The sequence below is a fragment of the Pseudophryne corroboree genome, chromosome 2 (assembly GCF_028390025.1).
Source record: "Pseudophryne corroboree isolate aPseCor3 chromosome 2, aPseCor3.hap2, whole genome shotgun sequence".
Classification (NCBI taxonomy): domain Eukaryota; kingdom Metazoa; phylum Chordata; class Amphibia; order Anura; family Myobatrachidae; genus Pseudophryne; species Pseudophryne corroboree.
Window position 1 is genome coordinate 332,079,910 of NC_086445.1, and position 72,089 is coordinate 332,151,998.

At 44.6% G+C, this 72,089-nt stretch overlaps 1 long non-coding RNA gene across 1 annotated transcript; it reads right to left on the reverse strand.

Annotated features, from left to right (window-relative positions):
* Positions 1–10,011: 10,011 nt before the first annotated feature.
* On the reverse strand, positions 10,012–39,038 carry LOC135050782 (uncharacterized). Its single transcript, XR_010241814.1, has 2 exons — positions 38,957–39,038; positions 10,012–10,364 (listed from the first exon to the last, which is right to left on the reverse strand). It is a non-coding gene; the product is annotated as an uncharacterized LOC135050782 (long non-coding RNA).
* Positions 39,039–72,089: the final 33,051 nt, after the last annotated feature.

Genomic DNA, 72,089 nt, shown 5'->3' on the forward strand with positions numbered 1-72,089 from the left:
TTCCTCCGATGCATCCTTGAGTGTAACGCCTACTACTGCTGGTGCTGCTGGGAGTCGATCGTCATCCCAGAGGGGAAGTCGGAAGACCACTTGTACTACTTCCAGTAAGCAATTGACTGTCCAACAGTCCTTTGCGAGGAAGATGAAATATCACAGCAGTCATCCTACTGCAAAGCGGATAACTGAGGCCTTGGCAGCCTGGGCGGTGAGAAACGTGGTTCCGGTATCCATCGTTAATTCAGAGCCAACTAGAGACTTGATTGAGGTAATGTGTCCCCGGTACCAAATACCATCTAGGTTCCATTTCTCGAGGCAGGCGATACCGAAAATGTACACAGACCTCAGAAAAAGAGTCACCAGTGTCCTAAAAAATACAGTTGTACCCAATGTCCACTTAACCATTGACATGTGGACAAGTGGAGCAGGGCAGACTCAGGACTACATGACTGTGACAGCCCACAGGGTAGATGTATTGCCTCCCGCTGCAAGAACAGCAGCGGCGGCACCAGTAGCAGCATCTCGCAAACGCCAACTCGTTCCTAGGCAGGCTACGCTTTGCATCACCGCTTTCCAGAATACGCACACAGCTGAAAACCTCTTACGGCAAATGAGGAAGATCATCGCAGAATGGCTTACCCCAATTGGACTCTCCTGGGGATATGTGGCATCGGACAACGCCAGCAATATTGTGCGTGCATTACATCTGGGCAAATTCCAGCACGTCCCATGTTTTGCACATACCTTGAATTTGGTGGTGCAGAATTATTTAAAAAAACGACAGGGGCATGCAAGAGATGCTGTCGGTGGCCAGAAGAATTGTGGGCCACTTTCGGCGTACAGGCACCGCGTACAGAAGACTGGAGCACCACCAAAAACACCTGAACCTGCCCTGCCATCATCTGAAGCAAGAGGTGGTAACGAGGTGGAATTCCACCCTCTATATGCTTCAGAGGATGGAGGAGCAGCAAAAGGCCATTCAAGCCTATACATCTGGCCACGATATAGGCAAAGGAGGTGGAATGCACCTGACTCAAGCGCAGTGGAGAATGATTTCAACGTTGTGCAAGGTTCTGCAACCTTTTGAACTTGCCACACGTGAAGTCAGTTCAGACACTGCCAGCCTGAGTCAGGTCATTCCCCTCATCAGGCTTTTGCAGAAGAAGCTGGAGACATTGAAGGAGGAGCTAAAACAGAGCGATTCCGCTAGGCATGTGGGACTTGTGGATGGAGCCCTTCATTTGCTTAACCAGGATTCACGGGTGATCAATCTGTTGAAATCAGAGCACTACATTTTGGCCACCGTGCTCGATCCTAGATTTAAAACCTACGTTGTATCTCTCTTTCCGGCAGACACAAGTCTGCAGAGGTTCAAAGACCTGCTGGTGAGAAAATTGTCAAGTCAAGCGGAACGTGACCCGTCAACATCTCCTCCTTCACATTCTCCCACAACTGGGGCTGCGAGTAAAAGGCTAAGAATTCCGAGCCCACCCGCTGGCGGTGATGCAGGGCAGTCTGGAGCGAGTGCTGACATCTGGTCCGGACTGAAGGACCTGCCAACGATTACTGACATGTCGTCTACTGTCACTGCATATGATTCTCTCACCATTGAAAGAATGGTGGAGGATTATATGAGTGACCGCATCCAAGTAGGCACGTCAGACAGTCCGTACGTATACTGGCAGGAAAAAGAAACAATTTGGAGGCCCTTGCACTAACTGGCTTTATTCTACCTAAGTTGCCCTCCCTCCAGTGTGTACTCCGAAAGAGTGTTTAGTGCCGCCGCTCACCTTGTCAGCAATCGGCGTACGAGGTTACTTCCAGAAAATGTGGAGAAGATGATGTTCATTAAAATGAATTATAATCAATTCCTCCGTGGAGACATTCACCAGCAGCAATTGCCTCCAGAAAGTACACGGGGACCTGACATGGTGGATTCCAGTGGGGACGAATTAATAATCTGTGAGGAGGGGGATGTACACAGTGAAAGGGGTGATGAATCGGACGATGATGATGAGGTGGACATCTTGCCTCTGTAGAGCCAGTTTGTGCAAGGAGAGATTGATTGCTTCTTTTTTGGGGGGGGCCCAAACCAACCAGTCATTTCAGTCACAGTCGTGTGGCAGACCCTGTCGCTGAAATGATGGGTTCGTTAAAGTGTGCATGTCCTGTTTATACAACATAAGGGTGGGTGGGAGGGCCCAAGGACAATTCCATCTTGCACCTCTTTTTTCTTTCATTTTTCTTTGCGTCATGTGCTGTTTGGGGAGTATTTTTTTGAAGGGCCATCCTGCGTGACACTGCAGTGCCACTCCTAGATGGGCCAGGTGTTTGTGTCGGCCACTTGGGTCGCTTATCTTAGTTTTTTTGAAAAAAACACCCGAATCCAAAACACACCCGAATCCGACAAAAAAATTTCGGTGAGGTTTTGCCAAAACGCGTTCAAACCCAAAACACGGCCGCGGAACCGAACCCAAAACCAAAACACAAAACCCGAAAAATTTCCGGTGCATATCACTACTAATTAAGAACAATGACTTAAAAAAGTTTAAGAAATAGACATTTGTAAAATATTTTTTTTTTAAATATTTCACCAATGAGAGGTTTTCTAGCTTATCTTATTGTGGAGAGTCAGTGAGGTAACCCAACACGTTTTATCTGTCTGACTTCTTCAAGGTGAGAGCGACAAGTGAACAGGACTCCTATTTGGAAAGCAGCATAGTGATATGTAATTTCTCAAAGAATGAGCAGTATATAAACTAGAGATGAGCGCCTGAAATTTTTCGGGTTTTGTGTTTTGGTTTTGGGTTCGGTTCCGCGGCCGTGTTTTGGGTTCGACCGCGTTTTGGCAAAACCTCACCAAATTTTTTTTGTCGGATCCGGGTGTGTTTTGGATTCGGGTGTTTTTTTTCAAAAAACCCTAAAAAACAGCTTAAATTATAGAATTTGGGGGTCATTTTGATCCCAAAGTATTATTAACCTCAAAAACCATAATTTCCACTCATTTTCAGTCTATTCTGAATACCTCACACCTCACAATATTATTTTTAGTCCTAAAATTTGCACCTAGGTCGCTGGATGACTAAGCTAAGCGACCCTAGTGGCCGACACAAACACCGTGCCCATCTAGGAGTGGCACTGCAGTGTCACGCAGGATGGCCCTTCCAAAAAAACCCTCCCCAAACAGCACATGACGCAAAGAAAAAAAGAGGCGCAATGAGGTAGCTGTGTGAGTAAGATAAGCGACCCTAGTGGCCGACACAAACACCGTGCCCATCTAGGAGTGGCACTGCAGTGTCACGCAGGATGGCCCTTCCAAAAAACCCTCCCCAAACAGCACATGACGCAAAGAAAAAAAGAGGCGCAATGAGGTAGCTGTGTGAGTAAGATAAGCGACCCTAGTGGCCGACACAAACACCGTGCCCATCTAGGAGTGGCACTGCAGTGTCACGCAGGATGGCCCTTCCAAAAAACCCTCCCCAAACAGCACATGACGCAAAGAAAAAAAGAGGCGCAATGAGGTAGCTGTGTGAGTAAGATAAGCGACCCTAGTGGCCGACACAAACACCGTGCCCATCTAGGAGTGGCACTGCAGTGTCACGCAGGATGGCCCTTCCAAAAAACCCTCCCCAAACAGCACATGACGCAAAGAAAAAAAGAGGCGCAATGAGGTAGCTGTGTGAGTAAGATAAGCGACCCTAGTGGCCGACACAAACACCGGGCCCATCTAGGAGTGGCACTGCAGTGTCACGCAGGATGTCCCTTCCAAAAAACCCTCCCCAAACAGCACATGACGCAAAGAAAAAAAGAGGCGCAATGAGGTAGCTGACTGTGTGAGTAAGATAAGCGACCCTAGTGGCCGACACAAACACCGGGCCCATCTAGGAGTGGCACTGCAGTGTCACGCAGGATGTCCCTTCCAAAAAACCCTCCCCAAACAGCACATGACGCAAAGAAAAAAAGAGGCGCAATGAGGTAGCTGACTGTGTGAGTAAGATAAGCGACCCTAGTGGCCGACACAAACACCGGGCCCATCTAGGAGTGGCACTGCAGTGTCACGCAGGATGTCCCTTCCAAAAAACCCTCCCCAAGCAGCACATGACGCAAAGAAAAAAAGAGGCGCAATGAGGTAGCTGACTGTGTGAGTAAGATAAGCGACCCTAGTGGCCGACACAAACACCGGGCCCATCTAGGAGTGGCACTGCAGTGTCACGCAGGATGGCCCTTCCAAAAAACCCTCCCCAAACAGCACATGACGCAAAGAAAAAGAAAAGAAAAAAGAGGTGCAAGATGGAATTGTCCTTGGGCCCTCCCACCCACCCTTATGTTGTATAAACAGGACATGCACACTTTAACCAACCCATCATTTCAGTGACAGGGTCTGCCACACGACTGTGACTGATATGACGGGTTGGTTTGGACCCCCCCCAAAAAAAGAAGCAATTAATCTCTCCTTGCACAAACTGGCTCTACAGAGGCAAGATGTCCACCTCATCATCATCCTCCGATATATCACCGTGTACATCCCCCTCCTCACAGATTATCAATTCGTCCCCACTGGAATCCACCATCTCAGCACCCTGTGTACTTTGTGGAGGCAATTGCTGCTGGTGAATGTCTCCACGGAGGAATTGATTATAATTCATTTTAATGAACATCATCTTCTCCACATTTTCTGGATGTAACCTCGTACGCCGATTGCTGACAAGGTGAGCGGCGGCACTAAACACTCTTTCGGAGTACACACTTGTGGGAGGGCAACTTAGGTAGAATAAAGCCAGTTTGTGCAAGGGCCTCCAAATTTCCTCTTTTTCCTGCCAGTATAAGTACGGACTGTGTGACGTGCCTACTTGGATGCGGTCACTCATATAATCCTCCACCATTCTTTCAATGGTGAGAGAATCATATGCAGTGACAGTAGACGACATGTCCGTAATCGTTGTCAGGTCCTTCAGTCCGGACCAGATGTCAGCATCAGCAGTCGCTCCAGACTGCCCTGCATCACCGCCAGCGGGTGGGCTCGGAATTCTGAGCCTTTTCCTCGCACCCCCAGTTGCGGGAGAATGTGAAGGAGGAGATGTTGTTGACAGGTCGCGTTCCGCTTGACTTGACAATTTTCTCACCAGCAGGTCTTTCAACCCCACCAGACTTGTGTCTGCCGGAAAGAGAGATCCAAGGTAGGCTTTAAATCTAGGATCGAGCACGGTGGCCAAAATGTAGTGCTCTGATTTCAACAGATTGACCACCCGTGAATCCTTGTTAAGCGAATTAAGGGCTCCATCCACAAGTCCCACATGCCTAGCGGAATCGCTCCGTGTTAGCTCCTCCTTCAATGTCTCCAGCTTCTTCTGCAAAAGCCTGATGAGGGGAATGACCTGACTCAGGCTGGCAGTGTCTGAACTGACTTCACGTGTGGCAAGTTCAAAGGGCATCAGAACCTTGCACAACGTTGAAATCATTCTCCACTGCGCTTGAGACAGGTGCATTCCACCTCCTATATCGTGCTCAATTGTATAGGCTTGAATGGCCTTTTGCTGCTCCTCCAACCTCTGAAGCATATAGAGGGTTGAATTCCACCTCGTTACCACTTCTTGCTTCAGATGATGGCAGGGCAGGTTCAGTAGTTTTTGGTGGTGCTCCAGTTTTCTGTACGTGGTGCCTGTACGCCGAAAGTGTCCCGCAATTCTTCTGGCCACCGACAGCATCTCTTGCACGCCCCTGTCGTTTTTAAAAAAATTCTGCACCACCAAATTCAAGGTATGTGCAAAACATGGGACGTGCTGGAATTTGCCCAGATTTAATGCACACACAATATTGCTGGCGTTGTCCGATGCCACAAATCCACAGGAGAGTCCAATTGGGGTAAGCCATTCCGCGATGATCTTCCTCAGTTGCCGTAAGAGGTTTTCAGCTGTGTGCGTATTCTGGAAACCGGTGATACAAAGCGTAGCCTGCCTAGGAAAGAGTTGGCGTTTGCGAGATGCTGCTACTGGTGCCGCCGCTGCTGTTCTTGCGGCGGGAGTCCATACATCTACCCAGTGGGCTGTCACAGTCATATAGTCCTGACCCTGCCCTGCTCCACTTGTCCACATGTCCGTGGTTAAGTGGACATTGGGTACAGCTGCATTTTTTAGGACACTGGTGACTCTTTTTCTGAGGTCTGTGTACATTTTCGGTATCGCCTGCCTAGAGAAATGGAACCTAGATGGTATTTGGTACCGGGGACACAGTACCTCCAACAAGTCTCTAGTTGGCTCTGCAGTAATGATGGATACCGGAACCACGTTTCTCACCACCCAGGATGTCAAGGCCTCAGTTATCCGCTTTGCAGTAGGATGACTGCTGTGATATTTCATCTTCCTCGCAAAGGACTGTTGGACAGTCAATTGCTTGGTGGAAGTAGTACAAGTGGTCTTACGACTTCCCCTCTGGGATGACCATCGACTCCCAGCAGCAACAACAGCAGCGCCAGCAGCAGTAGGCGTTACACGCAAGGATGCATCGGAGGAATCCCAGGCAGGAGAGGAATCATCAGAATTGCCAGTGACATGGCCTGCAGGACTATTGGCATTCCTGGGGAAGGAGGAAATTGACACTGAGGGAGTTAATGGGGTGGTTTGCGTGAGCTTGGTTACAAGAGGAAGGGATTTACTGGTCAGTGGACTGCTTCCGCTGTCGGCCCAAGTTTTTGAACTTGTCACTGACTTATTATGAATGCGCTGCAGGTGACGTATAAGGGAGGATGTTCCGAGGTGGTTAACGTCCTTACCCCTACTTATTACAGCTTGACAAAGGGAACACACGGCTTGACACCTGTTGTCCGCATTTCTGGTGAAATACTTCCACACCGAAGAGCTGATTTTTTTGGTATTTTCACCAGGCATGTCAACGGCCATATTCCTCCCACGGACAACAGGTGTCTCCCCGGGTGCCTGACTTAAACAAACCACCTCACCATCAGAATCCTCCTGGTCAATTTCCTCCCCAGTGCCAGCAACACCCATATCCTCCTCATCCTGGTGTACTTCAACACTGACATCTTCAATCTGACTATCAGGAACTGGACTGCGGGTGCTCCTTCCATCACTTGCAGGGGGCGTGCAAATGGTGGAAGGCGCATGCTCTTCACGTCCAGTGTTGGGAAGGTCAGGCATCGCAACCGACACAATTGGAGTCGGACTCTCCTTGTGGATTTGGGATTTCGAAGAACGCACAGTTCTTTGCGGTGCTACTGCTTTTGCCAGCTTGAGTCTTTTCATTTTTCTAGCGAGAGGCTGAGTGCTTCCATCCTCATGTGAAGCTGAACCACTAGCCATGAACATAGGCCAGGGCCTCAGCCGTTCCTTGCCACTCCGTGTGGTAAATGGCATATTGGCAAGTTTACGCTTCTCCTCCGACAATTTTATTTTAGGTTTTGGAGTCCTTTTTTTACTGATATTTGGTGTTTTGGATTTGACATGCTCTGTACTATGACATTGGGCATCGGCCTTGGCAGACGACGTTGCTGGCATTTCATCGTCTCGGCCATGACTAGTGGCAGCAGCTTCAGCACGAGGTGGAAGTGGATCTTGATCTTTCCCTAATTTTGGAACCTCAACATTTTTGTTCTCCATATTTTAATAGGCACAACTAAAAGGCACCTCAGGTAAACAATGGAGATGGATGGATACTAGTATACAAATATGGATGGACTGCCGAGTGCCGACACAGAGGTAGCTACAGCCGTGGACTACTGTACTGTGTCTGCTGCTAATATAGACTGGTTAATAAAGAGATGTAGTATGTATGTATAAAGAAGAAAGAAAATAAAACCACGGGTAGGTGGTATACAATTATGGACGGACTGCCGAGTGCCGACACAGAGGTAGCTACAGCCGTGGACTACTGTACTGTGTCTGCTGCTAATATAGACTGGTTGATAAAGAGATGTAGTATGTATGTATAAAGAAGAAAGAAAAAAAAACCACGGGTAGGTGGTATACAATTATGGATGGACTGCCGAGTGCCGACACAGAGGTAGCTACAGCCGTGGACTACTGTACTGTGTCTGCTGCTAATATAGACTGGTTGATAAAGAGATGTAGTATGTATGTATAAAGAAGAAAAAAAAACCACGGGTAGGTGGTATACAATTATGGATGGACTGCCGAGTGCCGACACAGAGGTAGCTACAGCCGTGGACTACTGTACTGTGTCTGCTGCTAATATAGACTGGTTGATAAAGAGATGTAGTATGTATGTATAAAGAAGAAAGAAAAAAAAACCACGGGTAGGTGGTATACAATTATGGACGGACTGCCGAGTGCCGACACAGAGGTAGCTACAGCCGTGGACTACTGTACTGTGTCTGCTGCTAATATAGACTGGTTGATAAAGAGATGTAGTATGTATGTATAAAGAAGAAAGAAAAAAAAACCACGGGTAGGTGGTATACAATTATGGATGGACTGCCGAGTGCCGACACAGAGGTAGCTACAGCCGTGGACTACTGTACTGTGTCTGCTGCTAATATAGACTGGTTGATAAAGAGATGTAGTATGTATGTATAAAGAAAGAAAAAAAAACCACGGGTAGGTGGTATACAATTATGGACGGACTGCCGAGTGCCGACACAGAGGTAGCTACAGCCGTGGACTACCGTACTGTACTGTGTCTGCTGCTAATATAGACTGGTTGATAATGAGATGTAGTATGTATGTATAAAGAAGAAAGTAAAAAAAACCACGGGTAGGTGGTATACAATTATGGATGGACTGCCGAGTGCCGACACAGAGGTAGCTACAGCCGTGGACTACTGTACTGTGTCTGCTGCTAATATAGACTGGTTGATAAAGAGATGTAGTATGTATGTATAAAGAAGAAAGAAAAAAAAACCACGGGTAGGTGGTATACAATTATGGACGGACTGCCGAGTGCCGACACAGAGGTAGCTACAGCCGTGGACTACTGTACTGTGTCTGCTGCTAATATAGACTGGTTGATAATGAGATGTAGTATGTATGTATAAAGAAGAAAGAAAAAAAAACCACGGGTAGGTGGTATACAATTATGGATGGACTGCCGAGTGCCGACACAGAGGTAGCTACAGCCGTGAACTACCGTACTGTGTCTGCTGCGACTGGATGATAAATAATGATATAAAAAATATATATATATCACTACTGCAGCCGGACAGGTATATATTATATAATGACGGACCTGCTGGACACTGTCTGTCAGCAGAATGAGTTTGTTATAGAATAAAAAAAAAAACACCACACAAGTCACACGACGAGTGTTTAACTTTTTCAGGCAATCACAATATAGTATACTACTAACTTTACTGGTGGTCAGTGTGGTCAGGTCACTGGTCAGTCACACTGGCAGTGGCACTCCTGCAGCAAAAGTGTGCACTGTTTAATTTTAATAATATGTACTCCTGGCTCCTGCTATAACCTATAACTGGCACTGCTCCCCAGTCTCCCCCACAATTATAAGCTGTGTGAGCACAGTCAGATATATACATAGATGATGCAGCACACTGGGCTGAGCAGTGCACACAGATATGGTATGTGACTGAGTCACTGTGTATCGTTTTTTTCAGGCAGAGAACGGATTATATTAAATAAAACTGCACTGTCTGGTGGTCACTGTGGTCAGTCACTACTAAACTCTGCACTCTCTACAGTACTCCTAAGCTCCAGTAAATCAAGTGTCTCTGTTTAAAATCAATCTCACTCTCTCTCTTCTAATCTAAATGGAGAGGACGCCAGCCACGTCCTCTCCCTATGAATCTCAATGCACGTGTGAAAATGGCGGCGACGCGCGGCTCCTTATATAGAATCCGAGTCTCGCGATAGAATCCGAGGCTCGCGAGAATCCGACAGCGTCATGATGACGTTCGGGCGCGCTCGGGTTAACCGAGCAAGGCGGGAAGATCCGAGTCGCTCGGACCCGTGAAAAAAAACATGAAGTTCGGGCGGGTTCGGATTCCGAGGAACCGAACCCGCTCATCTCTAATATAAACATATAAAATGATGTGATAAAGTCTAGTTTATTAATTTGTGTCACTTCTGCCACACTTCCTGAATCCGCAAGGGCTCTATTGGGCATGCACCACCGCCCCACCTCCATTTTAGGGAGGCGACGTGGCTCCTGTATTTTTCAATCTTGCCCCATCTCCAATAACGTGTTTCTAGCCAAGCGGCTAGATCCGGCTGCCCCACTTCCATTGACATGTTTCCGGATGTACGTTCAGGTCCGGCTGCAGCTCGGGCTCAGTGTCAAATGATCGGTGGGATTCAAGTGATGCTCGCATTGGTTACTTGTGATGGTGGCCATGTTTTAGGAGTCATGGAATGCAGACATGCTAATCAGTGCACAGACATCTCATAGAAAAAAAAGAAAAACATTTGTATTAGTAATCGTTAATGGTTTAATGCAGGCTTTTACTGTTAATGATCAAATAAAGTATTGATGGAGAACTACAAGTGTGTTAAGTCAATCGAACCATGATTAAGTCATACTAGATCAAAGACTATTATATAACTGTTGTAACACTATAGGGGAACAGCGTGCCATCTCCTGGGGAAGATGGCAGCAAGCAGCAACTGAGAAATCATCCAAGTCCAGTTTTGTGGTGCAACTGGCCGCAACCAGTTTTATTAAGCAGAAAATAAAATAAACAACAAAAGAAAATACCTTGCCTGTCCGGCGCTAACTATACACAAGACGTTCCTGACTGTCTTTAAACAAAACACAGAGTTTTCCAGTAAATACTGTATGGCTCATTTGTATAAGGAAGCATGTTTCTCCCACAAAGGTTCTGCAGTCTCTCCCCAGGCAGACTGCACACACTGATCAGGCTAGCAGCCCTTAAACACTCTTGCACAGCTGAAAGCCCTGATTAGCCCTCTGTGAGGCCTAAGACCCGAATTGGGCCCAGTGTCTGGAACTTGCCCTCTCTCTCTCTCGCAGGGCCCTTATCCAGCTTTTCCAACAGACTGAGAACTGCTAACAAAACAGAACATTTTCGTGGAAGTTTTCCTTTTTCTAAAACATGTAAGACAAGAACCTGGGACAAACATACCTGCCCTCAAACACTATTCCAGTGTTCTTGTCACATATCCCCCTCCCCTGTTTCGACCTAGGGGCCAGAACACTTGTAGCCCCTAAACAGAAGATGTCTATGTTCGACAGTAAACTTAAAATCTTGCAATGCTAGAAACCATCTAGTTACACGAGCATTCTGACATCTATTTACATACATCCATTTTAAAGGTGCGTGACCTGTGACTAGTCTGAACTGTCTACCCAAGAGGTAATATCTCAAACTATCTAATGCCCACTTAATGGCCAAAGCCTCCTTTTCCACAATAGCATACCTTTTTTCATGCTCATTGAGTTTAACTACTCAAATAAATTGTAGGGTGTTCGTCCCCATCTCTGGTTTGGGACAACACGGCCCCTATCCCTCCCTCTGAGGCATCCGTCTGTACAACAAATTCTTTTGAAAAATCTGGTGTTATCAAAACAGGTTGTGAACACAAAGCCACTTTTAACGCTTGGAATGCTTTTTCAGCATCAGGGTTCCATTTCACCATATTTGACTGCTTCCCTTTGGTAAGGTCTGACAACGGCACTGCTGTGGTCGCAAAATTAGGAATAAATCGTCTATAGTACCCCGTTATTCCCAAAAAAGCCTTTATCTGTTTTTTATTCACTGGATGAGGCCAGTTTTGAATAGCATCAATTTTATTCAATTGGGGCCTAATCAGACCTCTATCTATGGTGAAGTCCAAGTATTTAACCTCCTCCATTGCGAGGTAGCACTTTTTGGGGTTAGCAGTTAACCCTGCTGCTCTAAGTCCAGTACTGCTTGTACTTTAACCAAGTGGGACCCCCAGTCCGTACTGTGAATTTCCACATCATCCAAATAGGCAGCTGAATACTTTCTATGGGGCCTCAAAATCTTATCCATTGACGTTGAAAGGTTGCTGGAGCCCCATGCAACCCAAAGGGTAATATCTTATACTGGTATAGCCCCTCCGTTACCGAAAAGGCTGTTTTTTCTTTTGCACTATCAGTTAAAGGTATTTGCCAGTAACCTTTGGTCAGGTCCAATGTGGTGAGAAACCTGCCTGTTCCCAGCCTTTCTGAAGCTCATCCACATGGGGCATGGGGTATGGGTCAAATTTGGACACCTCATTTAACTTACAAAAGTCATTACAGAAGCGTATACTACCATCTGGCTTTGGGATGAGAACTATGGGACTGGACCACTCGCTGTTAGATTCCTCTATGACTCCAAGTTCTAACATGTTTTTAACTTATTTAGAAACAGCTCCTCGCTGAGCTTCAGGAATCCTATATGGCTTTAAATGAACCCTAACCCCTGGTTCTGTGACAATGTGATATTTTATTATGGCCGTTCGGCCAGGCATCTCTGAAAATATCTCCCTATTTTGTATGAGAAATTCTTTAACCTGATTGTTCTGATCAGCTGATAATGTCTCTGACACCTTTACTGCGGGAAGCAACTGAGGTGAAGACACAGAAGGGCAAGGCTCCGCTGACAGAGACAACCTATCTTTCCAGGGTTTGATTAAGTTAACATGGTAGATTTGTTTGGGTTTTCTCTTTCCCGGTTGGTATACTTTGTAGTTAACCTCATTCACTTTTTCCCTAATCTCAAATGGACCCTGCGATTTAGTTAGGAACTTGCTTTCCACAGTGGGTACCAAAACAAGAACTCTATCTCCAGGAGCAAATTCCCGTATATTGACATTCCGGAGATATACTCTCTGTTGAGCACTTGGGGCCTGTTCCATGAGCTCTCTGAAAATAGGTACCATGACTGCAATCCTATCCTGCATTTATGTTACATGTTCAATAACGCTTCTGTAAGGAGTGGGCTGTCCTACCCACGTCTCTTTGGCAATGTCCAACAGCCCTCTGGGGTGTCTACCATACAACAAATCAAATGGAGAAAACCCCATAGAGGACTGAGGAACTTCTCTGATGGCCATTAACAAGTAGAGCAACAAACAATCCCAGTTTTTCCCATCTCTATCAACAACCTTTTTTAACATACTTTTTAATGTTTTATTAAACCTATCTACCAACCCATCAGTTTGGGGATGGTAGATGGACTTCCTGAGGTGAGTGACCTTAAATAATTTGCACAATTCTTTCATGACCCTCGACATAAATGGGGTACCTTGTTCAGTCAAAATTTATTTTGGTATTCCCACTCTACTAAAAACCTGCACCAGCTCCCTAGCTATCGCCTTGGTTGTGATATTGTGTAAAGGGACCGCCTCAGGATATCGAGTGGCATAGTCCATTATTACCAGGATATACTGATGGCCCAGAGCGGACTTTAACAAGGGCCCCATAAGATCCATGGCTATTCTGTCAAACGGGACCTCTATAATAGGCATGGGAACTAGTGGGATCCTGAAATGGGGTATAGGGGCATGATACTAGCATTCTGGACAGGAAGAACAATATTCATACACTTCTTTATAAACCCCAGGTCAAAACAACCTTTGTAAAACTCTTTCAGTGGTTTTTTCTGCTCCTAAGTGTCCTGCTGTAACGTGACTATGAGCTAAATCTAGTACCATTCTCCTATAACGCTGGGGAACTACCATATGCTCCACCACATCCTCACCCCTTTTGACTGTATGGTACAAGAGCTCATTACAGACGGCTATGTGGGGATACGTAACCCTGTCACCTGGTACCACAGGTTCCCCATTAACAATCTTAACATTCTCTCTAGCCTTTATTAAGGTAGGATACTTTAACTGTTTAGACGCAAACAGATCCTTCTTTACCTTCAGGTCAGGCACTCTTTCAGTTCTAACTACTATGTCTCTGTTCCCAGCAAGAGGGTCCTCACTGGACTCCCCATCTGTCACTTCCCCAGCCAAATTAGCAAAAGGTAAAGGGTCAGAAAGTTCAGAGGACACACGTACATCTATAAAATCACCGGTATTATCAACTGGCTATTTACTTCTAAAATCTGTTGCTAAACATGATTCCCACAGTTTCCAAAAATGAGGAATATCCCTCCCTATTATGGCCTCATGCACCAAGGTGGGGACCAGTCCTACTTTAACAATTGCTGACCCACAAAAAGTTTTTATATTCACTGCAGCAGTGACATAATGTTGGGTATCCCCATGAATGCAAGTCACCCCAATAGGTATTTGCTGGACATTTAAGGGGTTCACTAACCCAGCTTTCATGAGGGTAACTAAACTTCCTGAATCTAGCAAGGCCTCTACCCGGTTACCCTCTAAGAAAATGTCACATGTTTGTTTTTCCTGCTCAGGTGAAGGTACCACAGTACAGGCTAACCTAGCAAACTAAGACATTCTGCAAAATTCAAAGGCAGCATCACATTGCATGAATTCTTGCGTGACTGGGCAATTGGCAATAACATGACCTGGCATACCACACCTAAAAACATTTAACCACATGATTATCAACCCGTTTTTGTGGCATGGACCTTTCTAGCCCCATTGGCCTGTCTCCAGGGCCAGTATTTACAGTTCCTCCAGTCTTGCGTTCTCTTACCCGCCCAGCAACGTTTTCCCACGGAACAGTCTTACCAGTCTTTACTGAAGGGTGCTGTCGAGGATCTATAGGTTGCTGGATGGTCATCAGTAGTACCTCTGCCACCAGATACCTCTTTACCATGTCCACTAACTGGTCAGTGGTATCTGGATTTCCATAGCTCACCCACTTGCGCAGGACCACGGGTAAAGATCTCAAATAGTGGTCCATGACGACTCTTTCAACCATCTGGGGACCAGTTAATGTCTCTGGCTGTAACCATTTTTTTGTTAGGTGAATAAGGTTGTGCATCTGGGAGCGAGGAGGCTTCTCCATGGCATACACCCAACGGTGCACCCGTTGTGCTCATACTGACAGCATGACTCCCAGGCGGGTCAGGATCTCAGTTTTTAGTTTGTCATAGTCCCGAGAAAAAGATAATTGTGAAGTTCCACCAAAAGCACCCCCTACCCTGCAGGGCTATATGCGGTGCCTTCCCCCCCCCCCCTCACACACTTACGCGTTGAGTATGCTATGCCGGCTGCCGGGATCCTGGTGGTCATTATACCGAAACCGGGAACCTGGTAACAGAAAGCCAATGGGGGGTGAGCGCAACAAGTCCCCTTGCAGGCTCTCTGTGCTTGCCAAGCAGCAGGATCAGTGGATCGCTGTGCTTGCCACATGTTCTTTTCCTATTGGGAATAGACCCTGTGGGACGGCATTCCGACTAACGGCATTTTTAGCGTTCGGAATCCTGGCACCAGCATGCTTACTGCCAGGATCCCGAGCAGCTGTAACTTAACCGCATCCCCTAGTTACGTCCCTGTAGGTGAATAAAAATAATTCAGCCCCAGAATACAGTACTATGCTTTCCCAATCAAAGTAATACATTTGTTTTTAGGCAGAGTGATGATTCCAGGATCCTCACGAAGCCACGCCCCCTAAGTACAAAGTCACGCCCTTTTTTGCCGCGATCGCGGCAGGAGATATGGGGAGCGCAGCGGGAGTCACCACACCCGGTGACGCCTCTGGTCTAAACACAGAATGCTTTTACAGTATGTTTCCTATTAGAGATGTGCACCGGACATTTTTCAGGTTTTGTGTTTTGGTATTGGATTCGGTTCCGCGGCCGTGTTTTGGATTCGGACGCGTTTTGGCAAAACCTCCCTGAAAATTTTATGTCGGATTCGTGAGTGTTTTGGATTCGGGTGTTTTTTTACAAAAAACCCTCAAAAACAGCTTAAATCATAGAATTTGGGGGTCATTTTGATCCCATACTATTGTTAACCTCAATAACCATAATTTCCACTGATTTCCAGTCTATTCTGAACACCTCACAATATTATTTTTAGTCCTAAAATTTGCACCGGGGTCGCTAAATGACTAAGCTAAGTGACCCAAGTGGCCGACACAAACACCTGGCCCATCTAGGAGTGGCACTGCAGTGTCAGACAGGATGGCACTTCAAAAAATAGTCCCCAAATAGCACATGAGGCAAAGAAAAAAAGAGGTGCACCAAGGTCACTGGATGGCTAAGCTAAGTGACCAAAGTGGCCGACAGAAACACCTGGCCCATCTAGGAGTGGCACTGCTGTGTCAGACAGGATGGCACTTCAAAAAATAGTCCCCAAACAGCACATGATGCAAAGAAAAATGAAAGAAAAAAGAGGTGCAAGATGGAATTGTCCTTGGGCCCTCCCACCCACCCTTATGTTGTATAAACAGGACATGCACACTTTAACAAACCCATCATTTCAGCGACAGGGTCTGCCACACGACTGTGACTGAAATGACTGGTTGGTTTGGGCCCCCACCAAAAAAGAAGCAATCAATCTCTCCTTGCACAAACTGGCTCTACAGAGGTAAGATGTCCACCTCCTCCTCATCCTCCGATTCCTTACCCCTTTCACTGTGTACATCTCCCTCCTCACAGATGATTAATTCATCCCCACTGCAATCCACCATCTCAGGTCCCTGTGTACTTTCTGGAGGCAATTGCTGGTGAATGTCTCCACGGAGGAATTGATTATAATTCATTTTGATGAACATCATCTTTTTCATATTTTCTGGAAGTAACCTCGTACGCCGATTGCTGACAAGGTGAGCGGCTGCACTAAACACTCTTTTGGAATACACACTGGAGGGGGGGCAACTTAGGTAAAATAAAGCCAGTTTGACAGAATCATATGCAGTGACAGTAGACGACATGTCAGTAATCGTTGGCAGGTCCATCAGTCCGGACCAGATGTCAGCACTCGCTCCAGACTGCCCTGCATCACCGCCAGCGGGTGGGCTCGGAATTCTTAGCCTTTTCCTCGCACCCCCAGTTGCGGGAGAATGTGAAGGAGGAGCTGTTGATGGGTCACGTTCCGCTTGACTTGACAATTTTCTCACCAGCAGGTCTTTGAACCTCTGCAGACTTGTGTCTGCCGGAAAGAGAGATACAACGTAGGTTATAAGTCTAGGATCGAGCACGGTGGCCAAAATGTAGTGCTCTGATTTCAACAGATTGACCACCCGTGAATCCTGGTTAGGCGAATTAAGGGCTCCATCCACAAGTCCCACATGCCTAGAGGAATCGCTCTGTTTTAGCTCCTCCTTCAATCTCTCCAGCTTCTTCTGCAAAAGCCTGATGAGGGGAATGACCTGACTCAGGCTGGCAGTGTCTGAACTGACTTCACGTGTGGAAAGTTCAAAGGGTTGCAGAACCTTGCACAACATTGAAATCATTCTCCACTGCGCTTGAGTCAGGTGCACTCCACCTCCTTTGCCTATATCGTAGGTAGCTGTATAGGCTTGAATGGCCTTTTGCTGCTCCTCCATCCTCGGAAGCATATAGAGGGTTGAATTCCACCTCGTTACCACCTCTTGCTTCAGATGATGGCAGGGCAGGTTCAGGAGTGTTTGCTGGTGCTCCAGTCTTCGGCATGCGGTGGCTGAATGCCGAAAGTGGCCTGCAATTCTTCGGGCCACCGACAGCATCTCTTGCATGCCCCTGTCGTTTTTTAAATAATTCTGCACCACCAAATTCAATGTATGTGCAAAACATGGGACGTGCTGGAATTTGCCCACATGTAATGCACGCACAATATTGGTGGCGTTGTCCGATGTCACAAATCCCCAGGAGAGTCAAATTGGGGTAAGCTATTCTGCGATGATGTTATTCAGTTTCCGTAAGAGGTTGTCAGCTGTGTGCCTCTTATGGAAAGTGGTGATACAAAGCGTAGCCTGCCTAGGAATGAGTTGGCATTTGCGAGATGCTGCTACTGGTGCCGCTGCTGCTGTTCTTGCTGCTGGAGGCAATACATCTACCCAGTGGGCTGTCACAGTCATATAGTTCTTAGTCTGCCCTGCTCCACTTGTCCACATGTCCGTGGTTAAGTGGACATTGGGTACAACTGCATTTTTTAGGACACTGGTGACTCTTTTTCTGAGGTCTGTGTACATTCTCGGTATCGCCTGCCTAGAGAAATGAAACCTAGATGGTATTTGGTACCGGGTACACAGTACCTTAAGCAATTATCAAGTTTCCTGTGAATTAACGATGGATACCGGAAACACGTTTAACACCGCCCAGGCTGCCAAGGCCTGAGTTATCTGCTTTGCAGCAGGATGACTGCTGTGATATTTCATCTTCCTCGCAAAGTACTGTTGGACAGTCAATTGCTTACTGGAAGTAGTACAAGTGGTCTTCCGACTTCCCCTCTGGGATGACGATCGACTCCCAGCAGCAACAACAGCAGCGCCAGCAGCAGTAGGCATTACACTCAATGATGCATCGGAGGAATCCCAGGCAGGAGAGGACTCGTCAGACTTGACAGTGACATGGCCTGCAGGACTATTGGCTTTCCTGTCTAAGGAGGAAATTGACACTGAGGAAGTTGGTGGTGTGGTTTGCAGGAGCTTGGTTACAAGAGGAAGGGATTTAGTTGGCAGTGGACTGCTTCCACTGTAATACCAAAAGTTTTTGAACTTGTCAATGACTTCTGATGAATGCGCTCCAGGTGACGTATAAGGGAGGATGTTCCTAGGTGGTTTACGTCCTTACCCCTACTTATTACAGCTTGACAAATGCGACACACGGCTTGACACCTGTTGTCCGCATTTCTGTTAAAATAATTCTTAATATTTTTTTTTTTGTAATTTGACCAGGCATGTCAATGGCCATATTCATCCCACAGACAACAGGTGTCTCCCCGGGTGCCTGACTTAAATAAACCACCTCACCATCAGAATTCTCCTTGTCAATTTCCTCCTCAGCGCCAGCAACACCCATATCCTCATCCTGGTGTACTTCAACAGTGACATCTTCCATTTGACTATCAGGAACTGGACTGCGGATGCTCCTTCCAGCACTAGCAGGGGGCGTGCAAATGGTGGAAGGCGCCACCTCTTCCCCTCCAGTGTTGGGAAGGTTAGGCATCGCAAACGACACAATTGGACTCTCCTTGGGGATTTGTGATTTAGAAGAACACACAGTTCTATGCTGTGCTTTTGCCAGCTTAAGTCTTTTCATTTTTCTAGCGAGAGGATGAGTGCTTCCATCCTCATGTGAATCTGAACCACTAGCCATGAACATAGGCCAGGGCCTCAGCCGTTCCTTGCCACTCTGTGTCGTAAATGGCATATTGGCAAGTTTACGCTTCTAATCAGACACTTTTAATTTGATTTTTGGGTCATTTTACTGAACTTTAGTTTTTTGGATTTTACATTCTCTCTACTATGACATTGGGCATTGGCCTTGGCAGACGACATCATCGTCTCGGCCATGACTAGTGGCAGCAGCTTCAGCACGAGGTGGAAGTGGATCTTGATCTTTCCCTATTTTACCCTCCACATTTTTGTTCTCCATTTTTTAATGTGTGGAATTATATGCCAGTAATATATCAATAGCAATGGCCTACTGTACCGTACTGCTATATATTATATACTGGTGGTCAGAAAAATTATGAACTGTCCTCCTACTATATATACTGCGCACAACTTAAATGCACCACAGGTATGGATGGATAGTATACTTGACGACAGAGGTAGGTAGAGCAGTGGACTACTGTACCGCACTGCTATATATTATATACTGGTTGTCAGCACAATTATGCACTGTCCTCCTACTATATTTACTGCACACAACTTAAATGCACCACAGGTATGGATGGATAGTATACTTGACGACACAGAGGTAGGTAGAGCAGTGGACTACTGTACCGTACTGCTATATATTATATACTGGTGGTCAGCAAAATTATGCACTGTCCTCCTACTATATACAGTATACTGCGCACAACTTAAATGCACCACAGGTGCATTTTAGTTGTGCGCAGTGGGTGGTCACCTCTATGAGGTCATTGTAGAGGTAACTCATCTTGAATGGGTTACATTTACAAAACATAAGGGTATCACAAACTATAGGTTTGCTCAATGACCTACCTAGTATATCTGTGAGGGACCGGATGTAATGACACATCTGGAGATACATGAAAAAGTGAGAGTGAGACAATTAAATTTGTCTTGTAGTTGTGTAAAAGAGATCATCTGTTCACCAGGGTCAAAAACATCTTTGATAGCAGTAATTCCCCAGCATTTCCATGTGTAAAAGTGTCTATTATCCAATGACGGGGGGAAATTAGGATTGCTCCGTATAGGTATATGTGGGGATTCAAAAGGGTTACTACAAAACAACTTATGAATAGAGGTCCAAGCTTTATAGGTCTGCCAAAATAATACTTTACTCTTTATGTCATGCGGTAGTTTAGAGAGAGGGGTGTGAAGCAGCGCCGCTGGCGAATATGTAAAGAACAAGGCTTCTTCCAGCTCAAAATTTGTAAACAAACCCGATTGGAGAATACAATCTGAAGTGAATTTAAAAAGTGCCGACCTGGCAAACATCAGCATGCTGGGCATACTCAGACCACCGTATCGTTTATTGACGTATGTTCGGACCCTTGGCATACGTGGCTTACCGCTTTTCCAAATAATCTCAAAAACAGTTGTGAGCAGAGAAGAGAATCCTTTCTAGTAAGTAAGATAGGGAGCATTTGAAGCAAACAGGCCAGTTTGGGAAAGATAATGGCTTTTATCTTTGCGACCCTACCCATTAATGAAAGTTTAAGGTCCTTCCAATTTTCTAAATGTGTTTTCATTTTTAAATAAGCAGGGTATAATTAATCGAATACAGCTGATTAAGTTGAGATGGAATATAGATTTCCAAATATTTTATTTTGGTAGGGGTTAAGGTAAATTGAGAAGAGAAATTAGCATAAAGAAGAGGGTCAGTAAAATTAGTTAGAGGGAACAGTTCAGATTTCTGAACATTTATTTGATAGCCAGCAAAGGTACTAAAGCAGTGTATAATGTCAAAAGTAGCTGGAATGGAAGTACGAGGGTAAGATACAAACAAAATCATATCATCTGCAAATAATTCAATCTTATCCTCCCTTCCACTGATATCCCAGAGAAAGCAGATTGCTGTCTCAGGGCAATGACCAGAGGTTCTAACACAGTCGCGAAAAGTAATGGAGATAATGGGCAACCATGCCTACTTCCCTATGGATTGTTAGGGGTTGAGAGAGAAATCTATTTGTGATTATTTGGGTAGAAGAATTGTGGTAGATGATACGCATAATGTTCACAAACTGTTCTGGGAAACCAAATCGTCGGAGTGCCTCAAGAAGGTGATCACAGGTCACTAGGTCAAAGGCTTTTTCTGCATCAAGCGAGAACAATAATGTGGGATCACCTGCCTCAGCACCCTCCAAGGACTGGAGAACCATCAAAACTTTACACATATTAGACACCGATTATCTGCCCCAGATAAATCCAGTTTGGTCCTTATGGATTATCCCAGGCAATATAGATTTCAATCTAATCAGTCAACAACTTGGTGAACAGTTTGTAATCCACGTTGAGAAAGGAAATGGGTCTATACGAGGAAGGGAGAAGAGAATCTTTACCTGGCTTGGGTAAGACACGAATCAGAGCAGAATTGAAATGATATGGAATAGTATGGGTCAAAATAATAGAATTATAGAAGGCAGTCAGGGACTCAACTATTTTAGGGGAAAGTAATTTAAAGAATTCACCTGACAGATCATATGGGCCTGGCAATTTCAAAGTTTTGAGGGCCTTAATAGTTCCACACTTTCAGTAACAGTAAAAGGTGCAATAAGGGGTCCGACTGATCCAAGGATATTTGTGGCAGCTGAAGATTCTCCCAAAAAGAGCATTTGTTGTTAAGATCAATATCACCTTGTGAGTATAGATCCTTATGGAAAGAATGAAAAATGTCAGCTACCACTTTCCCCTCAAACTGTATATTCGCATCGGAGTCCCTTAAAGCTGATACATGATGGGGACCTCCCTCAGATTTAAAAAGATTAGAGAGTAAATGGCTAGGTTTGTTCTCATACTAAAAAAACATATATTTGCCCGCAGTGAGAAACCTATTATCAATCTGTGTGAGGGTGTGATCAAAATGTTGTTTAGCTTCCTTATATTTCCGTCTATTGTCTGAAGTTGGTGATGCCTTGAAAGATTGGAAGAAAGTGGTGAGTGTAGTTTGTGCTTCCCTATAAGCAGCATCCTGATCCCTCTTATACTTTTCCATATATGCTATTATATCACCCCACAGGACAGCTTTGTCAGCCTGCCAGAACAAGGCAGGATCCGACATATGATCAGAGTTATTAAAGCAATAGGAATCCCAGGAAGGAATCAGCATTGATTGGAAGTTTTGAGAAGCTGCAGCTTAGCAGGAAATCTCCAATGGGAACTAGTTCCCAGAGTACATTTACCCTGTAATAGAATAGAAATAGGAGCATGATCCGAAATGCTGATGGGATCAATATTCGCTTCAATGACCTTGGGGGACAGATCAGTGGACATGAGAAAATAGTCAATACGCGAGAAGGAATTATAAATTGCAGAGTAACAAGTATATTCCTTCTCAACGGGATTACGTATTTGCCATATGTCAAACAGGCCCAATTGCTCAGATACATAATCCAAATTAACTTTGGGAAGCCGGCCCTCAGAGAAGAGGGGCTCTTTTTATCTAAAACCAGTGAGGAAACTAGTTTCATATCCCCACCTAGAATAAGGGAGGTGTGCGAGTAAGGCCGTAAAAGATTAATTATCTCCAGTTAAAATGTTTTATCATATACAGCAGAGGCGTTGACACTGCATAAAGTAAACCTGTATCCCTCTAAGGTAATACCTAATATAATGTATCTACCTAAGGCGTCAATAAGCTGATGATGGATGTCAAATGTAATACCCTTAAAGATAAGTACTACAACACCACTCGCTATTGAGGTATAAGAGAAGGAAGCAAGAACCTCATGTCTAAGCATACCAAGTTTACATTGTTCAGTAGGCATCAAATGGGTCTCTTGCAGTAGCGTAACATCAGCCTTCATTTTATTTAGATACAGTAGGTAAGTATGCGTCTTTGCTTGATAGGTGAGTTAATACCCCTAACATTCCAAGAGTACAAATTAAGACATGACATTTATCCGATCTATAAAAGAAATTGCGAAAACAGCAATGAACCTACGAATGGTAGAGCCATCCATCATCAGGGCATTACAAACAATATATCTCAGCAACACTTGAAAGACAACAAATAAGCAAATGAACATGGAAGGACCCATACGACTCAGTAACCCATGCAACAAAGACGTTGTAAGGGGAAAAAGAAGGAGAAGAAAGAAGAACAGAAAAGAGAAACAGACAAAGAGAAAACAACAAGAAAAAAAGATGAGAACATTTTCATCAACATACAGTAACATAAGCAATGAATATCTAGCAGCTGTGATGTATAATAAACAGTAAACAGGTCATACCGAATCAGCAAACCTATAAAGGGATAATATGCCCCTGAGAGGGGAAGGGGGAAGCAATCTGCAATCAATAACCTTGCTACAAAGAAATTGGAAATATCTCAATCCACTAAGAGGAATAAATAATTATAAGAGTAACGGAACCATATAACCTGAGTTCAATCATTATGATCCATAGGGACTGAAGCAGAAGCCGACACCGACCTTGATGATTCCATAGTTTCGGACACAAAGTCTTTTGCTGAGTCCACTGTCATGAAATCCTTCGGGCCTTGTGGAGTGAAGATGCGCAGCTGCGCAGGATAAAGAAGAGCCAACATAGTGCCATTCTTCACTAGTTGGGAGCAAATTTGACGACATTTCCCTATTGGCCCTTGATACATCCGCGGAATAATCCTGAAATAGGAACAGTCTTTGTCCATCCCAGTGAAGTGGTCCCTTACTTCTGGCGGCAGCCCAAATCAGTTCCTTATGTCACAAGTTCAGGCATTTAAAGGGAACTGGGCGGGGCCTGGATTGGTTGGAATCACGTGGTGGGCCCAAACTATGAGCTCTCTCTATTTCAAGAGAAGATAATTCTTCTGGGATTGAACACAATTTACTTTTAACTTTATGTGCTATACAGTATAAATCTCAGGTGCATAAATGACTGAACACACACACTTTTTCAATTGATTTATATACCTTTATATCTCAAAAAAATCTATATTCACAAACCTTTAATATCATTTAAAACTAGTAAGTAAACGGCATTCAATGTTATATATAAATAAATGGTCACGTGACTATTGTCATGTCTGCTTTAGACAAAACAAAATAATATAAATAAAAAAGTCCTTATTTATATCACTGTATTATTCATGTTGATATGTGTCTTAATTGTAATCCAATGTAGTGATTAGAGATGAGCGGGTTCGGTTCGTCGAGATCCGAACCCCCCCGAACTTCACCTATTTTACACGGTTCCGAGGCAGCCTCGGATCTTCCCGCCTTGCTTGGTTAACCCGAATGCCACCGAACGTCATCATCCCGCTGTCGGATTCTCGCGAGATTCGTATTCTATATAAAGAGCAGTGCGTCGCCGCCATTTTCACATTGGAGATTGAAAGGAGAGGATGTGGCTACGTTCTCTGCCTGAAAAGCTCCCTATCTGTGCTCAGTGTGCTGCAAATATCTGTACTCAGTGTGATGCAAATATCTGTGCTCAGTGTGCTGCAAATATCTACGTTCACTGCCTGAAAAGCTCCATATCTGCGCTCAGTGTGCTGCAAATATCTGTGCTCAGTGTGCTGCAAATATCTACGTGCTCTGCCTGAAAAGCTCCATATCTGTGCTCAGTGTGCTGCAAATATCTGTGCTCAGTGTGCTGCAAATATCTACGTTCTCTGCCTGAAAAGCTCCATATCTGTGCTCAGTGTGCTGCATTTTGGTGACCAACAGTATATAGTTGTACAGTACAGTAGGCCATTGCTGTATCTTGCAGCTCTGTGTCACTGCAAGTATCCATTCCATATCTGTGCTGCATTTTTGTGAGCAGTATATATAGTAGTACAGTGCAGCATTTTAGTGACCAACAGTATATAGTTGTACAGTACAGTAGGCCATTGCTGTATCTTGCAGCTCTGTGTCACTGCAAGTATCCATTCCATATCTGTGCTGCATTTTTGTGAGCAGTATATACAGTATTACAGTGCAGCATTTTGGTGACCAACAGTATATAGTTGTACAGAAGGCCATTGCTGTATCTTGCAGCTCTGTGTCACTGCAAGTATCCATTCCATATCTGTGCTGCATTTTTGTGAGCAGTATATATAGTAGTACAGTGCAGCATTTTAGTGACCAACAGTATATAGTTGTACAGTACAGTAGGCCATTGCTGTATCTTGCAGCTCTGTGTCACTGCAAGTATCCATTCCATATCTGTGCTGCATTTTTGTGAGCAGTATATATAGTATTACGGTGCAGCATTTTGGTGACCAACAGTATATAGCTGTACAGTAGGTCATTGCTGTATCTTGCAGCTCTGTGTCACTGCAAGTATCCATTCCATATCTGTGCTGCATTTTTGTGAGCAGTATATATAGTAGTACAGTGCAGCATTTTGGTGACAAACAGTATATAGTTTTACAGTACAGTAGGCCATTGCTGTATCTTGCAGCTCTGTGTCACTGAAAGTATCCATTCCATATATGTGCTGCATTTTTGTGAGCAGTATATATAGTAGTACAGTGCAGCATTTTGGTGACCAACAGTATATAGTTGTACAGTACAGTAGGCCATTGCTGTACCTTGCAGCTCTGTGTCACTGCAAGTATCCATTCCATATCTGTGCTGCATTTTTGTGAGCAGTATATATAGTATTACAGTGCAGCATTTTGGTGACCAACAGTATATAGTTGTACAGTAGGCCATTGCTGTATCGCTCAGCTCTTTGTCACTGCAAGTATCCATTCCATATCTGTGCTGCATTTTTGTGAGCAGTATATATAGTATTGCAGTGCAGCATTTTGGTGACCAACAGTATATAGTTGTACAGTACAGTAGGCCATTGCTGTATATTGCAGCTCTATGTCACTGCAAGTGTCCATTTCATATCTGTGCTGCATTTTTGTGAGCAGTATATATAGTATTACAGTGCAGCATTTTGGTGACCAACAGTATATAGTTGTACAGTAGGCCATTGCTGTATCTTGCAGCTCTGTGTCACTGCAAGTATCCATTCCATATCTGTGCTGCATTTTTGTGAGCAGTATATATAGTATTGCAGTGCAGCATTTTGGTGACCAACAGTATATAGTTGTACAGTACAGTAGGCCATTGCTGTATCTTGCAGCTCTGTGTCACTGCAAGTATCCATTCCATATATGTGCTGCATTTTTGTGAGCAGTATATATAGTAGTATAGTGCAGCATTTTGGTGACCAACAGTATATAGTTGTACAGTACAGTAGGCCATTGCTGTACCTTGCAGCTCTGTGTCACTGCAAGTATCCATTCCATATCTGTGCTGCATTTTTGTGAGTAGTATATATACTATTACAGTGCAGCATTTTGGTGACCAACAGTATATAGTTGTACAGTAGGCCATTGCTGTATCTTGCAGCTCTGTGTCACTGCAAGTATCCATTCCATGTCTATGCTGCATTTTTGTGAGCAGTATATATAGTATTGCAGTGCAGCATTTTGGTGACCAACAGTATATAGTTGTACAGTACAGTAGGCCATTGCTGTATCTTGCAGCTCTGTGTCACTGCAAGTGTCCATTCCATATCTGTGCTGCATTTTTGTGAGCAGTATATATAGTATTGCAGTGTAGCATTTTGGTGACCAACAGTATATAGTTGTACAGTACAGTAGGCCATTGCTGTATCTTGCAGCTCTGTGTCACTGCAAGTATCCATTCCATATCTGTGCTGCATTTTTGTGAGCAGTATATATAGTATTGCAGTGCAGCATTTTGGTGACCAACAGTATATAGTTGTACAGTACAGTAGGCCATTGCTGTATCTTGCAGCTCTGTGTCACTGCAAGTGTCCATTCCATATTTGTTCTGCATTTTTGTGAGCAGTATATATAGTATTACAGTGCAGCATTTTGGTGACCAACAGTATATAGTTGTACAGTAGACCATTGCTGTATCTTGCAGCTATGTGTCACTGCAAGTATCCATTCCATATCTGTGCTGCATGTTTGTGAGCAGTATATATAGTATTGCAGTGCAGCATTTTGGTGACCAACAGTATATAGTTGTACAGTACAGTAGGCCATTGCTGTATCTTGCAGCTCTGTGTCACTGCAAGTATCCATTCCATATCTGTGCTGCATTTTTGTGAGCAGTATATATAGTAGTACAGTGCAGCATTTTGGTGACCAACAGTATATTGTTGTACAGTACAGTAGGCCATTGCTGTATCTTGCAGCTCTGTGTCACTGCAAGTATCCATTCCATATATGTGCTGCATTGTTGTGAGCAGTATATAGTAGTACAGTGCAGCATTGTGGTGACCAGTATACTACAGTACAATAGTCCAGTGCTGTTCTCGCTGCTCAGTGTCAGTTCTCCGTAGTATCATCAGGGCTCAGTAAAATCAGTGCTCAGTATAATCAGTGATTGATCAGTATAATTAGTTCTCAGTATAATCAGTGCGCTGTTAGACGTGCACCCATTTTCCGCCATTAGTGCATTGGGATTTAGACAATTAATGAAGTTATTGTGTCCCCGGTACAAAATCCCATCTAGATTCCACTTCACTAGGCAGGCAATAGCGAGATTTTACCAATTAATATCAGTGATTTATAATTAATTATTAATTACAGTGATCTTACCAAATGATTCCAGTGATTTTGGCATTTTCTTTCAATGATTTGGACCAATAATACCATTGATTAGAACAAATAATTCCTTTGATGTTGAGGTGTTTGTGTCGCTTAGCTTAGCCGTCCAGCGACCACAGTGCACCTCTTTTTCTCTTTTCTTTGCATCATGTGCTGTTTGGGGCCAATTTTTTTAAGTGCCATCCTGTCTGACACTGCAGTGCCACTCCTAGATGGGCCAGGTGTTTGTGCCGCCCTCTTGGGTCGCTTAGCTTAGTCATCCAGCGACCTCGGTGCAAACTTTAGGACTAAAAATAGTATTGTGAGGTGTTCAGAATAGACTGAATATGAGTGGAAATTATGGTTATTGAGGTTAATAATACTATAGGCTCAAAATGTCCCCCAAATTCTATGATTAAGCTGTTTTTGAGGGGTTTTTGAAAAAAAACACCGGAATCCGACAAAAATTTTTCAGGGAGGTTTTGCCAAAACACGTCCGATTCCAAAACACGGCCGCGGAGCCGAATCCAAAACCAAAACCCCCAAAATTTCCGGTGCACATCTCGTAGTGATACAATGTGATTTTAAAGAACCAAAATTCAATGAAGTCTCCACTTGATTATGGGTGCACCTGTCTCCATTCTGATAGATCCACCGCTGTATCCAAGTAATCTGAAGAAGGCAACGACAATGCAGGTTCTGAGCACGGCTCTCCTCGTTTGTTCCCACTCTTACATTGCTGAGGTTTCAGTGCAGAGGAGTTTCAGAATTTGTCCATAATATTATTTACAGGTACAGGAGACCATAAGGGAGGTAACGGTACAACATTAGTAGTGGATGCAAGATAAATGTAACATCCCAGCTGTGGATGGTGAAAATTTACATTATGAAACTATGCAAGATCAACAAGCAGAAGGGAGAGCATTTGTAATCAACCTGGATGACTTACATTTTCAACTGTGTGTATCCGTTGTTGCAGGCAACACCTCCAGTAAGTGTTGGAGACTGGACAATGTAATTGAGAGAGTATCACAAACATTAGTAATGTTGGAATTCCTTGAAGGTCACGGTGATCCGACCAGCAGCATCACCATGGAGACACTATGACATATAGATAATTACAAGTGTCCAGAAGCATACAGACCGCCATACATACACGGGATAATGGTGGGGTACAGGAGTAAGAATTCACTTTGTGGTGATGGACTGGAGTAGGAGTCTGTAATAAAAAGGAGTTTAGGGAGAGAAGCATTACAAGTAATGCAGTGTAGGTAGAGATGCCTAAAATCAACAACTGTCCTGGAGTGCCACTATAGTGCAATAAATATGCAATATCAATCAAGAGGAAGACAATAATAGAGGAGTGGGTAGGAGAGAGTTAGCCGAACAGGAGGAATATGATTGTTCACAAAATGGAGGTCCACAGAGTTTACACTGAGAACAGAGGGGAATGCTGCACACAATTACAGTCACTGTAGGGCTCTCATTATCATCCCCTTATATCACAAATATGGAGGGACAAGTGCTGGGAGATATGGTGAGGACAGAGAAGGGCCAGATGCCATTGACCTTTTAATAGCTTTTATGACACCAGTCAACCATTAGGCGGGCTGCCGCAGGCAGAGCTTCTGACATGCGGTGCCGTGTCCTCTCTCAGAATCTCCCCTCACTCCCGCTGAGTCCCTGCCACTCATTCCCTGTACACTGATACTCTGGGGGGAAGTTATGAGGAGCCCCAGGTGGGCAGAGTGAATGCCACAGATCCCGGTGAGCACTAGCGGGATTAGCGATAAGCAGAGCTCCGTGGCGAGCAGGCAGGGAAAATGTCGACCATGGCCGTAGGTCCCGGTGCAGGCCACAACCCGTGGAGGCCATAGTATCGGCCCCCTGGCTCTGCATCCTCACACCAGAGCACCCAGGCTCACAGATGAATAAAGAGAGGTCTAAAGGAGGCAGAACAGCTGGCGTAGGCAGTGTAAGGAGCAGATTTTAAAAGGCGGTCTTTTCACCAGCGTCTTGCTCCCTCTCCAGTGAGGCTATGTCCCCCAACCTTATACAATATATTTAATACATTTGTGCATGAAACAAATTTTGTGTACATAGAACTATCAGAAAGCAAAGGTGTCACTATCTCAGTCGTACTCAAAAAAATTTAGGATTTCTGAATATATTGGATATCGGTTTTTTGGATATGGGAGACTAAACCTGTAATAGGAGATTGATGTGTATATGTATTACAGGGTAAATGCATGCCTCATCTACTATTGCTCTCAACTAACAGGAGCTAAAATGAAGAAGGATTTAGATCCTGATTTATAGTTGTACACACACCTCCTGGTTTGCAAACAGCTGAGATGATAAGTAGACTGCACATGTGCAGGGCCTGTTCTGAGCATGTGCAGAATGGGTCCTGTATCCTCGCACGTAGTGCCCCTTAAGGCATAGCTTGATTGACAGGCTGCAGCCATTTTTTGGACAGAGAGGGAACAGCATATCCCTGTTTTATGGAAGTGTTGAGGCCACTGTCTGCATCTTCCGACATACATACTTCCCAACTGTCCCAATTTTCGTGGGACAGTCTTGTTTTTTTGGGACTGTCCCGCTGTCCCACCCATGGGCTGCAGTGTCTTGCGTTGGGGGGGACACAGCGTCTATTCAATAGAGACAGAAGGAGAGGGGGCATGCAGCAGCTCATAGAGCGCTGGACATGCCACCTTAGTGACGAAAAATGGGGGACGTGACCAGCAATCGCACTGCCATGAAGCCACGCCCCTTTTCATAGACCATACCCCCTTTTTGGCACTGCTGCGTGCATTACTAAAGTGTCCCTCTTTCATTTAATGAAATGTTGGGAGGTATGGACACAGATCTACTGGCCTTGGCAGTGCAGATGAGACAGCCAATATGAGAAGCCTTAGGCTTATACAGAGGGCTGATGCTGCAAACATCACTACCAATGGTTGCAATAATGATATGATGCTGCGATCCGGGATGTAGCACTTGAATCTGCTATGCGGGCAGTAGGCCTCTTTTTTCCCTAAAGCGCCTCCTGCTGCAGTAGCATAGTTTAGCATCATTGCTAAATAAAAAGACTCAGCTGCAATACAATTAGTGTCCATCTCTGAATTATCCCCTTAGTTTGATTGTTCATATGTATCCAGTATGAAGCTTTCTGTCGAGGTCCATCTAATCAGACTACAGTAGGCGGCATCTGTAGAATTCACCTAAACAGTTTGCTCTTGTCGTTATAATTTTTTTTTACAGATGGCCGCAGGTATGGTCACATGGAATAATCAGATCCATTCTTCAGCATGACTTGGCAAATCTCTCAAATCTGTTAAACTTATAAGGCTCTCTGCAAGGTTTACATATTTTCTGTAATGCTTACCCTAAATATTACTGTATGAAAGGCTTTACAGCCTCCTGTAGAAACTATCCTTTAAAGTACTAAATGTAAGTAACTGGTAACCTCTACTTTGTAATTTTTTGTAGTAAGAGATTTGTTATACTATATATACTGTATTGAAAATGTATAGTAACATGACAAATGAATACAGTATCAGGAAATCTTAAAATAAAATATTACTTAATTCTATTTCCTCTAATTATTTATAGCATAGCACTAAATAAATACATTTTACATTTCTAAATTATATACTTTATTAAGTTCTCTAAAACAAGTATGCTTATTTCCGTGCATGCATAATAGATGGATGAATATTTTGTATTACATTTGCAATTTGCTACCAAGGAAACTAGCTACAATATCACATCTCAATGATGTTCTTTTATGGAAAAATTAAAACTAAAATAAATGATTATTTTTTTTCATAAAATAGCAGATGTTCAGGATTTACTTATTTGAAATGTTTCACATATTTATGACATTATGCTATGCCTTGTTATGTGGAATATATTGAATATAATGAAATTGTCTTATAACTTTCGCTTTCCACCTTGCAGCAAAGGTAATGTAATTTTTCATTTTCTGCATGCATAAACAAAGAAAATAATATCTATATATGCCTATGAAATCAAAATAAAATGCAATGAAATAAAAAATGTATGCAAAAATGAAGAAAAAAAAGTTTCTACAGATGGGTCCTCCGTTATCTTGACTGTTTCTGCGCCTAGACGGAGGTTTAGTCACGCCTAGGCGATAGCTTAGGTTGCTGAGTTTAATCACGGACAGGCGCGTTGAGGTGTGACTAGATACTCAGCATGAAATACACATCTCCACCACTGGGTGGCTAATGCTCCACTAATCCAGTACTTTAGTTCGAATAGCAGTGGATTGTTCTACAGTACAAGCTCTGGCAAATGGTCAGTGACGACTGTAATGAAAATATACAGTGCTGTACTGCATAGTGTACACACAGATGGTGACCAATGGTCAGATGGAGAGAGTAAAAAAAAAAAAAAGTTTATTCAGACGCAAATGAACATGATAAAACACGTGTATGCAGTTGCAACTAATGTGTGAACATTTGTGTATGCAGACACAACTAATATGTAAAAGGAATAATGTAGCTCAATGACTTTACAGTATGTACAGTGCACTAAATGAGCGTCCGAGTCCCCTTATGGCATACACGAACACCAATGGGAAGGACTCACTGCTTGCATTACTTTTACACATGAACTTTTGTATCTTCCATGCAGCGACGTAGGCTAGTGGTGAAGGCTCTCACCTCCCATGCTGAGGGTCCCGGGTTCGATTCCCAAAATGCCAATCTATTTTTTTCCCTGACATTAACTTTATTAATTCTTTTTTTCTGTGTAATCCATTGTAAAACATTCAACGGAAGGGTGCTCACAGGTTTCACATAAATCAGGGTTTACGGTGAATGGCTAATTAGCATGAACAGCTAATTAGTACCCTAATAGAACATACTGTACATAAATACTAAGGATGGTGATTTGGCATCCAGGAACTTAGGGAGGAGCTTTTAACACTCAACATTATACATAGAAAGATTAAACTTGCCACTGTACGTTACAAGCTGTTCGTGCTAATTAGTACACTAGTAGAACATGCTGTACAGAGATACTAAGTACGGTGATTTGGAATACAGGAACTTAGGGAGGAGCTTTTATCGCTCTCCTTTATCCTTAGAAAGATAACAATGGCGAGAGATCAAAGCTCTGCACTGCAGTGCCACTCCTAGATGGGCCAGGTGTTTGTGCCGCACACATGTGTTGCTTAGCTTAGTCATGCAGCTACCTCATTGCACCTCTCTTACTTCTTTGCATGATGTGCTGTTTGTGGACTATTTTTTTAAGTGCCATCCTGTCTGCCACTGCAGTGCCATTCTGTGATTTTAGCTATTTTAATGTTTTTTCAAAAATCATCCAGATCCAAAACCGAAACCCAAATGGGTGGTTTTGGTAAAACATATCCAGATCCAAAACACGAGCAGGGATCCAGAATCAAAACCAAAACACAAAGCACCTAAAGTGCCCGCCTCATATCTCTATGATGCTATTAATCTATTTAATAAAAGCATTTTATTATTAATGATCAATTTTTGTAGAGTGTTCCCTTATTTGACAATTGCAGCCCAGTTTTTTTGTATTGGTAGAAGGTTATTTGTCTTAAATACTGACAATACCTTTAATAGTTCTATATTGCTTGTCTCCCATTTTTGGAGAGTAATGGACTAGGCATAAAGTATAAAGAACTACAGTATAAAGTACCCTACTCAATTCTGGAGATACTCTCCTGTGTCCAATACTATTTCCTTTGGGAAACCCTATAGCTCTGTTTACAGTAGGTCCCGCAAAACACAATAGTTTCTCAGGGGATTCAGAGCAATGGTGCATTGTGCAAAACATTTCATGCAAGCCTGCTAACCTGCAAAACATAACAGGGGCAGGGGTCACCTACCAATACCACCTGGGGAGCCAGGTACCAAAACCTATCCCCCAAAATATTAGAAGGTAATCAGTAACTGAGCAATTATTGAATCCCTCTACGATCTGTTTCAAAACACTATGGCCCTCATTCCGAGTTGATCGGTCGCAAGGCGAATGTAGCAGAGTTACACACGCTAAGCCGCCGCCTACTGGGAGTGAATCTTAGCTTCTTAAAATTGCGACCGACGTACGCGCAATATTGCGATTACAAACGAGATAGCAGTTTCTGAGTAGCTTCAGACTTACTCTGCCTGTGCGATCAGTTCAGTGCTTTTCGTTCCTGGCTGACGTCATAAACACACCCAGCGTTCGCCCAGGCACTCCCACCGTTTCTCCGGCCACTCCTGCGTTTTTTCCGGAAACGGTAGCGTTTCCTGCCACACGCCCCTAAAACGCCGTGCATCCGCCCAGTAACACCCATTTCCTGTCAATCACAATGCGAACGTCGGAGCGATGAAAATGCCGTGAGTAAACTTACTTTCTTCATAGTAAAGTTACTTGGCGCAGTCGCAGTGCGAACATTGCGCATGCGCACTAAGAGAATTCTCACTGCGATGCGATGAAAAACTCAGAGCGAACAACTCGGAATGAGGGCCTATGTCACAGGAGTGATAATGAAGTATGATCTGACAAGCACCTAAGAAGCACACTTATGGTTCACAGACTGGAACAACAGGAAGGAAGATGCTAGGCTAGCAAGTAGGACGTCATCCAGGTAGTCATCCCCACACTCTCCAGGCCCTTCAATTAGAAATCCATGAAACATAACAACTTCAGTTGCAAGGGAAGAGATATACTGAATAAGTCAAAACATACCCAGAACTGCGAATCCGTATGTCAGGAGCATTTTTTTAAATAGCTACTGTAAATAAATTAGTCATAAACATAAAGTCCCATCTGTTACATAATTACATGCATGTGTAAACTATACATTTTATAAATGTAATATAGGTTCAAAATAGTCCCTTTAAAGAGTTCAGTCAAAAAGTCCTTTACTGAAAAAGAAGATAAGGATGCAGAATCACTTTTCTTTCTGTGTCTACAATGAGACCCTTACATTGGAGCACACATCACACATAAATCATGGCCGTCATCGGTTAGGTGCTGTTATAAGTTGTCTCCCCTTGTGGTGGTGAGCTCTATGACAGCTCATTGTGCCCCCCTTTTCTGTTCATGGAAACATATCACCCAATGCATTTCGTCGTTAGCGATTAACTCAGAGGTGTTTAGTTCAGTAGTGTGAACTCCCAATATTGAATTAACTGGCATTCAGACAAATGGTATGTCTTAGAGAAGCACTTAATAGGGTTACTATGATACAAACTAAGGTCTCTGATAAGCAGCACATGAGCTACATATGCAGCCTAGTTGTTTTAAATTCTCTCAACTGGAGGTACAATGGAGGTATAATGGGCAGCTTCCTTTTAAGTATACAGCTCACACGTCAAATTGTGGTTTGGTTCCACAAGGGTCCAGAGCAATATACTCTGGTAAAAAAAAATGGGGCACTTACCGCAGTCTAAAGTAGACAAAGGGGTTTTGTTATTGCTCACATATATTGCAGGTGTCAACGTTTCGGTCGATACAAGAACTTTTTCAAGACCATCATACAACTAGCAGCATTTCAGTGTAACAAATTCCATAATGTATAGCAGCATACTATCATGTTACCTGTGAATCATTAAATAGCCACCATTGGCACACTACTGTATGCTCAGAACTTCGGCCCACCACCAGATGTGGCATGCCTTACAAATAACGGAAATGTGCATTCCACCTGATCGTAAACAACACCCAGACATATAAACAGGCTATTGAACATACCAGGGGGTCCTACATGGTCTGGAATCATGGGTCCTATAATGGCATCATACCAGAATGCACTGTGGTCAAGTAAATGTTATTTTTCCCTAGAAGCCATCCCAGAATGCACAGCAGTAAACTCAACTTAATCGTTCCACATCAAACATTTTACCAGCCTAGGACCAGATGTAATGCATCCGAGTGGGCTAGAGGTGCAGGATGCCGGCCGAACTCAGACTTTTTTTTAAAGTGGCAACCATTTACAAGGAAAAAACATGCCTTATAAATTATTGCCACCATGGGGGTGCTCAGCACATGTAATTAGGGTGTGCACCACCGGAGGGGTATGTCTAGCACCACCAACTGGGCATGGCTAGGACCACCAATTGGGCATGGCTACCACTATTTTACATTAGTACAAGTTGCAAAGCATAAGAATGCAAAAATTAGGGGGGAGCGCTGAATGGGATGAGTACATGGAATTCACCCTAACTATATCAATCCCAGAATGCAGGCATTGGCATGTGAACAAGGTAAACGCTACATACAACATTTTAACCATATCAGCATTATATCCACACACATATATATATATATATATATATATATATATATATATATATATACATAAAATAGCCAGTACCACAAGAAATACATTGCAATAGCCAGATACATGTAAAATACATTAAAATAGCCAGAACCACAGAAAAAAATATATTTCACTAGCAAGAACAGCATTTAATACAGTACATTGAAAAAGCCAGATTAACATAAAATATTTTTAAAAAGCTAGGGGAGGTAGGAAACAGCAGAATACAAACACATCTTGTATATTAGGATGTTTTGTGTCAGTTTTGCTGTGAATAAAATAATGACAAACTTAAGTGTAAGATTTGCTGCATGTCACTAAGCAGCTTTACAGTAAAATAATTTATAGTTACCAAATGAATGATGCCACACCATCATCTATCATCTGCTTCCCTCAGCCACACCATCATTTCCTGCCTGCGTCTCTCAGCCACACCATCACCCCCCGTGTCTCTCAGCTACACTACGATCTCCTGTCTGCATCTCTCTGCCACACCACCTCCACTTTGTGTCTCTTCGTTTCCCCCTTCACCATGTGTCTATCAGCCTCCCACCCTTCACTTGTGCCTCTCAGCCTCCCACTCTTCATTCTGTGTCTCTCAGTCTCCCACCTTTCACTATGTGTCTCAGCCTGCCCCCATGGACAATTTTAGGAGTGGGCCAGCCATGCAAGCACATAGGGTGCCCCCAACTCACTCTTGGCCCTGCAGTTACACTGAGCACATTATTAACAAGAAACAGCCCTGCCTGCCCCTCCCACCACTCTGTGCTTCTCAGCCTTTCAATCTGTCTCTCAGCCTTTCATCCTGAGCAAGATTAACTTTTTGCTGCCCTTAAGTCTTCTCTGGCAGGCAAAGGTCCAGGACCCGACAGTTTCCCCATAACATATTACAAGGCTTTTCATGATAAATGTATCCACTTTTAGTCCAGGCATGTAATGCTGTCTCTGAGAGGGTGCCGTTCTTGGACCAGTCCCCTGGAGCCCATATAACTGTTATTCCCAAAGAGGGTAAAGACCCATCACTCCCATCTAGTTATAGACCTATTCCACTGTTGAATGTAGATGTTAAACTTTATGCAAAACTAATGGCCAATTATCTTGATCCTGTCAGACTGGTATTTGCTTGTGAATCCGGAGTCAGGAAATTTCTGTGCAAGTACTTGGAGGTGTATAAGTAAGCTTGCAAATACCATACCCTGGCCGGGAATCGAACCCGGGTCTCGGCAAGAAAATGCCGGATCGTGACCACTAGACCACCAAGGGTTTTGGGGTTGGTGAATGGATGATGTATGAGGAGAGTGTGATAGTAGTAACTAGACTAACACTGGGATGATACAGTAATGATGTACAACACTCTCCTTACTTGTAGCTGCAGTCCAGTACGGTGGAGTGGCTGACCTTAGCAGTGTGGTAACCAGCTTTCATACTGGATAGTCACTGTAGAACTGGATTAGGAAGCACTCTTGAGATGACTTGGACTGGATGCAAACTGAACACTGAACAGGATGGTAGTTTGTGAATAACCGGAGTGGATCCAGGGAACTGGAAAAGGCTGGAATCTCAGGTGCTGGCTGGCACCAGCAGTCAGGAGCTTGATGAGATTACCTGTGCAGCCAAAGGAAAGGCCTTCACAGGTGTAGAGCTGGATAACGATACTGTGCAATACTTAGGAAAGAAACTGCACCTGCAGGGAAACACAGTTGACTTCACTCAGCTAGAGCTGAGCTAGACAATGAACTAGCGAAGACTGAGAGCCAGTAACCGGAACATATACCCCATGGCTAGTTGGGATAGGCTGAGCAGAATCAGATGGTGCAGAGAGATCATACTGGCTAACGATTGGCTGAACCACGGTCAGGTGATTGGGACTTGGCACAGCAGTACTCTAGGTCAGGCTTTGATGTAGCTTGTGGAAATACTGAAGCCTGTATGTCTTGTAAGTGACAGCGGACACAGGTACTTTGTGATGGAGCGAATCTGCATGCGGCAGGAGGGGTAAGTGACCCATCGGCAGGGCAAACTGGACCGGGTTGTGACAGATCCTCTTTTACCAGATGTAATCCATCCTGATTCAGTTGGATTTGTCCCAGGCAAAGAGGCGAGGGATAATACCATTAAAGGTATTGATATAATAGCACATGCTCAGTCCATACAATCCCCTCTGATGCTTCTCTCAACTGATGCTGAGAAAGCTTTTGATCGGGTGGACTGGAAATGGTCCTTAGAAGACTAGGCTTAAGTGAAATATTTCTACAGAAAATACTTGCGTTGTATCGGGCTCAATTGGTTTTGGTTAGGGTGAATGGGATACTCTCAGGGACAATTAAAATATCTAACGGCACTCATATAGGACGTCCTCTTTCACCTTTAGTCTTAGTTCTATGTATGGAAGCTTTGGCTAGAACAATAAGAAGTAACCTTAATATTGCTGGTCTGGAAACTGGTAATGTGAATCATTGTTTAGCTTTATTTGCAGGTGACCTATTAGCGGTCATAGCTAATCCGATAATCTCTCTTCCAAACCTCATGGAAGAATTTACTCGCTTCGGAAAATTATCCAGTTTTAAAATTAATTATGGGAAATACATGGCTCTGAGCATTAATTTACCTAGAAACTTGATTTCAGCTCTGAATACTGCACTTCCATATAAATTATTTAGGAATCCTAATCCTTACTTCACTCTGCACAACTGTTAACATAAATCATGTCCCTTTCTTAAAGAAACTGAGCCAAGAGATCAGTGTGGGCCCACTGGGGAAATGTGGTGCTAGGGGCCCATTCTTAGAGGCTTGGCTAACCATTAGTGCATGGTCTGGGCCCCTTGATAAATTCTCTATATATATAGGTTAATCCCAGATGGGCCCACTGCTCTGTAACTCCTCCCACTATCGGGGGTGTGGCCAAGACAGGGTCGGGATGGTGGCCGGTGACAAGCTGAGCTGTATACGGTACTTACTACTTCACTACTCCAGCTGCTGAGGCTTTGCTGCGCTCTGCTGTAACGCTGAGGAGATTCCTGATCAGTGCAGGAACTCCTCAGCAGTGTGTGCTGTGCTCCTATTGGCTGAGTGACACATCACACACAGTCATTCAGCCAATCAGAGAACAGACACCCCCACCACCACACACCAACTGACAGCAGGCTGAATGAAGGATGATATTGTAGGCAGTTTAACACAGGAAAAATGGTAAGTCACCTGTCAGTGTGTCCCACATACACTATAAATGTGTATAGTACTGTACAGGATAATCCCTTTTATAAGCATGACCCCCCTCACCAAAACCTACAATTTCCATCTCTACCATTTGGATGTACAGTAGCAGCCCCTCCTGTAACACCCACCCTGCTCTATAGCAGCACGTGTACAGATATCTCTATACTATGTATACAATATGTACTCTGCATATAAATGTATATTATGTATGCGTATTCTATGTGTGTGTGTGTGTGTGTGTGTGTGTGTGTGTGTGTGTGTGTGTGTATGTATGTATGTATGTATATATATATATATATATATACACACACACACACACACACACACACACACACACACTAAATATGCATGCAGGGATGGTATCGGGATCCTGGCGTTTGGGTTGCCAGCGGTCATAATACCGACAGCGGCATCCCTACGTGCTAGATCCAGAAACCTGCAAGGTAAGTATACTAATACTCATCTACTCCCCCTCCAACCCTCCCTTCCCGCAGCCTGACCGTAACCCTTCCCAGTGTTGCCTAAACCTAACCCCCCCCCCCACCCGTAGCCTAAAGCTAACCCTTCCCCCTGTAGCTTAACCCTCCCCGGTGGTGCATAACATCCCTCCCCCCGCAGCCTAGACCTAACCCCACTACAGCCTACTCCTAACCCTCCCACCGCAGTCTAAACCTAAACCTCCCCCCTCCCTCCTGCGGCCTGACACTAAGGAGCCTTGCCATACTTACGTACGGGGAGCCAGTAGTCGGTATTCCAGCGCTGGCATTTTTATCCATGTCGGGATCCCGACACCAGCATTCCGACCAATGTTGGGATTCCATCATCGCAATTCCAATTGCCGACATCCCGAACGCCAGTATGCTGACTGCATCCTATGCATGTATAGTATGTGTGTGTGTGTGTATATATTATATGTATACTATGTATATGTATGCATTACTGTTCTATATACAATGCGTCCGGGTACATTGATGCTCACAGCACAGCTTCAGCCCCTGCTGTCAGCAGCCACTTGAGGTCCCGCTCACTAGCACCACAGCTGATCTCTTCCCCTTCCATCCAGCCGAAGACTGACCCCGCACAGGGTTCTTCAAATGCCAGCAACACTGTTAAAATTGGTGGTGCAGAAGAAGGCTTTATAAGCTCTCCCTGCGCTTCACAGTTTCCCAGCTCCTCCTACGTGCTGTGCAACATCATGAAGTGTGATGCCACACCACCAGCGTACCAGGGGCAGTTGAGCTGTGGTTACCCTCGGTTCCGTGAAGGCGGCCCGCGTGATTGTGACAGGGCTGCTTCTTATCAGGCGAGAGCCTGAGCTCTGCAGTCAAACTAAAAGTCCAGCCCTGGTTTAGTGGGAAGGAGCTCTGATGTCTCAGGCCCAACTTCGGCAGCAGAGAAGAGTTTTGGGAGAGCATGGAGCAGCTTCTATGGGGGGACCCCGTCTCAACTCCCCGCCCCTCCCAGGTGAGAAGGCAATCTCTGCGATTGCAAGCTCTGTGGGAAAGGAACCAGCACTATATGGGGCATACTCATCATGAAAAAATTTTGAGATGAGAAATTTTAGTTTTCAATTCTCACTCATTTCACAGTTTTTTCAATATTCATCATGCCGCGCTAATATAAATACCACTTCTGAAAAACTATTTTTGAGAAGCAGTTTTTCGGAAAAGTTATATTTTTCCCTTGCAGCTTAGGCGCCCATAAGGACTTCCTCCTAGTTGCAGACCCCGGAGCTGAGCTGTACCCCACGGTCAAACCCCCCCCCCCCCACTGCCCCTAACTGCAGATAATAATATTTTAGAAGGTGGAGGACGCACCTGCAGGACAGCTGAGACTGTCGCCGGCAGGAAGGGAGGGAAGCTGAAGTGGAGGAGGCTGCACAACCCCCGGGCAGGGAGACAGCTAGGGCCGGCGGGAATATATTGGGAGGGAAGGGGAGTTGAATCTACAAGACAGCAGCAGGACCGCTGCTATGTGCTGCAGTTGCGCACCCAGGGGGGGTGTCCGAGTTTTTTTAGCTGCATGAGTATTATTAATGACTGTCTAGCGTCCTCTGCAGCCTGCTGTCTTCCTGGTGGCACTTGCAAGTGCAATAAAAGTTTACTTTATTTTAATTATAGTACATATATATCCATGTGCCTACATATATACACATGTATATACATACATATAAACACACACACACACATATGATATATATATATATACATGTGTATATATATGTGTACTGTATGTGTGTGTATATATATATATATGTATGCATGTTTAATATGCTATGTATATGTGTATATGGGTTCACTACGATCTCCCGGCGGCCGGCCTCCCGGCGACCAGCATACCGGCGCCGAGAGGCCGGCCGCCGGCTTACCAACAGTGTGGCAAGCGCAAATGAGCCCCTTGCGGGCTCGCTGCGCTCGCCACGCTACGCGCGCCACACTATTATATTCTCCCTCCAGGGGGGTCGTGGACCCCCACGAGGGAGAATAAGTGTCGGTATGCCGGCGGTCAGGCTCCCGGCGCCGGTATGCTGGTCGCCGGGAGCCCGACCGCCAGCATACTGAAGACCACCCGTGTATATGTATGTGTGTGTGTATGTATATATATATATATATATATATATATATATGTGTGTGTAGATATATATATATATATATATATATACACACACACACACACACACACACACACACACAGACACACTAGTTTTACGGACCCAGCATATACTTGGTCACCTCAGTCCCCACCCCCGTTATTGGCTCCGCCCTGTTCTGGAAACCCCCCATGCAAATTCTGCGTTTGCCACTGTGCTGGCAGCGGCACAGGAAACACACAAGCTTGTGCTCCTTCGTGAAACTGAACGCCATCTCAGGATGGCGAACAGTTCACTATCAAACTCTGAATAAAATGCTTTTTCGGGGTTTGATGAATGTACTAATTTCTACATCCCCATATTATAGTATGGGGAGTGTAGAAATTATTGAAGCAGGCTGTAACAAAGCAGATGTTAGTCATATCTCCTTCTGTTACAGCTTTGATGAATGAGGTTTCATGAAAAAAATGACAATTTGATAAAATTATGAAAATTTAGAGATAATGAATATGCCCCTTAATTCAGAATTTTGCATCATGTTATACCCCTTTCACATCGCCAAAATAATCCGTCTTACTCTTTTTACCGGGTTGCTGCCGAGTCAACCCGGGTAGAGGTGCGGTGTGAAAGCGCCAGTCTGAATATCCTGGGGCAGCCAACCCGGTATTTCTCCCCGGCTTAAAAGAAGGGTTGAACACGTGTCGGACTCGGATTATTGTGCTCTAAAAAGCTACAGTCCCGGTATATTCGACCTGGCTCTGAACCAATAGCGCTGATTGGCATTTTGTAGTCAGCTGAGGTCTGTTTACTGTACTGCACTGTGACCATACGTGTTTGAAAGCAATCTGCACAGTTCTGCACTCCTTTGGTCCTGTTCTGCACTCCTTTGGACCTCATTAGCCATGGCAAAAATGAGTGATGAGGAAGTCAGGGATTGCTGCGGATCAGGGGTGAAGAGGAAATATGTCAGCAGATAACGGGTACAGTCAGGGATGCGAATCATGAATCCAGCAGCAGTACAGCTGAGACAATCATGAATTCCGGGCTCTGTGCTGGGACATGTGCTCTGTCGGCCATGATTGGTGCATTGTGAGCATTCCCCAGCCCCCTCCCTTTCTTGTTTAAAACTGGGAACCAGTCAAGTCCTTTTAAAATGACATCACACTGGTTTTAACATGGGTGACCCGGGTTGTGCAAAAAGACACCAACACGGCAATAACCCGCGAATAACTCAGGTCAATATTGCGATGTGAACGTCTCTTACCCGGGTCGGAGCCGTGTTCAAATCCCGGATCTGAACCGGGTTTGCGATGTGAAAGGGGTATTATATGATTTTGGGGATGTGTGATACATACTAGTGATGAGTGGGTTCGGTTCCTCGGAATCCGAACCAGCCCGAACTTCACCCATTTTACACGGTTCCGAGGCGGACTCGAATCTTCCCGCCTTGCTCGGTTAACCCGAGTGCGCCCGAACGTCATCCTCCCGCTGTCGGATTCTCACGAGATTCGTACTCTATATAAGGAGCCGCGCGTCGCCGTCATTTTCACTCGTGCATTGGAGATAGGGAGAGGACGTGTGCAGCGTTCTCTCAGTTGAGTTCAGTGTGCTGCAAATATCTGTGCTCAGTGTGCTGCAAATATCTGTGCTCAGTGTGCTGCAAATATCTGTGCTCAGTGTGCTGCAAATATCTATGCTCAGTGTGCTTGCAAATATCTGTGCTCAGTGTGCTGAAAATATCTACGTTCTCTGCCTGAAAAACGCTCCATATCTGTGCTCAGTGTGCTGAAAATATCTGTGCTCAGTGTGCTTTATTGTTGGGACTGGGGACCACCAGTATTATATAGTAGGAGGACAGTGAAGAGTTTTGCTGACCAGTGACCACCAGTAATATACGTTCTCTGCGTGAAAAATGCTCCATATCTGTGCGGCATTGTAGTATATAGTAGGAGGACAGTGCAGTATTTTTGTTGAACAGTGACCACCAGTATTATATAAGTACGGTACGGTAGTCCACTGCTCTTCCTACCTCTGTGTCGTCAAGTATACTATCCATCCATACCTGTGGTGCATTTTAGTTGTTGTGCGCAGTAGTAGGAGGACAGTGCATCATTTTGCTGACCACCAGTATATAATATATAGCAGTACGGTAAAGTAGTCCACTGCTCTACCTACCTCTGTGTCATCAAGTATACTATCCATCCATACCTGTGGTGCATTTTAGTTGTTGTGCGCTGTAGTAGGAGGACAGTGAATAATTTTGCTGACCACCAGTATATAATAAATAGCAGTATGGTACAGTAGGCCACTGCTTTACCTACCTCTGTGTCGTCAAGTATACTATCCATCCATACCTGTGGTGCATTTTAGTTGTTGTGTGCAGTAGTAGGAGGACAGTACATAATTTTGCTGACCACCAGTATATATTATATAGCAGTACGGTACAGTAGTCCACTGCTCTACCTACCTCTGTGTCGTCAAGTATACTATCTATCCATACCTGTGGTGCATTTTAGTTGTTGTGCGCAGTAGTAGGAGGACAGTGCATAATTTTGCAGACCACCAGTATATAATATATAGCAGTATGGTACAGTAGGCCACTGCTCTACCTACCTCTGTGTCGTCAAGTATACTATCCATCCATACCTGTGGTGCATTTTAGTTGTTGTGTGCAGTAGTAGGAGGACAGTGCATAATTTTGCTGAGCACCAGTATATAATATATAGCAGTACGGTACAGTAGGCCACTGCTCTACCTACCTCTGTGTCATCAAGTATACTATCCATCCATACCTGTGGTGCATTTTAGTTGTTGTGCGCAGTAGAAGGAGGATAGTGCATAATTTTGCTGACCACCAGTATATAATATATAGCAGTACGGTACAGTAGTCCACTGCTCTACCTACCTCTGTGTTGTCAAGAATACTATCCATCCATACCTTTGGTGCATTTAAGTTTTGCCCAGTATATATAGTAGGAGGACAGTACATAATTTTGCTGACCACCAGTATATAATACATAGCAGTACGTTACAGTAGTCCACTGCTCTACCTACCTCTGTGTCGTCAAGTATACTATCCATCCATACATGTGGTGTATTTTAGTTTTTTTGCCCAGTAGTAGGAGGACAGTGCATAATTTTGCTGACCACCAGTATATAATATATAGCAGTACGGTACAGTAGTCAACTGCTCTACCTACCTCTGTGTCGTCAAGTATACTATCCATCCATACCTTTGGTGCATTTAAGTTTTGCGCAGTAAATATAGTAGGAGGAGAGTGCATAATTTTGCTGACCACCAGTATATAATATATAGCAGTACGGTACAGAAGTCCACTGCTCTACCTACCTCTGTGTCGTCAAGTATACTATCCATCCATATCTGTGGTGCATTTAAGTTTGCGCAGTATATATAGTAGGAGGACAGTGCATAATTTTGCTGACCACCAGTATAAAATATATAGCAGTACGGTACATTAGGCCACTGCTCTACCTACCTCTGTGTCGTCAAGTATACTATCCATCAATACCTGTGGTGCATTTTAGTTGTGCGCAGTAGTAGGAGGACAGTGCATAATTTTGCTGACCACCAGTATATAATATATAGCAGTACGGTACAGTAGGCCATTGCTATTGATATATTACTGGCATATAATTCCACACATAAAAAAATGGAGAACAAAAATGTGGAGGGTAAAATATGGAAAGATCAAGATCCACTTCCACCTCGTGCTGAAGCTGCCGCCACTAGTCTTGGCCGAGATGATGAAATACCATCAATGTCGTCTACCAAGGCCGATGCCCAATGTCATAGTAAAGAACATGTAAAATCCAAAAAACAAAAGTTCAGTAAAATAACCCAAAAATCTAAATTAAAAGCGTCTGAGGAGAAGCGTAAACTTGCCAATATGCCATTTACGACATGGAGTGGCAAGGAACGGCTGAGGCCCTCTCCTATGTTCCTCATGACTAGTGGGTCAGCTTCACATTAGGATGGAAGCACTCATTCTCCCTCTAGAAAAATGAAAAGACTTCAGCTGGCAAAAGCACAGCAAAGAACTGTGCGTTCTTCTAAATCACAAATCCCCAAGGAGAGTCCAATTGTGTCGGTTGCGATGCCTGACCTCCTAACACTGGACGGGAAGAGGTGGCGCCTTCCAACATTTGCACGCCCCCTGCAAGTGCTGGAAGGAACACTCGCAGTCCAGTTCCTAATAGTCAAATTGAAGATGTCACTGTTGAAGTACACCAGGATGAGGATATGGGTGTTGCTGGCGCTGAGGAGGAAATTGACAAGGAGGATTCTGATGGTGAGGTGGTTTGTTTAAGTCAGGCACCCGGGGAGACACCTGTTGTCCGTGGGACTAATATGGCCATTGACATGCCTGGTCAAATTACAAAAAAAATCACCTCTTCGGTGTGGAATTATTTCAACAGAAATGCGGACAACTGGTGTCAAGCCGTGTGTTGCCTTTGTCAAGCTGTAATAAGTAGGGGTAAGGACGTTAACCACCTAAGAACATCCTCCCTTATACGTCACCTGGAGCGCATTCATCAGAAGTCATTGACAAGTTCAAAAACTTTGGGTGACAGCGGAAGCAGTCCACTGCCAACTAAATCCCTTCCTCTTGTAACCAAGCTCCTGCAAACCACACCACCAACTCCCTCAGTGTCAATTTCCTCCTTAGACCGGAAAGCCAATAGTCCTGCAGGCCCTGTCACTGTCAAGTCTGACGAGTCCTCTCCTGCCTGGGATTCCTCCGATGCATCCTTGAGTGTACCGCCTACTGCTGCTGGTGCTGCTGTTGTTGCTGCTGGGAGTCGATCGTCATCCCAGAGGGGAAGTCGGAAGACCACTTGTACTACTTCCAGTAAGCAATTGACTGTCCAACAGTCCTTTGCGAGGAAGATGAAATATCACAGCAGTCATCCTGCTGCAAAGCGGATAACTCAGGACTTGGCAGCCTGGGCGGTGTTAAACGTGTTTCTGGTATCCACCGTTAATTCACAGGAAACTAGATATTTGCTTGAGGTACTGTGTCCCCGGTACCAAATACCATCTAGGTTCCATTTTTCTAGGCAGGTGATACCGAGAATGTACACAGACCTCAGAAAGAGTCACCAGTGTCCTAAAAAATTCAGTTGTACCCAATGTCCACTTAACCACGGACATGTGGACAAGTGGAGCAGGGCAGACTCAGGATTATATGACTGTGACAGCCCACTGGGTAGATGTATTGCCTCCCGCAGCAAGAACAGCAGCGGCGGCACCAGTAGCAGCATCTCGCAAAAGCAAACTCATTCCTAGGCAGGCTACGCTTTATATCACCGCTTTCCATAAGAGGCACACAGCTGACAACCTCTTACGGAAACTGAGGAATATCATCGCAGAATGGCTTACCCCAATTGGACTCTCCTGGGGATTTGTGACATCGGACAACGCCACCAATATTGTGAGTGCATTACATGTGGGCAAATTCCAGCACGTCCCATGTTTTGCACATACATTGAATTTGGTGGTGCAGAATTATTTAAAAAACGACAGGGGAGATGCTGTCGGTGGCCCAAAGAATTGCGGGCAACTTCCGGCATTCAGCCACCGCGTACCGAAGACTGGAGCACCAGCAAACACTCCTGAACCTGCCCTGCCATCATCTGAAGCAAGAGGTGGTAACGAGGTGGAATTCAACCCTCTGTATGATTCAGAGGATGGAGGAGCAGCAAAAGGCCATTCAAGCCTATACAGCTACCTACAATATAGGCAAAGGAGGGGGAATGCACCTGACTCATGCGCAGTGGAGAATGATTTCAACGTTGCGCAAGGTTCTGCAACCCTTTGAACTTGCCACACGTGAAGTCAGTTCAGACACTGCCAGCCTGAGTCAGGTCATTCCCCTCATCAGGCTTTTGCAGAAGAAGCTGGAGACATTGAAGGAGGAGCTAAAACAGAGCGATTCCACTAGGCATGTGGGACTTGTGGATGGAGCCCTTAATTCGCTTAACCAGGATTCACGGGTGGTCAATCTGTTGAAATCAGAGCACTACATTTTGGCCACCGTGCTCGATCCTAGATTTAAAACCTACGTTGGATCTCTCTTTCCGGCAGACACAAGTCTGCAGAGGTTCAAAGACCTGCTGGTGAGAAAATTGTCAAGTCAAGCGGAACGTGACCCGTCAACAGCGCCTCCTTCACATTCTCTCGCAACTGGGGCTGCGAGGAAAAGGCTAAGAATTCCGAGCACACTAGCTGGCGGTGATGCAGGGCAGTCTGGAGCGAGTGCTGACCTCTGGTCCGGACTGAAGGACCTGCCAACGATTACTGACATGTCGTCCACTGTCACTGCATATGATTCTGTCACCATTGAAAGAATGGTGGAGAATTATATGAGTGACCGCATCCAAGTAGGCACGTCAGACAGTCCGTACGTATACTGGCAGGAAAAAGAGGCAATTTGGAGGCCCTTGCACAAACTGGCTTTATTTTACCTAAGTTGCCCCCCCTCCAGTGTGTACTCCGAAAGAGTGTTTAGTGCAGCCGCTCACCTTGTCAGCAATCGGCGTACAAGGTTGCTTCCAGAAAATGTGGAGAAGATGATGTTCATCAAAATGAATTACAATCAATTCCTCCGTGGAGATATTTACCAGCAATTGCCTCCAGAAAGTAAACAGGGACCTGAGATGGTGGATTCCAGTGAGGACGAATTAATAATCTGTGAGGAGGGGGATGTACACAGTGAAAGGGGTGAGGAATCGGAAGATGAGGAGGAGGTGGACATCTTGCCTCTGTAGAGCCAGTTTGTGCAAGGAGAGACTGATTGCTTCTTTTTTGGTGGGGGCCCAAACTAACCAGTCATTTTAGTCACAGTCGTGTGGCAGACCCTGTCGCTGAAATGATGGGTTTGTTAAAGTGTGCATGTCCTGTTTATACAACATAAGGGTGGGTGGGAGGGCCCAAGGACAATTCCATCTTGCACCTCTTTTTTCTTTCATTTTTCTTTGCATCATGTGCTGTTTGGGGACTATTTTTTGAAGTGCCATCCTGTCTGACACTGCAGTGCCACTCCTAGATGGGCCAGTTGTTTGTGTCGGCCACTTGGGTCGCTTAGCTTAACCATCCAGCAACCTTGGTGCACCTCTTTTTTTCTTAGCATCATGTGCTGTTTGGGGACTATTTTTTATATCTGCCATCCTGTCTGACACAGCAGTGCCACTCCTAGATGGGCCAGGTGTTTGTGTCGGCCACTTGGGTCGCTTAGCTTAGCCATCCAGTGACCTTGGTGCACCTCTTTTTTTCTTTGCATCATGTGCTGTTTGGGGACAATTTTTTTAAGTGCCATCCTGTCTGACACTGCAGTGCCACTCCTAGATGGGCCAGGTGTTTGTGCCGGCCACTTGGGTCGCTAAGCTTAGCCATCCAGCGACCTCTGTGCAAATTTTAGGACTAAAAATAATATTGTGAGGTGTGAGGTGTTCAGAATAGACTGGAAATGAGTGGAAATTATGGTTATTGAGGTTAATAATACTATGTGATCAAAATGACCCTCAAATTCTATGATTTAAGCTGTTTTTGAGGGTTTTTTGTAAAAAAAACACCAGAATCCAAAACAAATCCGAATCCGACAAAAAATTTTCAGGGAGGTTTTGCCAAAACGCGTCCGAATCCAAAACACGGCCGCGGAACTGAATCCAAATCCAAAACACAAAACCCGAAAAAAATTCCGGTGCACATCACTAATACATACTAGGTGGCAAGTTTACTGTAGGTGAGATTTCTTTGAAGGTACCTGTGTAATGGAATAACAAGGTGGGGAGCGAGTGACATTTGATTGTTAGCTCTTAAAACAAGATACAAGTATCAGTGAGACCTTGGATTATGCTGCTGCTAGATTGTAAACCGATGGACAAAAGTTTAGATGGTCAATGGCACATGTGCTAGTTGTAAATCCTGGGCGCTAGTACTAGGTACTGTATGTGTGATGACATGTTCAGTATTTGATTGTAAGCTCTGGGGATGTTGAAGGCTCAGTATCTGTGAGATATGTGTGTAAGATTGTGAGCTCTGTGGACAAGTGCCCAGTATCTATGTGATACATGTGTTAGGTAGTGAGCTCTGTAGGTAGAGAGGTATCTGTGTATAATATGTAGGAATAAAAGCTTAGTATAATGCACGCCGCCTCTCCTGCCTGCTGATTACCTCCTCCCACTCCTACCTGCAGGATTTTGCACATGCTGTTCCCGATCTCTGGAATTCTCTACTTCTCCCCCTCAGACTCTCCACCTCTCTACAAAACTTCAAATGGGCTGTTAAGACCCACTTCACCAAACCCAGAAAAATCTCATCCTAACCCTTTGTTTCACACTCACTGTCTATCCCGTCTGTATCACCTCTGTCTGTGAGAAGGTAAGCTCTCATGAGCAGGGCCCTCTTCCTCTTGTGCTTTCCTTCTCTTACTTAAACTATCTACTACTTCATACTCCTTTCGACGGCACCAAATCCCTCGGTTTTCTGCCACCCTAATACCTATTTCAGTGTCATCTGCTGATATAGCTATGTCTATATACCCTGTACTTGTCCTATATTGTCTTCAACCGAAAGTCACTGTTTTATTGTTTTGATTATTTATGTACTCTGTAATTGGGTGCTGCGGAACCCTTGTGGCTCCACATACAGTAAATAAAGGATAATAATAATAATAAAAAATTATCAGGGACGACCTGCTGGCTGCTGCTATTCAGGGATGGGGAGTGTGTCCTACAACTAGAGGAATGAAACTTAGGCTTTTTGAGGTAGGCGTTAGTCATACTCCATGGCAAAGACCACACCCCCTGTGCAGACCACACCCCCACATATCTAGTCACACCCTCATGGCAATGGTCACATCCCCTGCGGTGGCACAAAATAGGCCCTTCATAAATGTCAGCTCCAGGCCCATGTGGACCTTAATCTGGCACTGCCGACAGCAATCCATCTACGGGAACTCCAGTTGCTGTCGGAGCTGACTATTATGACTGTTGTGACTGGCTATTACCTTGACAAAGGTCTCAATAGAGGACCGAAACATTGGTGAGCATTGTTTTAGTGAGAACCTTCACGAAATCTTTATTTTTGGAACTGTGTATTTCAAATAAACATCTACTTTTTAAACTAGTTTAAGAAAGTCTGGTGAGTGCTATCCTTTCCACTTAGGTGGAAAATACTGCACTTTGGGGGTAATTCTGAGTTGATCGCAGCAGGATCTTTGTTAGCAGTTGGGCAAAACCATGTGCACTGCAGGGGAGGCAGATGTAACATGTGCAGAGAGAGTTAGATTTGGATGTGGTGTGTTCAATCTGCAATCTAAATTGCAGTGTAAAATAAAGCAGCCAGTATTTACCCTGCACAGAAACAGTCATTTGTTTCATTGTAAAAAAGGATTATGGATTGGTCCCGACCGGATTTAAAAAAGCCACAATGAATTGGAGAACTTCTCCTCAAATTTAAATCTACAAGCCATCCCATGGCTTTCAAAAATAAAACACTCAATGCATCCGTCAGTAGGCCCCACACTAACACTTTGGATGAGGCTCCAATATACTGTAGCTTCACTTCTGCCATTTTAGATAATCCTGATTTCCCCCCAGGTACCTTGGGAAACAGCCTCTAGCTGGAAGAAGGCAGGGTTAAACATAATCTATTATTTAATAGTAAATGGTGAATTTAAACCCTTCTCTGTGATTAGTGGATCCGCCAATACTCTAACAAGAGATTATTGATTTTATCTTCAGTTGTTATATCTTCTCAAGGAGGACTTTCAAGGTTCCTTAATGACCTTTGGAACAATGCCCTTTGAAACAATGTGCTCTCAGCCTGAGGAGTCAACACACAAAATTTCAGGGATATATAAAATATTACTTCAAGGTTATTTTCTAACCACTCCGCATATCTTGATGCATGGGATAGTGACCTTATATCTCGTGGAATTAAAACAAACTGGAAGAAACAGTGTCAAGTTTCCGCACACTGCTCCATGAGCCTTGAAGTTAACGAAACCCAATATAAGTTGCTAACGAGACAGTACAGATGCTCCACTCTATTACACACTTTTTTCCCTCTGTCTCTCCCCTGTGCTGGTGCTGTGGCAAAGACAGAGGTAATTTTAAACATATATGGTGGGATTGCCCGTTATAAATACCCTTCTGGACTAAAATTAAAGAATTGTCTATCAAAATTGTAGGCTACCAGGTTCCAGATGGTCCAGATTTGTGTCTTTTGTCGCATTCTAGCATTCCTATATCTAGCTATAAAAAGTCACTTCTCAAGCATTTAAGCAATGCAGCCAGGGCCATTGTACCAGTGCACTGGAGATCAGTGACGGCACCAACGATCTGTGAATGGTGCCAACAAATAGACTTTTACATGTATATGGATGATGTACTTTACACAGCTTTGGAGAAACAATCAGGCTATGTAGCAACATGGTTTGATGGACGGAATTTAAATCTTCACTGATATATGTTGCACTACTACCCCCAAATCAAACATAATATGGTGTGTATACTTTAGGCTTGCACTGTTCAATACTTCTCTATTCAGTGGCATAGGCTTTCAGTTATTCTATTATTTGATTAATAATTCTTACCATACCCACCTGACCTTCCCTTTTGTGTTTTCCCTTGTCTCGTCTTATAACTCCCATGATACAAATTGGACGATTACCTACTGTTTTATATGCTTCATCCTTGGGCCATATTTTTTAAAACTTATTATACAGTATGTTTGTGGATATTGAAAAGGAATATGACAAAGTGTCAAGATTGTTATGTTCATTAGTCTTTATTCTTTCTTATCCAATACAATCATGTCTCCTTGACCATTTCAATGTAACATTATATATTCATGCTGTACAATTGTTCATTTCAAAATAAAGAATTTATAACAAAAGAGGTACCTGAGTATTGTGCATCATGGGGGTCATTCCGAGTTGATCGTTAGCTGAATTTTTTCGCAGCGCAGCGATCAGGCTAAAAATCGGCAGTTCTGCGCATGCGTATGTGCCGCAATGCGCACGTGCGATGTACGGGCAAAACAAATGATGTAGTTTTGCACAGGGTCTAGCGTTGCATTTCAGTCGCACTGTTTGCCGCAGAGTGATTGACATGAAGTGGGCATTTCTTGGTAGCAACTGAACGTTTTCAAGTAGTGTGCGGAAAAACACAGGCGTGCCAGGAAAAACGCAGGTGTGGCTGGTTGAACGCTGGGCGGGTTTGTGACATCAAATCCGGAACTGAATAGTCTAAAGTGATTGCAAGCGCTGAGTAGGTTTTGAGCTACTCTGAAACTACACAAACATTTTTTGCAGGCGCTCTGCGATACAACCGTTCGCACTTCTGCTCAGCTAAACTACACTCCCAGTGGGCAGCGGCATAGTGTTTGCATGGCTGCTAAAACTAGCTAGCGAGCGATCAACTCGGAATGACCCCCCATGTCCTAAATGTCAATTTCATGCTTCAAGGCCACATTTTAAAAGTCTGCTTGTCCCATTACGAATTATTGAGGTTCCATTTGAAAGAATAACTATGAATTGGGTTTGACCTCTAATAAAATTTACCCGTGGCCATCAATATATTTTGATGATAGCTGATTACGCTACCAGATATCCAGAAGCAATACCATTGCTTTTTTTTTGGACCTGTACCTGTCCAGAGCTAAAAAGCAGGCAGTGAAGATAGTAAAGCACCAGCTACACCCCGGCCACAGCATGTTTAACTTGCTTATATCAGGCAGGAATTACAGGGCCATCCCGCTGGGTCCACCAGAAGCCTCAAAACTTTCCTTCCCCAAGCGGTCCACCGCTGAAATCCTGAACATTGACTGACTAGACGTACATGTAACACACTTGTGTCCATATGGTATACCTATCTGTATGACTGTACTTGAACCCCCACCTGCTTATCTGTTACCATCTTTTTTGGTTTTGCACAGATTCTTTTTCAGCATAGCGCCTTGAGATAAACTCCAATTGGGCGTTGAAACGTTGGTGGTTTGCACTATGCTTGTTTAAGTTTTACCACTTTGCTCAATCCAGAGTTCTATTTACTGCTGAAAAAAAAAACATGGAGTGCCGCCTGGTTCTTTTTAGCTGAGAGCGCTCTCTCTCTCTCTCTCTCTCTCTCTCTCCTGTTCAGCAGCAGGAGGCTAAAGAATTTCTCATAAGAAACAGAGTTTTGTTCTCAGTGATATCGGGTAAAACAACAGCCATTGGGGGTCATTCCAACCCGATTGCTCACTGACGTTTTTCGCAGCGCAGCGATCGGGTCAGAACTGTGCATGCGCCGGCACGACAGTGCACTGGCGCTTGCCAGCCATCATTGCCTAGTGATTGCCTCTGAGGCAGTCGCTAGGCGGGAGGGGGATGGACGGCGGCATTAAGGCACCATTTAGGGGGCATTGTCTGGCCAATGCAGGTGTGGCCGGACCGTTGGGGGGGTGCAGCCGCTGCGACCCAGGGCAGCAAAGAGGTTCTACCGGCCAACCGCAGGAGCTGCGCTGGCTGGGAGTAACTCCTGAGATGCAAAAGGATTGCCACTGTGTGATGCTTTTGCATTTTTTTTTTTGGGGGGGGGGGGTTATGTGGCACTGACATGCAGGTCGGACTATCCCTGTGCTGGGCGTCCCCCCGCATGTCTGAGTGCCTGATCGTAGCTGTGCTAAATTTAGCACAGCTACGATCAACTCGGAAATGACCCCCTAAACATAACATAATCACTGACCCAGGGGTTAAGGTTAACCTAAAGCCCTATAAAATGCCAGAAGCTTGACAGGAAGCAGTGTCTAAATAAATGTAAGAATTGTTGGAATTGGGGGTTATTAAAGAGTCACATAGTGGGTTGCCAAGTCCAAAGCCAGATGTGAATTTGCGCTTCTGCAATGATTTCTGTAAGTTAGATAATGTGTCAAAGTTTGATGGCTACCCAATGCCTCAGATGAATTAACTTATTGAAAGGTTAGGAACAGCACGGTACATTACTTGACCACTCTAAACTTAACCAAAGGGCACTGGCAAGTGTCGTTAACTGATAAGAAAAGACAGATTTTTCTGCATCATAAACATTGTTCCAATACATATGTTGCCATTTCGGTTACATGGGGCACCTGCTACCTTTTAGGGGATGATGGATATAATTCTAAGTCCCCATAGATAGTATGCTGCTGCTTATCCAGGTAATGTAAGCATCTATAGTCCTGATTGTCAATCTCACTTGCCCAGAGTTTGAGCAGTGTTTGACTCAATCCGTAAGGCAAGATTGACAGCCAACCCCAAAAAATACTGTCTAGGCATGGAATAAGTAAATGTCTTGGACACACCATTGTTTAATTGACAAGCTCATTGGTGTTATTAACAATATGGTCATTTTGGTTGATGTACACAGTAATAATAGTAATGTAGAAAATTGTGAATTTTAAAAAAGCCTCAGGCGTTTAACACTGATTATTTTGAAAAATCCAACACTTCATATGTTTAATTCCAGTATCATATTCAAAATCTAAAAGTGCCCTCCCTCTTTATGTCTAAGAATATATATACAGTGTGTATATATATATATATATATATTAGTGATGATCGGGTTCGGATCCTCGGGATCCGAACCCGCCCGAACTTCACCTTTTTTTTCACGGGTCCGAGCGACTCGGATCCTCCCGCCTTGCTCGGTTAACCCGAGCGCGCCCGAACGTCATCATCCCGCTGTCGGATTCTCGCAAGATTCGGATTCTATATAAGGAGCCGCGCGTCGCCGCCATTTTCACACGTGCATTGAGATTGATAGGGAGAGGACGTGGCTGGCGTCCTCTCCGTTATAGTAGAAAAAGACTAAGTATAAAGACTGAGTGACTTACTTATAATTGTGGGGAGGATTGGGGACGGGGAGCAGCTTTTAGGGAGTACAGTGCAGGGTTTTGATTATACCACCAGTGAGTTTAATCCTTTATTTGTTTCTCTGCCTGAAAAAAACGCTCCACCATATCTGTGCTCACTCAGTGTGCTGCACTGCTGCATGATATATCTGTGCTGAGTGCACTGCTCACACTGCCTAATTGTGGGGACTGGGGAGCAGTTATAGCAGGTGTACAGTGCACAGTTGTGCTGACAGTGACCACCAGTCCAGTATACGTTTGTCTGCCTGAAAAACACTCCTGTCTGTGGTGGCTTTTTTTTTCTTCATACTATTTTAGCAGTCTGCTGACAGTGTCCACCAGGTCCGTTATTATATTATACAGTATATTATATATATATAAGCAGTACGGTAGGCCACGGCTGTACCTACCTCTGTGTCGTCAGTGCACTCATCGTCCATAAGTAATATAATACTATACTATCCATCCATCTACATTGTATACCTATGGTGGCTTTTTTTTTCTTCATACTAGTTTAGCAGTCTGCTGACAATGTCCACCAGGTCCGTTTTTATATTATACAGTTTATTATATATATATATATAAGCAGTACGGTAGGCCACGGCTGTATCTACCTCTGTGTCGTCAGTGCACTCGTCGTCCATAAGTAATATAATACTATACTATCCATCCATCTACATTGTATATCTGTGGTGGCTTTTTTTTTCTTCATACTAGTTTAGCAGTCTGCTGACAGTGTCCAACAGGTCCGTTATTATATTATACAGTATATTATATATATATAAGCAGTACGGTAGGCCACGGCTGTACCTACCTCTGTGTCGTTAGTGCACTCGTCGTCCATAAGTAATATAATACTATACTATCCATCCATCTACATTGTATACCTGTGGTGGCTTTTTTTTTCTTCATACTAGTTTAGCAGTCTGCTGACAGTGTCCACCAGGTCCGTTATACAGTATATTATATATATAAGCAGTACGGTAGGCCACGGCTGTACCTACCTCTGTGTCGCAGTGCACTCGTCGTCCATAAGTAATATAATACTATCCTATCCATCCATCTACATTGTATACCTGTGGTGGCTTTTTTTTTTCTTCATACTATTTTAGCAGTCTGCTGACAGTGTCCACCAGGTCCGTTATTATATTATACAGTATATTATATATATATATATATATAAGCAGTACGGTAGGCCACGGCTGTACCTACCTCTGTGTCGTCAGTGCACTCGTCGTCAATAAGTAATATAATACTATACTATCCATCCATCTACATTGTATACCTGCGGTGGCTTTTTTTTTCTTCATACTAGTTTAGCAGTCTGCTGACAGTGTCCACCAGGTCCGTTATACAGTATATTATATATATAAGCAGTACGGTAGGCCACGGCTGTACCTACCTCTGTGTCGTCAGTGCACTCGTCGTCCATAAGTAATTTAATACTATACTATCCATTCATCTACATTGTATACCTGTGGTGGCTTTTTTTTTCTTCATACTAGTTTAGCAGTCTGCTGACAGTGTCCACCAGGTCCGTTATACAGTATATTATATATATAAGCAGTACGGTAGGCCACGGCTGTACCTACCTCTGTGTCGTCAGTGCACTCGTCGTCCATAAGTAATATAATACTATACTATCCATCCATCTACATTGTATACATGTGGTGGCTTTTAGTTGTGCGCATTAAAATATGGAGAACAAAAATGTGGAGGTTAAAAAAATAGGGAAAGATCAAGATCCACTTCCACCTCGTGCTGAAGCTGCTGCCACTAGTCATGGCCGAGACGATGAAATGCCATCAACGTCGTCTGCCAAGGCCGATGCCCAATTTCATAGTACAGAGCATGTAAAATCCAAAACACAAAAGATCAGTAAAATGACCCAAAAATCAAAATTAAAAGCGTCTGAGGAGAAGCGTAAACTTGCCAATATGCCATTTACGACACGGAGTGGCAAGGAACGGCTGAGGCCCTGGACTATGTTCATGCCTATTGGTTCAGCTTCACATGAGGATGGAAGCACTCATCCTCTCGCTAGAAAAAAGAAAATACTTAAGCTGGCAAAAGCACAGCATAGAACTGTGCGTTCTTCGAAATCACAAATCCCCAAGGAGAGTCCAATTGTGTCGGTTGCGATGCCTGACCTTCCCAACACTGGACGGGAAGAGCTTGCGCCTTCCACCATTTGCACGACCCTGCAAGTGCGCCTCTTTTTTTCTTTGCGTCATGTGCTGTTTGGGTAGTATTTTTTTGAAGGGCCATCCTGCCTGACACTGCAGTACCACTCCTAGATGGGCCAGGTGTTTGTGTCGGCCACTAGGGTCGCTTAGCTTAGTCACACAGCTACCTCATTGCGCCTCTTTTTTTTCCTTGCGTCATGTGCTGTTTGGGGAGTATTTTTTTGAAGGGCCATCCTGCCTGACACTGCAGTGCCACTCCTAGATGGGCCAGGTGTTTGTGTCGGCCACTTGGGTCGCTTAGCTTAGTCACACAGCTACCTCATTGCGCCTCTTTTTTTCTTTGCGTCGTGTGCTGTTTGGGGAGTATTTTTTTGAAGGGCCATCCTGCGTGACACTGCAGTGCCACTCCTAGATGGGCCAGGTGTTTGTGTCGGCCACTAGGGTCGCTTAGCTTAGTCACACAGCTACCTCATTGAGCCTCTATTTTTCTTTGCGTCATGTGCTGTTTGAGGGGTATTTTTTTGAAGGGCCATCCTGCCTGACACTGCAATGCCACTCCTAGATGGGCCACGTGTTTGTGTCGGCCACTAGGGTCGCTTAGCTTAGTCACACAGCTACCTCATTGCGCCTCTTTTTTTCTTTGCGTCATGTGCTGTTTGGGGAGTATTTTTTTGAAGGGCCGTCCTGCCTGACACTGCAGTGCCACTCCTAGATGGGCCAGGTGTTTGTGTCGGCCACTTGGGTCGCTTAGCTTAGTCACACAGCTACCTCATTGCGCCTCTTTTTTTCTTTGCGTCATGTGCTGTTTGGGGAGTATTTTTTTGAAGGGCCATCATGCCTGACACTGCAGTGCCACTCCTAGATGGGCCAGGTGTTTGTGTCGGCCACTTGGGTCGCTTAGCTTAGTCACACAGCTACCTCATTGTGCCTCTTTTTTTTTTTGCGTCATGTGCTGTTTGGGAAGTATTTTTTTGAAGGGCCATCCTGTGTGACACTGCAGTGCCACTCCTAGATGGGCCAGGTGTTTGTGTCGGCCACTAGGGTCGCTTAGCTTAGCCATCCAGCGACCTCGGTGCAAATTTTAGGACTAAAAATTATATTGTGAGGTGTGAGGTGTTCAGTATAGACTGGAAATGAGTGTAAATTATGGTTATTGAGGTTAATAATACTATGGGATCAAAATGACCCCCAAATTCTATGATTTAAGCTGTTTTTTAGGGTTTTTTGAAAAAAACACCCGAATCCAAAACACAACCGAATCCGACAAAAAAAATTCGGTGAGGTTTTGCCAAAACGCGTTCGAACCCAAAACACGGCCGCGGAACCAAACACAAAACCAAAACCCGAAAAATTTCCGGTGCACATCACTAATATATATACATATATATATATATATATATTTTTTATATATAGATATGAGATGAGCGGGTTCGGTTCCTCGAGATCCGAACCCCCCCGAACTTCACCCATTTTACACAGTTCCGAGGCAGCCTCGGATCTTCCCGCCTTGCTCGGTTAACCAGAACGCCCCCGAACGTCACCATCCCACTGTCGGATTCTCGCGAGATTCGTATTCTATTTAAGGAGCCGTGCGTCGTCGCCATTTTCACTCGTGCTTTGGAGATGATAGCGAGAGGACGTGGCTGCGTTCTCTCAGTCTCTGTGTTCACTGTTCAGTGTGCTGCAAATATCTGTGCTTAGTGTGCTGCAAATATCTACGTTCTCTGCCTGAAAACACTCCATATCTGTGCTGCAGTGTAGGAGGACAGTGCAGAATTTTGCTGACCACCAATATATATATATATATATATATATATATAGCAGTACGGTACATTAGTCCATTGCTCTACCTCTGTGTCGTCAAGTATACTATCCATATATGTGCTGCATTGTAGATATTGTGCGCAGTATATAGTAGGAGGACAGTGCAGAATTTTGCTGACCACCAGTATATATATATATATATATATATAGCAGTACGGTACAGTAGTCCATTGCTTTACATCTGTGTCGTCAAGTATACTATCCATATCTGTGCTGCATTGTAGTTGTGCGCAGTATATAGTAGGAGGACAGTGCAGAACTTTGCTGACTACCAGTATATATATATAGCAGTACGGTACAGTAGTCCATTGCTCAACCTCTGTGTCGTCATTTATACTATCCATATCTGTGCTGCATTGTAGTTGTGCGCAGTATATAATAGGCGGACAGTGCAGAATTTTGCTGACCACCAGTATATATATATATATATATATATTTATCAGTACGGTACAGTAGGCCATTGCTATTGATATATTACTGGCATATAATTCCACACATTAAAAGATGGAGAACAAAAATGTGGAGGGAGGACGGCCACTTGGCTCGCTTAGCTTAGCCATCCAGCGACCTTGGTGCACCTCTTTTTTTCTTTGCATCATGTGCTGTTTGGGGACTATTTTTTTAAGTGCCATCCTGTCTGACACTGCAGTGCCACTCCTAGATGGGCCAGGTGTTTGTGCCGGCCACTTGGGTTGCTTAGCTTAGTCATCCAGCGACCTCGGTGCAAATTTTTGGACTAAAATGAATATTGTGAGGTCTGAGGTTTTCAGAATAGACTGGAAATGAGTGGAAATTATGGTTATTGAGGTTAATAATACTATGGGATCAAAATGACCCCCAAATTCTATGATTTAAGCTGTTTTGGAGGGTTTTTTGTTAAAAAAACACCCGAATCCAAAACACACCCGAATCCGACAAAAAATTTTCAGGGAGGTTTTGCCAAAACGCATCCGTATCCAAAATACAGCCGCGGAACCAAATCTAAAACCAAAACACAAAACCCGAAAAAAAATTTGGTGCACATCTCTAATATACATACACACACACACACACACACACACACACACACACACACACACACACGCACGCACGCACACACGCACACACACACAAAATCAAGCCTGCTTTGCTAACACTAGAATACTCAATTGATGTAGCTATTCAATTTAAATTCAGTATATTTATTCATTTCAAAAGAGTCATTAGTGTTCCTATGGAAATTACATTGAGAGGTACAATCTCACTGACTCATTGCAGTGCTTTTACATTCTTTTACATGGATACTGAACTTTTTTTTTTCCAGCACACTGGTTTTGTACTAATCTTAATGTTTAAAATATAGAACAAGAATGATTTGTAGGATTGGTTTGCTGAATAAATATGTCAGGAATTGACAGTATAATTAGCATAAAGATGCTGTATTTTGATTTTAACAGATTTGATGGTTAGGAAAGTGACCTGTAAAGGATGTAAATTCAATTCTACAAAATGACCATTAGTAAATGTTCCACATATTTTTTATTTTTTTCAAAATGCATGGCATTAGCTTTTGCCTAGGATAAAGTGTGAGATATTGGGGGTTGCCCATCGCAGGGCAAGGTCACCCAGCATGCTGACCATGCTGCCCAGTGGCTGCGACCGCAATGTACCACAATTGTGGACGACCAAATCTGCTGCTGGATGACTGAAGCTGCTGCTGCCCAGCTACCTATATGTTATAATGCCAGACAATGCAGCTAGTAAGTTGCATGCAGATGGCGGTGCAAACAGCAGCGGCATGGCCATGCGGGTGTTGTCAGCGGTTTTGCTCCCACAGTGCATATGCGCTGTGGGCCAGTCACCACTGGCACAGCAGTAGTTACTGCCCTACGGACTCAGAGTGCCTGCAGAATCCAGAGAACACAGGACCCTGCCTGCAAATCCAGAGCCCAGTGCATCTGGTATTCAGAAAGTGGAGCTGATTTTGAGTTGGATGGATCTCTGTGCATGGACGCAATTGGCAAGTCGCACGTGCAGAGATGAGAAGCCTGTTTCTGATGGAACTCTTGCACCATAGGGCTGGTAAAAGTTTAATACTAATGATGATGGTTCAGGCCCTTGGAGTAAAATAAATGAGCAACATGAGTTTCTGTTCGCACGAGCACCTGCATTACTCCTACTTATACTTGCATTAGCATATGGTAGCAAATCAAGCTTCCACAGCTGCCCACGACTACATACTGTACAGCCGTATTTTGCTAGTTACAGTACATCATCTTTTAAATATCAGGCATAAACACAATCGGAATTGATGGGTTTTACAATGAAATGCTTCATAAATAAACCCCCAAGTCTCAATCTCACACATAAAAAGAACTCTCTATGAACATCTAGAACTTCTTCACTATAACATAGCTGTTCGGTGTATTAGTCATCTGTTAATAGCAAAGCAATGTGAAGTTTTACTACCAGTGAGTCATACAGTATATTCATTAACTAATCTCATTCTCATGCATAACACTGTTTGTAAGTATCCAATCTTTCTCCACAAGAGAGCTATTTATTCTTGTATACAATTCACCTAATAATAATGGTTTTGTTATCTAGAGATGAGCGGATTCGGTTTTATCATGAGTAAAAAACAATCTTTGAAAAAGTATACTGAAGATATTCATATGTCTGGAAACTATGTTAAGGTGCATACACACGGTGAGATATTGACTTATGTGCGATTTTGACTATGGCCGATTGTGACTGCACTAGATAGTCAAAATTGACTTGCCTGCACAGTCTATCTAACCTTGCGATACCGACCCTGCGGGAATGCGCATCGAGATCGAATTGGTATAGCATTCTGGCTAACACCTTGTCCTGAAATCTACAGCATTTACTAAGTATCAATTTTGACTGTCATTTGAAAGCCTCCAGTGACGCCCATCAGTTTTGAAGCACCTTTTCCTCTGCAAGTACAAAGCGATTCTGGCATCAATCTGCGATGGATTGTTGTAATTCTTAACTACTTTAATTAACAAGTGGTAGCTGACACTATAGCATCGGGACACAAAGCCTGAGGCCCCACCTGCCATAATGGTAACCAGAACTAAATTGATCAGCCAAGGGCTGGAGTCCCTATGAAGGTGGAGACCCTCCAATCTTCTTGGTATCTTCTTGGTATCTTATGACCTTTAGGTGCGGATATAAAAGGTGCGGATATAAAAGTGTAATTAAATTATAAAATTGTATTGTTCTTTGCAGGTGGACTACAGTACACAGCTAGGCTTCCCGGGCATAATGGCGCTTGTCAAACCACAAGTGAATGCATGTTTGGACATCAAGGGCCCAATGGCATGTGTAAAAAAAATATTAAACAAGATAGGAGGCACACACTAAATATTGTATTATTTTAAAAACTAAAAACACCCCAACACAGCCCTGATTGACCTATTTATTGCTTATAAAATGTAGGGTTTCACATACTCTTTAGTCCATGTAGTATACTTGAATCTTGGCAAAACAACATTAAGACACTACTGCTCCTCCAAGAGCTGAGCACAAATGAGAGTTCGCTCAGGCATACTCTCCATAAGAATGAATGGGGATGCACTGCTTGGAAGTTGCAGTAAGCATGAGAGTGAGATTCCTTTCAGTGCAGTCGTACTATAGTGGTTGCAGGGGGTGTCATTGCAATAAGGCCCAAAGGTGAGGGGGTCCACCTACATTGCACCCAGCTAACATCAAAGGCAGATACAGAGTGGAACAACCATGACAATCATTTATTTCCCTCTAACACTGTGCAGACTCAATTGTGATCACACACTCCCTCTGCATCCCCCCCCCCCCCCGGGTCAGAATACTATTCCACCTCCTTTGTACAATGGAAATGAATGCTTGCTACTTGGGACACTCCTGTGGAGGGAACAACTGACCCCAGACAAAGTCAATATGACAATGCACCCACATCACTCGAACCTGCTTGACAGGCTTCAAATAAAATGTTTACAGTAACTTACTCAACAAAGTACTAGGGCATTTCATTTGCTGTAAATCTACTGCTGGATAATGTCCAATGTTCACTATGAATTATTACACGTTTCAACACTGTAAATGTACAGAGTCTGATTGTTTGAAACCAGAAGTACATTTTTCACTCCTTCCCCCACTATTCTGTGTAGTACACCTGCATATATATAATAAGATTTTACTCACCGGTAAATCTATTTCTCGTAGTCCGTAGTGGATGCTGGGGACTCCGTAAGGACCATGGGGAATAGACGGCACCGCAGGAGACTGGGCACATCTAAAGAAAGATTTAGGACTATCTGGTGTGCACTGGCTCATCCCCCTAAGACCCTCCTCCAAGCCTCAGTTAGGAACTGTGCCCGGAAGAGCTGACACAATAAGGAAGGATTTTGAATCCCGGGTAAGACTCATACTAGCCACACCAATCACACTATATAACACGTGATAGGAACCCCGGTTAACAGTATGATAACAATTGGAGCCTCTGAAGAGATGGCTCACAACAAAACCCGATTTTTGTAACAATAACTATGTACAAGTATTGCAGACAATCCGCACTTGGGATGGGCGCCCAGCATCCACTACGGACTACGAGAAATAGATTTACCGGTGAGTAAAATCTTATTTTCTCTGACGTCCTAGTGGATGCTGGGGACTCCGTAAGGACCATGGGGATTATACCAAAGCTCCCAAATGGGCGGGAGAGTGCGGATGACTCTGCAGCACCGAATGAGAGAACTCCAGGTCCTCCTCAGCCAGGGAATCAAATTTGAAGAATTTAGCAAACGTGTTTGCCCCTGACCAAGTAGCTGCTCGGCAAAGTTGTAAAGCCGAGACCCCTCGGGCAGCCGCCCAAGATGAGCCCACCTTCCTTGTGGAATGGGCTTTTATTGATTTAGGCTGCGGTAATCCTACCGCAGAATGCGCCAGCTGAATAGTGCTATAAATCCAGTGCGCAATAGACTGCTTAGAAGCAGGAGCACCCAGCTTGTTGGGTGCATACAAGATAAACAGCGAGTCAGTTTTTCTGACTCCAGCCGTCCTGGAACATAAATTTTCAGGGCCCTGACTACGTCCAGCAACTTGGAATCCTCCAAGTCCCTATTAGCCGCAGGCACCACAATAGGTTGGTTCAAGTGAAAAGCTGAGACCACCTTCGGGAGAAACTGAGGACGAGTCCTCAATTCTGCCCTATCCATCTTATGACCACTTTCCACGTGAGATATTTTAATTTCACAGTCTTAAGTGGTTCGAACCAATGTGATTTCAGGAATGCCAAAACCACATTGAGATCCCAAGGTGCCACTGGGGCACAAAAGGAGGCTGAATATGCAGAACTCCTTTGACAAAAGTCTGAACTTCAGGCAGTGAAGCCAGTTCTTTCTGGAAGAAAATCGACAGAGCCGAAATCTGGACCTTGATGGACCCCAATTTGAGGCCCAACGTCACCCCTGCTTGCAGGAAGTGCAGGAATCGACCCAGTTGAAATTCCTCCTTCGGGGCCTTCATGGCCTCACACCAAGCAACATATTTCCGCCAAATGCGGTAATAATGTCTTGCGGTGACATCCTTCCTGGCTTTGATCAGGGTAGGGATGACTTCCTCCGGAATACCCTTTTCCTTTAGGATCCGGTGTTCAACCGCCATGCCGTCAAACGCAGCCGCGGTAAGACTTGGAACAGACAGGGTCCCTGCTGCAGCAGGTCTTGTCTGAGCGGCAGAGGCCAAGGGTCCTCTGCCCGCATCTCTTGAAGTTCCGGGTACCAAGCTCTTCTTGGCCAATCCGGAACCACGAGTATGGTTTTCACTCCTCGCATTCTTATTATTCTCAGTACCCTGGGTATGAGAGGTAGAGGAGGAAACACATAAACCGACTGGTACACCCACGGTGTCACTAGAGCGTCCACAGCGATCGCCTGAGAGTCCCTTGACCTGGCGCAATATCTTTTCAACTTTTTGTTGAGGCGGGACGCCATCATGTCGACCCGTGGTCATTCCCAACGGTTTACCCGCATTTGGAAAACTTCTGGAAGAAGTCCCCATTCTCCCGGGTGTAGGTCGCCCATCGGAGAATCCTCGTGGCTTCTGCCATCGCCATCCTGCTTCTTGTGCCACCCTGTCTGTTTACATGGGCGACCGCCGTGATGTTGTCTGATTGGATCAGTACCGGCTGGTTCTGAAGCAGGGGCCTTGCTTGGCTTAGGGCATTGTAAATGGCCCTTAGCTCCAGAATAATTATGTGAAGCGAAATCTCCTTGGAAATTTCTTCCCTGTGTGACTGCACTCCAGCCCTGAAGGCTGGCCTCCGTGGTCACCAGGACCCAGTCCTGTATTCCGAATCTGCGGCCCTCTAGTAGATGAGCCCTCTGCAGCCACCACAGCAGCGACACCCTGTTTCTTGCCGACAGGGTTATCCGCTGTTGTATCTGTAGATGGGACCCGGACCATTTGTCCCACAGGTCCCACTGGAACGTCCTTGCGTGGAACCTTCCGAATGGAATTATGCTTCGTACGAAGCTACCATTTTTTTTCAGGACTCGTGTGCTTCCACTGGAAGAAACACTCTTTTCTGGTCTGTGTCCAGAATCATTCCCAGGAACAGAAGACGTGTCATCGGGACCAGCTGTGACTTTGGAATATTGAGAATCCAGTCGTGCTGTTGTAGCACTTCCCGAGAGAGTGCTACCCCCACTACCAACTGTTCTTTGGACCTCGCCTTTATCAGGAGATCGTCCAAGTATGGGATAATAAAAACTTCCTTCTTGCGAAGGAGTATCATCATTTCGGCCATTACCTTGGTAAAGACCTTCGGTGCCGTGGACAACTCCAACGGCAGCGTCTGGAACTGATAGTGACAGTCCTGTACCACACATCTGAGGTACTCCTGGTGAGGAGGGTAAATGGGGACATGCAGGTACGCATCCTTGATGTCCAGGGAGACCCTGTAATCCCCCTCGTCCAGGCTCGTAATAACCGCCCTGAGCGATTCCATCTCGAACTTGAATCTTCTGATATAAAAGTTCAAGTATTTTAATTTTAAGATGGGTCTCACCGAACCGTTCTGTTTTGGTACCACAACCATTGTGGAATAGTAACCCCTTCCTTGCTGAAGGAGGGGCACCTTGACAATCACTTGTTGTGATTATAGTGTTGAATAGCCACCAACACCGCCTCCCTGGCAGAGGGAGGTGCCGGTAAGGCAGATTTTAGGAAACGGCGGTGGAAAGAACGTCTCGAACTCCAGCCTGTACCCCTGAGATACTACTTGAAGGACCCAGGGATCCATGTGAGAGAGCACACTGGGCGCTGAAATTTCTGAGACGGGCCCCCACCGTACCCGGGTCCGCCTGAGCAGCCCCAGCGTTATGCTGTGGACTTACCAGACGCAGGGAGGACTTCTGCTCTTGGAAACTAGCTGTGTGCTGCAGCTTTTTCCTCTACCTTTGCCTCTCGGCAGAAAGGATGAGCCTCTAGCCCTCTTGCTTTTCTGGGGCCGAAAGGACTGTACTTGATGATACGGTGCTTTCTTTTGTTGTGGGGTAGCCTGTGGCAAAAAAGTTGATTTCCCAGCAGTAGCTGTGGAAACGAGGTCTGAAAGACCATCCCCAAACAGTTTTACCCCCTTATAGGGCAAAACTTCCATGTGCCGATTCGAGTCGGCATCTCCTGACCATTGCCGAGTCCATAACCCCCGTCTGGCGGCAATGGACCTAGCGCTTATTTTTGATGCCAGCCGGCAAATATCCCTCTGTGCATCACGCATGTATAAGACCACGTCTTTTATATGCTCTATTGTCAGCAAAATATTGTCCCTATCCATAGTAATTTTCCGACAGGGAATCTGACCACGCAGCGGGAGCACTGCACATCCATGCCGAAGCAATGGCTGGTCGCAATATAATGCCCGAGTGTGTGACTATATCTTTTAGGGTAACCCCCTGCTTTTTATCAGCAGGTTCCTTCAGGGCGGCCGTATCCAGAGACGGTAGTGCCACCTTTTCTGATAAGCGTGTAAGCGCTGTATCTACCCTATGGGGTTTTTCCCAACGTGACCTATCCTCTGGCGGGAAAGGGTATGCTGCCAATTACCGTTTAGAAATTATCAATTTCTTACCGGGGGAAGACCACGCTTCCTCACACACCTCATTTAATTTCTCAGATGCAGGAAAAACTACTGGTAGTTTTCTCTCACCAAACATAATACCCTTTTATGTGGTACCTGGGGTATTATCATAAATGTGTAATACATTTTTCATTGCCTCAATCATGTAACGGGTGGACCTATTTGGACGGTACACTAGTCTCATCGTCGTCGACACTGGAGTCGGTATCCGTGTCGACATCTGTTTCTGCCATCTGAGGTAGCGGGCGTTTTTAGAGCCCCCCATGACATTTGAGACGCTGGAACAGGCACAAGCTGAGTAGCCGGCTGTTCTGTGTCGTCGACCTTTTGTGTAAGGAGTCAACACTTTCACGTAATCCTTCCATAAGTCCAACCACACCGGTGTCGATCCCGCAGGGGGTGACATCACATTTACAGGCATTCGCTCCGCCTCCACATCATTATCCTCCTCATACATGTCGACACAGCCGTACCGACACACAGCACACACACAGGGAATGCTCTGACAGAGGACAGGACCCCACAAAGCCCTTTGGGGAGACAGAGGGAGAGTATGCCAGCACACACCAGGGCGCTATATATCACAGGGATATCACATATAAAAGAGTGTTTTCCCTTATAGCTGCCTATATATATTGTATACTGCGCCTAAATTGTGCCCCCCCTCTCTTTTTAACCCTTTCTGTAGTGTATTGACTGCAGGGGAGAGCCAGGGAGCTTCCCTCCAACGGAGCTGTGAGGGAAAAATGGCGCCAGTGTGCTGAAGGAGATAGCTCCGCCCATTTTTCGCTGACTTTCTCCCGCATTTTTATGGATTCTGGCAGGGGTTAAAAAGCACCTATATAGCCTCTGGGGCAATATATGGTGCCAGTTTGCCAGCCAAGGTGTCAGTATTGCTGCTCAGGGCGCCCCCCACCAGCGCCCTGCACCCATCAGTGACCGAAGTGTGTGGTGTGCATGAGGAGCAATGGCGCACAGCTGCAGTGCTGTGCGCTACCTTGGAGAAGACCGAAGTCTTCAGCCGCCGATTTTCCGGACCACCTTCTTGCTTCTGGCTCTGTAAGGGGGACGGCGGCGCGGCTCCGGGAACGGACGACGAGGTCGGGTCCTGTGTTCGATCCCTCTGGAGCTAATGGTGTCCAGTAGCCTAAGAAGCCCAAGCTACCACCACTTAGGTAGGTTCGCTTCTTCTCCCCTTAGTCCCTCGATGCAGTGAGCCTGTTGCCAGCAGGTCTCACTGAAAATAAAAAACCTAACAAACACTTTCTTCCTAGGAGCTCAGGAGAGACCCTAGTGTGCATCCAGCTCAGCCGGGCACAGAAATCTAACTGAGGCTTGGAGGAGGGTCATAGGGGGAGGAGCCAGTGCACACCAGATAGTCCTAAATCTTTCTTTAGATGTGCCCAGTCTCCTGCGGAGCCGTCTATTCCCCATGGTCCTTACGGAGTCCCCAGCATCCACTAGGACGTCAGAGAAATATATATATATATAAGTTAAATGGAAGAGTGCTCTCAGCAAACTGCTGAATTCATGCAAAAAACAAACTTTATTCTCACAACATCATGGTGCCATTAATGCGCGGTCTGCATCGCAACCTAGATAGACTTAGCAGGCAAGTCAATTTTGACTATCTAAGAGAAAAGATAGTCAAAATTGACACTTAGCCAAAATCGCACATAGGGCCTAATTCCGAGTTGATCGCACGCTGCTGATTTTCGCAGCGCAGTGATCAGGTTACTACTGCGCATGCACCGCAATGTGCAGGTGCGTCATACGGGTACAAACAGCATTGTTTCTGTGCAATGCTTCTAGCAACAATTCCATTCACACAGCCGTTCGCAAGGAGATTGACAGAAAGAGGGCTTTAATGGGTGTCAACTTACCGTTTTCTGGGAGTGGTAAGGAAAATGCAGGCGTGTCCAGGCATTTGCAGGGCGGGTGTCTGACATCAATTCTGGGACCGGACAGGCTGAAGTGATCACATGGGCTGAGTAAGTTCAGACCTACTCAGAAACTGCAAAAAACATTTTCGTCCCGCTCGGCTGCACATGCGATCGCACACTTGCAAAGCAAAAATACACTCCCCCGTGGGTGGCGACTATACGTTTGCACGGCTGCAAAAAGTAGCTAGCAAGCGATCAACTCAGAATGAGGGCCATAAACAGTATCGCAAGCACAGTCATTCTATGCTTGCGATACCGACCACAGTCCCTATCGCACAGTGAGAATCGGGGTTAGCCCGAATCTCACCGTGTGTATGCACCAGGGCCGGCCCTAACCAATATGATGCCCTAGGCAAGATTTTGGCTGGTGCCCCCTAGCACCACCACTGGTTGCACCTCTTTCCCAGCACCATCACCCCTCACCCATAGCAGTCCTTATTTTGGTGTTTGTACCCCCTATATTTTAAATAGGAACAGTTCGCACATTTGGTGCACAGCCCAAAAAGGGTGTGTTTTTGCTGGCAAGGGGCATGGCCACACAATAGTAACCCCAATTCCAATTACGCCACACAGTCCTGCAACTTTATTCACATTTGATCATGCAATATTACATCCCACAGTAGTATTACTTTACCTTATAAAATTACTCATAACAGTAGAGCCCCTTATTCACATAACATCACATTGAATTGCTCCTTATTCACATTACACCACACCTTATTGCTCTTTATTCACATTAGATGACACAGTAGTGCCCTTTCTATACGCAACGCCACATAGTAGAGCACCCTATACACATAATGCCACACATTAGTAATGCATTTATACACATAATTCCACACAGTAATGCCCCTTACACATTATTTATGTCCTTATAAACATAATGTGCCTTACACATTATGACAACCTTTATTAATGCCCTTTTACACATAATGTCCCTTACATATATGCCGCATATTATTAATGCCCTTATACACATAATGACACATAGTGCCCCTACACATTTGCTGCACATTATTAGTGCCCCTATACACATAATGACACACATACAGTAGTACCCTGTTACACATATGCCACACATTATTAATGCCCTTATACACATAATGACACACATACAGTAGTACCCTGTTACACATATGCCACACATTATTAATGCCCTTATACACATGACACACATACTGCCCCTTACACATGTGTTGCACATTATTAATGCATTTTTACATGACACACATAATGCTCCTTACACATATTCCGAACACTACTGCACAACCAACCCACTCACATGCACACAGCACTCACACTTCCACTAACACTGTGACCTCTGCCTCTGCTTGGATACAGATGTGTCCTCATAAATATTGCCTCAATGCTAACGTCGGGCACCTTTTTTATGAAAATGCATCTTATTTGCATTGCTATGTGGCTAGGATGCACAAGCAGATTCTGGTGATTAAAATGATATGCAGCATGCCTATATACTGTGTGAGACTGTGGCTGTATATGCATATGAAATGCTATACAGAATATAGGCATGCCGCATATCATTTTAATCAGCAGAAGCTGCAGATGCCCCTAGGCATATCAAATGCCCTAGGCAATTGCCTAGTCTGCCTATAGCTATGGCCGGCTCTGGTATGCACCTTAAGTCACTAGTTTCTTGTTTTGCTTATTTGTTTATGTACTCTGTAATTGCAAATGCCTTTTGGTGCCGTATACATAAAAATTTATAATAATAATATAAATGCATGTGCACATAAACAGGAAAGAACACGGAGGGCATTAACATATGACAGTAGTGTCATAAACCTCCTGGCTACTGTGTACTCATGCTTCTGTCAGGCACATCAGGGGTTAACATTTTTTATTGGGAGGGCTTAAATGAGTTGCTAGGGGAAGTTGATTGGTTTAGCTTGAAGGGGATGGGATGGTGTGATGTTAAACTAGGGTGTTGCTAAATAATTACCCTCTTTCTCTTGGACGTTGGACAGAGAAGTACTGTGATATTATATATTTGTGGCTTGGATTCATTTTGCTATCCTCTTTTACCTCATACTTTCTTTCTTATCTCCTAATTATTCATCCTCTATCCTCTGTCTTCTCTACTTCTTTCTCTCTTTCTTATTCCTTGTATTTTTCCTCTTTCTGAGATGGCTGAGGTGTTGGTGCACGGGGTAATTAGGCCGCGCAGAGTGGGTACCTTCACGCCCGTTAACTCATCGGGTCCGGAGGGGGTCCCACGGCGAGTGGGGCGGATGACGCCGGGCCTGCTGGCTCTGGGGCTGGTCGCAGCCACTCGTGATGGTGGGCGTCTCTGG